General features: G+C 44.0%; 1 protein-coding gene across 3 annotated transcripts; it reads left to right on the forward strand.

Annotated features, from left to right (window-relative positions):
• Positions 1–12,023: 12,023 nt before the first annotated feature.
• Positions 12,024–23,898, forward strand: PDP1 (pyruvate dehydrogenase phosphatase catalytic subunit 1). 3 transcript variants are annotated; one of them, XM_053248827.1, is made up of 3 exons: positions 12,024–12,481; positions 14,599–14,633; positions 19,833–23,898. In XM_053248827.1, the coding sequence occupies exons 2-3, from the start codon at positions 14,603–14,605 to the stop codon at positions 21,485–21,487; spliced, it is 1,686 nt and encodes a 561-aa protein (XP_053104802.1). In that variant the 5' UTR covers positions 12,024–12,481; positions 14,599–14,602; the 3' UTR covers positions 21,488–23,898. The 3 variants fall into 3 exon arrangements, with proteins under 3 accessions (XP_053104802.1, XP_053104803.1, XP_053104801.1); XM_053248828.1 differs by lacking the exon at positions 14,599–14,633 and having other exon boundaries at positions 12,027–12,481; XM_053248826.1 differs by lacking the exon at positions 12,024–12,481 and having other exon boundaries at positions 14,588–14,633.
• Positions 23,899–72,089: the final 48,191 nt, after the last annotated feature.

The following is a 72,089-nucleotide window of genomic DNA, read 5'->3' on the forward strand; positions in this document are numbered from 1 at the left end:
TGATGTCATCCACCCGAATTCAAGATGGCAGACACATGTATATTTGATGCGCAAGTGGGCTAACTTGTGAACTGCCTAATCAATATGAACCAAATTTGGTACAGTTGTAGTGAGTGACACATAGGGACACCTCAGTGGCATAGTCTGTAATGACGACATCCACCCCAGTTCAAGATGGTGGACGTGTGAATGGTTGAAGCACAAGTGGGCTAACTTGTGAACTGCCTAAGCAATTTGAACCAAAGTTGCTACATGTGTAGGGACATATAGGAATGGCTCAAGGACATAGTTTGTGATGATGTCATCTACTCTGATTCAAGATGGTGAACGTGTGAATGGTTGAAGCACAAGTGGGCTAACTTGTGGACTGCCTAACTGATTTGAACCAAATTTGGTACAGTTGTAGTGAGTGACACAAGGACACCTCAACAGGATAGTTTGTGATGGTGTCATCCACCCCAGTTCAAGATGGTGGATGTGTGAATGATTAAGGCTGAAGTAGGTTAACTTGTGAGGATGGTAATCATCAATTAAGATTATAGTGAAAGGAAAGTAGGCAGAATAGTTTTTACCAGAACAACTTGGTCACAAATGGAACTTTGAGTTTATCCATTTGAGCACATTTTACTTGAAAGTTCCAGCAACCAACTTGGTTGCAGATTGAGGATTCATTCCTTGTTTGAGGATTAGTGTGATAGCTTTATACTTACCCATGCTGATTGAGAGGCACAATCAGAACAGCACAGCCAAAATCTGATTTAATTCTTATAGTGCTTTCCCCCCTATTGTTTTTGAGCTCCTGGCAGCAACAAGATCCTTGATTGGACCTTTCTTTCACTGTGACCACCACAATTCTGAAGATGGGGCACTTGCTTCAGAATTTGGCACAAAGTTCAGCAGTTTTTCTTCTGTTCATGGAACAGGGGAGGAAAGCTGGTCTTGCGGCAGTGAGCATGAATTGTCCCCTTTGCTAAGCAGAGTCTTCCCTGGTTTGCTTTTTGGATGGGTGACTATATGTGGGCTGCTGTAAGATATTCCCCTTAAGGGATGGGGGTGTAGCTCAGTGGTAGAGCATCTGCTTTGCATGCAGCAGATCCCAGGTTCACTCCCTGGCATCTCCAGGTAGGACTGGGAAAGACTGCTGCCTGAAATCTTGGAGAGCTGCTGCCAGTCAGTGTGGACAAGCTAAATGGATCATTAGTCTGGGTCAGTACGAGGCAGATTCCTATGTTCCTAACTTGGATTACTTTTTGTTGCACAGGTGAGGGATCTATATCTATATATTTCAGAGAGCTCAGCCTATTTGAAGGATTTCTTCACAACCAATATCGTAGCCATGTCTGTGCAGAATCTACAAGTAGAGGGTAATAAATAATTGTATCCTATGATCTTTGAACATTTCTTTCATGTAGTCATTATCTGATCTATGGTTATATTATGCTGAAAACCATTTTTGAAAAGATTCTTCTTGCAGTCTTCTTGGCACAATAGTAACAGAATGAATGGATATGGTATAGATTTTTAAATTCCTAGCATGCTTTTTAGGATTGTTTTATTATGCCACCACTCACAAAATTACTTGCTTCCAAGTACTCCTGTTATATTGATTAGTTATTCTAGAGTTCAGTGATTTGGTGGTCACAAATTGCAGGCATCTGAGATTTAGCTAACAATGGTGCAGGCTGAGTCATGGCGCCCTGAGTGAAAGTGTACTGGAGGGGTGGGGTAGAAATATTTAAAATAAATTAAATGATAAATGTACTGGTGGAAACTAATGTGCAATTATGCACCTGGCACAGGATGGAGGACAAGAGCTCTATCTTTCCCAAGAGCTTTCCCAGAAAGCAGACGTTACAGCAGGATTAAGAGTGGTGAAGTTCTGTGAGTTATGGATATTTTGAATTTACACCCCCCCCCCAAAAAAAGACACAAAAAATGGATTTGTTTATCCCGGACATAAATCAGGCTAAGCTCCAATGTACAATGAAAAAACAGAATCGTGTATGGAGTGCTCCCCGATAGGTCGCAGGGACTCCAACTTGAAACTGGACAATATGTGAATGCACACTTGCCCTTCTGTGGTTAACCAAAGTAAAATCGCTGACAGGGAGCGCTCCAGGACACGCTTCACTTTTCTCATTCACTATGGCTGGAGCCTCATTTGCACATGCCTTCCAAAATACATCTAGATACAATACAAGGCGACTGGAGAAGAACTCTGCTCTGCCTCAGTATAAAGTGATCTGTATAACATGGGTTTATTGCACTGTGGGCAGGAAATAGTTATGACCTCATGACAGTGGTAGATTGGAAAATAAAAGTATCTGATGCAACCTTAGTATATTTATTTATTTATTACATTTTATATCCCCTGCTAACTGGGCAAAGAGGCATCTTTTACCGTGGTGATTCTCTTTATTGAGCAGGGGGAGAGTAACTGGCCCTATCCAACACCAGCACAGTACCTCCAGTGACTGTTGCTGGTGTCTATCTTGTGTTTTTTAGAATGTAAGTCCCTTGGGGGCAGGAAACCATCTTTTTTATGTATTATTTCTCTGTGTAAACTGCCCTGAGCCATTTTTAGAAGGGCGGTATAGAAATTGAATTAATAATAATAATAATAATAATAATAATAATAATAATAATACCTTGGCGTGGCTGTGGGGCTTGCGTACTCTGAGGAAGGTGAGAGCTATGCCAGAGGTCCAACCATACTGGACAGGTCTCACCAGAGGAGCCAGACAAAGAGTGCCTCTCCCATCAAAAATATGGTGAGACGTAACTTTAATAAATCTATACCGGATCGGTCATTGCCCGGGTCAACAAGGACCGCACCAAGTGCTATAGTCCCTGGACATCTGGTGGCAAGTGGGCAACAGGACTCAGGATCTTCAGTTGAGCAACCAGGGCTGGAGACTGCAAGGTTACTGGAAGAAACGTCGCTTAAGCGGAAAAAATATACGAAAAATGCCAACAAGGAAATAATGATCTGCTATTACAAGTCTAGTCCAACTAGAAGAGGTTATTTAAAAAGAATGTACCAAATTTGGAAAGAGAAGCATCCAGATACAGAAATAACAGAACAAAGGCTAGCAGACCAGAGAAGATACATAATAAGAAATAAAGTATTCACAAGAGTTGAGCTGGAAGAACTGCAAAGAGCAACACAGGCTCAAGATATGGAAGAAGAATTCTTCACCAACTGAAGCAGTTGCTCAGGCGCAGGTGGAGGAGGTGTTGGAAATAGAGGATACCACTGTTGCTGAACTGTTTCAAAATCAAAACCAGGCAACCTCCCCTTTCCCTTTACCTCAAAAACCCAAATGCCATTTAACAGAAAAGCAACAAGAACTAAAGCAAAAAATAACTGAGCACATGAACCAAACAACCACCAGGGTTCGACTTCAAGCTCTAAACTTCGACTTCAAGCTCAGTTGCCAAAAAACAACTTGCTCAGGTATTAAAAGATGTCAATGCTGCACTTGCAGAAATAACAACCAATTATTTGCAAGAAACAAACCAACTGCTGTAATGTACAGTGCAGCAACAATAACAACACAAGAGCTCGGATATAAGATCAGTGGACCTGTTAAAAAAGAAAGTAGTACATCACCTAAATGGAAGATTAGATTAGAAAATAAAATCTCCAGGCTTAGATCAGATGCTAGTGAGTTGAAAGATATGAAAGACAAGAAGCTGAAGAATGAAAACACCAAACAGTATCTGATCCAAAAATACCACCTAGATTCAAGGAAAATTAGAGAAGTCCTGGAAATAATAAAGCAGCAAATAACAGCAGTGTCAAAAAAGATTAGCAGATATGAAGCCAGAACTACACAACACAGACAGAATTTCCAATTCCAGTCAAATCAGAGACGTTTCTACCAAAGCATAGAAGGAGAAACTGCAAGAAACCTAGAAACACCAAATAAAGAAGAAACAGTGCAGTTATGGGGAAAATTATGGGACAATCCAATAGATTATAATAAAAAAGCAGGCTGGGTGAAAGAGGTCAAAAAATGTAACCAACAAATGCAAGATCTAATAATAACACCAGAATTAATAAGTGAAAGAGCAAAGAAAATTAAAAAGTGGACTGCTCCAGGTGACGATGAACTGCATGGCTTTTGGCTTAAACACCTAACAAGCCTTCATAAACAACTATCAAAACAGTTCAATCACATTTTGCAAGGAGATGATATTGAACAATGGCTAACAACTGGGAAAACTCATCTCATCATGAAAGACCCAGCAAAAGGTGCAGTTCCAAGTAATTATAGACCGATAACCTGTCTGCCAACCATGTTCAAATTATTAACTGGAATAATAGCAGATGAAGTGATGCAACACTTATTAACTAACAAACAGCTTCCAATTGAACAGAAAGGAAATTGCCCAAACACCAGAGGCACAAAAGACCAGCTGCTGATTGACAAAATGATTTTTGAAAATTGCAAGAGAAGAAAAACCAATCTAAGTGTTGCATGGATTGACTACAAGAAAGCCTTCGATTCATTGCCTCACACATGGATACTAAAATGTTTAGAAACAGCTGGTGTCAGCAAAAACATTCAGATATTTATAAAAAAAGTAATGAGCATGTGGAGTACACAGTTAACAATCAATGGCGAGACACTTGGACAGGTTAACATTAGAAGAGGCATTTTCCAAGGGGACTCACTATCCCCTCTGTTGTTTGTAATCGCCATGACCCCACTTTCACAAATACTCAACAAAACAGGCCTCGGATACCAAACATCTAAAACATCAAGTAAAATAAACCATCTTCTGTACATGGACGATCTGAAGTTGTATGGAAAGTCCCAGTCAGAAATCGAATCACTGCTAAACACTCTCCGTATATTCAGTAGCGATATAGCAATGGAGTTTGGACTAGACAAGTGTGCTGCATTAATAATGAACAGAGGGAAAATAACAAAAACAGAAGGAATAGAACTGCCCAATGGTAGCAAGATCAAGAACCTGGAAGAGAAAGAACCTTACAAATACTTGGGCATTCTCCAGGCTGATAACATCGCACACACTGAAGTTAAAAGAAAAATTGGAAGTGAATACATCAGGAGAGTTAGAAAAATCTTAAAGTCCAAACTCAATGGCGGGAACACCATACAAGCCATAAACACCTGGGCTATACCTATTATCAGATACACTGCAGGAATAATAGACTGGACCCAGGCAGAGCTAGAGATGCCAGATCGTAAGACCAGGAAAATCATGACCATCAATCATGCTCTGCGCCCCTGCAGTGATGTCGATAGGCTCTACCTCCCTCGCAGCTCAGGTGGAAGAGGAATGCTGCAAGTCCATCAAACAGTAGAGGAGGAGAAAAGAGGCCTTGAAGAATATATCAAGGACAGTGAAGAAGATGCACTTCAAATTGTCAATAATGCGAAACTATTCAACACCAATGAAACAAAGCAGGCCTACAAGAAAGAACAAGTCAAGAACTGAGCAGAAAAATGGAGAAATAACCCACTGCATGGCCAATATTTGCACAATATAAGTGGAAAATCAGACATCACCAAGACCTGGCAATGGCTTAAGAATAGCAACTTGAAGAAAGAAACAGAGGGTTTAATACTGGCTGCACAAGAACAGGCACTAAGAACAAATGCAATAAGAGCAAAAGTCGAAAAATCAACCACAAACAGCAAGTGCCACCTTTGTAAAGAAGCAGATGAAACAGTGGACCACTTAATCAGCTGTTGTATAAAAAGATCGCACAGACTGACTACAAACAAAGGCATGACAAGGTAGCAGGGATGATACACTGGAACATCTGCAAAAAATAAAAGCTACCTGTAGCCAAAAATTGGTGGGGCCATAAAATTGAAAAAGTTGAAGAAAATGAAGATGTAAAAATATTATGGGACTTCCGACTACAAACAGATAAACATCTGCCACACAATACACCAGATATAACTGTAGTCAAGAAGAAAGAAAAACAAGTCAAAATAATTGACATAGCAATACCAGGGGATAGCAGAATAGAAGAAAAAGAAATAGAAAAAGATCACCAAATACAAAGATCTACAAAGGGAAATTGAAAGGCTGTGGCAGAAAAAGACCAAAATAACCGCAATGGTAATTGGCGCCCTGGGTGCAGTTCCAAAAGACCTTGAAGAGCACCTCAACACCATAGGGGCCACAGAAATCACCATCAGCCAATTACAAAAAGCAGCTTTACTGGGAACAGCCTATATTCTGCGATGATAGCTATAACAATTGACAATAAAATTCAGCCATCCCAGGTCCTTGTGAAGGACTCGATGTCTGGATAAAACAAACCAGTCAATAACACCTGTCTGACTGTGTAAATAAATAATAATAATAATAATAAATCTCACTCTTCCTCCAAGGAGCCCAGAGCAGTGTACTACATACTTAAGTTTATCCTCACAACAACCCTGTGGACTAGCTTAGGCTGAGAGAGAAGTGACTGGCCCAGAGTCACCCAGCAAATATCATGGCTGAATGGGGATTTGAACTTGGGTCTCCCCAGTCCTAGTCCAGCACTCTAACCACTACACCATGCTGGCTCTCTCAGCATAGCAACTGAGCTTTAGAAAAGTAGAGTATAACTTCAGGATGATCATGGTATCATTCTCCCCACTCCTAGTTTTGATTTGAAATGTGGTATGAAAAGACAGTTGTGTCCAGCTGTGTACTTTCTAAAGTCAAAAGTGCATTTTATGGATTTTTGCTGCATGCCCAATCAATATGTCCTGCAAGTTTTTAAATACAAAAATACTTAATGATAAGTGTTGGGAAGAAAGCTCAAGACCTAAGTCAGGCTTTGCTGTAGTATACATTCATCAGCAAAATTAATACTGCTTGGCATGGCACACTGAAAGTGGCAACTGTAAGAAGGCCCCAGTTACCAAATTATTTGATTTGATATCAGATTGTAAAGGCCCGTGGAGGTTCTGCCATTCTAAACATAGCATGAGTGGAGAGCTGGTCTTGTGGTAGCAAGCATGACTTGTCCCCTTAGCTAAGCAGGGTCCACCCTGACTAGAAGTGTGTGAGCACTGTAAGATATTCCCCCATTAAGGGAAGGAGCCGTTCTGGGAAGAGCATCTAAGTTCCCAGTTCCCTCCAAAATAGAGCTGAGAGAGACTCCTGCCTGCAACCTTGGAGAAGCCGCTACCAGTCTGTGTAGACAATACTGAGCTAGATGGACCTATGGTCTGACTCAGTATATGGCAGCTTCCTATGCTCCTATCAGTGGTTGAAAGCCAAACAGCCACCAATGCTGTAGAAAGTGGACAGGTCAAAGTAAACTTTGCTCAGATTAGACATGTTGTGTTGTTGAGAAGTTTGTCCCAGTGGAGATCCTGCAGAGTGTGCGGGTTGGAGTCAGAAGGGAAAAGGGAGGGAAAGGAGAAGGAGAAAATGGAGTTGTTTCTGAATAAAGAAACAACTTAGTTCAACAAACATAAGATAGCTTTGTGTTTAGAGGGAAGAAGCTATAAAGCAGTAGAATTTAGCAATCTGCTACAATTGCAGTAGGAACAGTTATTTACTCTGTGTGTGTGTGTGCGCGCGCGCGTGTGTGTGTGTGTATCTTCTTCAGCCCTACCTTTTTTTATAAATTTCTGTAGGGAACAGCACAATGCAGTAGTGGAGCAGTGCAATCAATCCATTTCTGAACTAATCTGCATTTGCAAGTAGGCTCAGCATAAAGTTCTGTTTTTCCTCACAGAACATGTACAACACTGACTATGTTTCTACAAAATTTCCATTTTTTGGCCAATCACATTGCATAGATTTGCCAGATTAATTAGGGACACCTTTTTAGTCAAAGGCTGTGATTGGTTTATCAGATTAATCAACCAGTTACAAACTTGGATGTGGGTGGTATGTATATACCATTTGGGGAGGATATGGAAATATGTTTTCTCTAATATATATATATATATTTATTTATTTATTTATTTATTTATTTATTTATTTATTTATTCTCTGTGTAAACTGCCCTAAGCCATTTTTGGAAGGGTGGTATAGAAATTGAACAAACAAACAAACAAACAGACCTTTAATTAGATTTACAGATTTTAACATTGTTTACATTATTTTAATGTTTTAATTTTGTTTGTATGTTTTATTGTAAACTGCCCAGAGACATAAGTTTTGGGTGGTATATAAATATGTTAAATAAATAAATATGGGCATTCATAATAGGGCAATTTATAAGAACCAATTGTTTTATGAGTTAGAGAGTAGGTAGCAGTGTTCCTTCTAAGAGAGATTTCCAGATGTTGTTGACTACAGCTCCTATAATCCCTAGCTGCAATGGCTTTTGTTTGAGGATTATGGGAATTGTAGTCAGCAACATCTGTGAATCTACCTGCCAGGGAACACTGGTAGGTAGATGTACAAACTGACTGTGTTCTCCTTTTAACTGACCATATACATCTGTAATTCCATGCACTTTTATTTATTTGATTTATACACTGCCCTTCCAAAAATGGCTCCAATATTATTCAGCGAAATCAATGCAGCTTATTTTTAAATTATTATTTAACATGCACCATTCAGGTTGGTGTTGAGATGCAAGAAAAGTGGGGAAGAACACTTTACAAAGGCTGTGGGACTTCAGCTTTACTAGAGGGAAGATACTGTAATGTTCCTTATGAGAGAATCTGTCCTTGTGACTCTGGTGCTGTTGAATCAGTGCCCCATGTGATTGTATATTGCTCTTATTATTATGATATGCATAATAATTTTATTTTTCCTATTATTAAGAGCATAAGAAGAGCCCTGCTGGATCAGGCCCAAGACTCATCTAGCGCAGCATGCTGTTTCACACAGTGGCCCACCAGATGCCACTGGAAGCCTACAGGCAGGAGTTGAGGGTGTGCCCTCTCTCCTACTGTTACTCCCCTGCAACTGTTATTCAGAGGCATCGTGCCACTGAGGCTGGAGGTGGCCTATAGCCCTCCGACTAGTAGCCGGTGATGGACCTCTCCTCCATAAACATGAATTGTCCCCTTTGCTAAGCAGGGGTCATAGGAAGCTGCCGTAAACTGAGGCTATTCTCATGATCACTGCAAAGCAGACTAAGGGAGCTTAGCCCACTTTCCAGGGATCGTGGGAACCACCAGGCTCGCAGGTGAGCCTGGTGCTCTCAAGGCGGCTAGCCCACCTAATTCCCCCTCCCATTAAATGAGGTTAACGAAGCGAGTGCTCCATTAACCTCATTTGGTTGCTCGTGTGTCACTGCACCATGTGCCAACACATGAGGAGGCCCCCAGCCGGGAGGGTGCTTGCAGGGGTCTCACTCGCGCAGGGCATCCTGGAACTTCTGGGGGCCATGCAGCCCTGATCCCCACAGCCCCCACTGGCTCTGTGACGAAGCTGGCAGTCGTGTGGGCTGCCTTTTGATCATCTGCAGGGAGAGTGGGCTAAGCCCACTCTCCCCGCAGACCCGGAAGAAGCTCTTCTCACCCATCGTGAGAAGGGCTTCACTGAGTCAAACCATAGGTCCATCTAGTTCAGTATTGTCTACACAGACTACGTTGTCTACACAGTGGCTTCTCCAAGGTTGCAGGCAGGAATCTCTCTCAGCCCTATCTTGGAGATGCTGCCAGGGAGTGAGCTTGGAACCTTCTGCTCTTCCCAGAGTGGCTCCATCCCCTGAGGGGAATATCTTACAGTGCTCACACATCAAGTCTCCCATTCATATGCAATCAAGGCAGACCCTAGCTAAGTGGACAAGTCACGTTTGCTACCACAAGACCAGCTCTCCTCTGATTACCTGGGAATGGTCAATTCCCAGGTAGATCTGATTAGTTCTAAAAGTTTGCTTCTATCAGCTCAAGAGCAATGAATTACTGATCTTAAAAATAGCAAAGTTTATTTCTGCTATTTGTATTCATTGGAATATACTTGAATTGTGTACAGTTTGAGTTATGTCTTTATGTATGGCTTTCTGTATCTATTTGTGACCAGTTAGTACAATTCTATGCATGTTTAAAATAAAGGTAAAGTGTGCCATCAAGTCAGTGTCGACTCATGGTGACCAAAGATCCCTGTGGTTGTCTTTGGTAGAATACAGGAGGAGTTTACCATTGCCATCTCCCACGCAGTATGAGATGATGCCCTTCAGCATCTTCCTATATCGCTGCTGCCCAATATAGGTGTTTCCCATAGTCTGGGAAACATACCAGCGGGGATTCGAACCAGCAAACTCTGGCTTGGTAGACAAGCCATTTCCCCGCTGCAGCTATGTTCAATGCAACTTACTGCCAAGTAAACATACAAAGGATTACATAGTACATTAACTGAAATCAATGTGATGTTATGATCCACGTGTTTGAATTATGACACTTTTATAATCAGGGGAATGGTCTGAAAGTACGTAAGGTTCATCTGCTCCTGGTCACTGTGTAGATGGGAGACAGCCTTGGGAAATGAGCAGGGCATAAAAACAACAGACTCTTCCTATTCTCCCCTGCCCTCTTTGGTCATACTATGATTCTGTGTGAAGACAGGCTTAACATGTTTGTTTAATGAAAAGGAACTGTTTCTAACATTTCTGAAAGGCAGAAATCAAATAATTTTTTCTGGTGCAGAGATGCAGTAATGAAGAAGCTTTAGTTATTGGTATGCATGTATTGATTTTATGATGCAGCTGTTCAAAGGCACATCCGCTAATCAATTTTTTTAAAAAAAGAAACACTAGGTTATATTACGTTGAATTCTGATACAGAATCTAAGACACCCGGAAAGCTACTCATTTAAAATGGTAATACATGGAACTGTATTTGCCCTTATTCATCCCTCCACATCCTTGCTTTCATGCTTCCTCTGTTGTTTTCTCCATTGGCCGCCTTCGGACACAAGGCAGAACCACTGGTCCAAGGGACTCGTGGTTATGCTCCCCGCCCCACTCCCGCCTGAATTCAGACGTCACGGAGAGCTCCTCTGCAGTCTCGCTGACTGCAGATAGAAGGGGGAACTGGCTGCCGGGGCTTCCTTCTTTAGGACAGCCCTGGCAGCCAATAGCAGTTCAAGGATGAGCTTCCTCCCTCAACTCCATTTGCAAAGCAACCAGACTGCGGTGCCAGCATTCGGAGTTAACGCTGGGAACGTGGAACCGGAGGTCCAGGCAGCGGACCTCACTACAAACCAAAGGTACAAAGCAGTCCGGGGAAGAAAACAGCAGGTCCATTTTTTGACAGAACTGCAGTTGCCCACATTTGGACATAATTTTGGAAACCAAAGGCCACTTGACCTCTCATGCTACATGTCAATGCTGTGGCCATTGTTTATTTTAGATTGTAACCTTTAACAGGGACCTGTCCACTTTTGGCAATGTAACACTGAATATTAACTTGAGTGATCTCTTACTGAAACCAAGTACTGAAACCTATTCCAAGTAAATGAATTTTAGGATACAGAAGAAGCAAGCATTCACTTTGTTGCACTTTAGAAGCAAGGAGTGGACACATTGTCGGGAGTGGAAACATTGTCCCCCTCAGCAGGAAGGCCCTCTGTATGTGCACAGAGGCACTGTGCCTTTATATTTCTTTGGGTAACTACTCAGCATAATGGCAATGGGAGGCTGTTTCTCAGCGTTTGCCTCTTGAAACTTAGGAGGGCAGCAGGCTCACAATCAGAGCTTGCCGGAAGTCAGAATCCTGTCTCAGGCACAGCAAACCACTGCCATATACGGGGTGAATTTGGGGTGATCATTCTGCCAATGTCGGATTTTCCAGTGAAATGAATTAGAAGCGTAGTAGTCTCTTTTGCCCCAGGCCCCCTAGTGCAGAAGCGTCAGTTTTGGTGTCCTTCCTTGTATGGATTTGAGTAAGACTTCCTGTACATCTGGCCGTTTCTTAGTTCTGTGGCTGGTCTGCTTCCTCCCGCCCTTCAGCGCTTGGAAGAAACACCCCCTGCGGCAACCACTGACTTAAAATTCCTCCACCATCACGGAGGAAGCAAAGAGGCATCGGTAGATCCTTCCGCCAGTGAGTTAGAAGACGTAAAGAAGAAGAGGGGGATGTCAAGGCGCTGGAGCGGGCGGGCGGTGCGTGAACCGAAGAAAGCGGGAGCGTCACGTGACCTTCCCTTCCTTTCCAGCCAATAGGCGCCCTCGCCCTGCCTTCCCCGAGGCTTTATAATCCGTGGCGCGTCACAAAAAATGCCCACGACGGAAGGAAGCCGTCACGCCGTTGGTTGGAGCGTTCCCGTCGTGCGACGCTCTTGTGAAGGATCGCGTCAGGCGCGCGCACACACGCTGCGAACGGCGACGGCTCCTCGGGGCGCGGTGGAGGGTGGGGCGGGACGAGGGGGCGGCGGCGGCGGTGGCGGTGGCGGTTGGTGCTGAGTTGTGTGGCTCTCCTGCGGTGAGGGGAGAGCGGGCGAGCGAGTTTAAGAAGAGCGCGCTGCATCCCCGCTCTCCGGTTTCCCGCTGACCGAGCGGGGTGCCGCCTCCCCGCCTGCAGCTGACCAGGTCAGTGTCTGAAGAGGGAAGCCGGGCGTGGGGTGGGGAGGGTGGCGGTGGGCGTGAGAGGAAAATGGGGAGCCGAGCGAGGTGACAGCTCTTTCCCTTCGGGCCTGAGGCTGCCGCTGGCGGCCGAGTGGGTGGTGGTGCTGCTGCTGCTCTTGTTCTTGTGGCAGCTGCTGCCTCCCTCCTTTCCTCGGATGATGAGTCTTCTCAGTCAGGGCTGGCCTCTAGCTCTCTCGTGGCATCTGACACAGGAAGAGTAGAAGGGTCCCTGCCCGCAAGCGGCTCCTAATCCGAAGTCGGCACGCGGGAGATGATAGGGGAGACGGGAAGGGGTGGGCTGGTCGTGTGGAAGAGGCTCCCACCTTCTCCGCTAAAATCCGTGTACTGGAGGGAAAGGAAGGGGCCCGGCGCGGGGGGGGGGGGCAACCCTTAGAGTCCACCCGGTCACCTCCCATCCCGCTGGTCAGCAGGTACAGTCCAGGCCGCATAAGCAGTAGATGATGTCCAGGGGCTTTTCTGTGTGTCTCGCGGGGCAAAGTAGGAGCTTCTTAGGAGCTTTGTGTCCTCTGACATGATGCCATGAGCTCCTGAAGGGACATCCTCCCTTGCTGTGCTGTCAAGCTAGCTCTTCAGGTCTGTGTGCCCGTAGGGGGAGGGAGAAGAGAACCCAGCCCAGGGAACTTCTATCATCAGCCCTTGAAGAGTCCACCAGTGGCCTGTCTTAACTTCTGGGGCTCCATGGGTTTGGGATTTAAAAAAATTGTAACCAGCCTTGAATGCCTTGGCAGAGAGGTGGTTTCATAAAGGCTGTAAATAAATCATTCGGGGTTCTCTCTTGCCTTGTAGTTTAAGGAATGTGAGGGAGTCTCCATTTCACAGCATTTGCTCAAAGGCTAGTCTCAGATCTGTGGTACCGAACTGGAAGCATTAGCGGTGTCCCTCAGAAAGAGAGATTCTTGGTTCCCCTTCCTCGTGCTGAACGCTTAAAAAAAAAAAAACTTTTAAAAAATCTTCTAGACTGAATAGTTGATGAAGTCTTATAGTTGTTGCCCCTGTATGCCCTTTGAATTGGCAATGTACCAGTGCAGGTCACTGAGATACAAATCTCATAAAGCCCTCGTATGTGTGGGTCAGGTGCACAGCTTGAGTAGTGCGAGTGTCTTAAATAAGCAATGTGCCCTAGGTATCCTGCATATGCATATAAAAACTGAAAAACTGGTCAATTTAAGAAACAAGGGTAGCATTCCTGGGCAGGTCAGCTCATAGAGAGAGGCCAGTGGTGAAATGCTTGGGACCTAGTAGGTCTTGCCTGCTTTCTCTTAGTTATGTGTACTTTTCAAGGATAGTAGGGCTCTTACTGTAGCTTGTGGGAGTCAGTAATGAATATGTTTAATATGGCATGTGTATGTGGTTTTGTGTTTTTATGTATTTAATGGGTTTTTTAATTTTTAAATAGATATTATTTTTATATTTATATTTGTACTTTTGTATTTTCATTATGCATTGTTTTAATTATATTGTAAACCGCTTTGAGATTATTTTTAATGAAAAGCGGTATATAAATTGAATGAATGAATGAATAAATAAAGAGCAACAAAGCAGGAGTCTGTAATGTATGGCTGTTGCTCACTAATATCTCTTAGGTTAGCAGAGCTGGAAAAATCTCAGTACCCAGACTTGTAGACAATATGAAAGTAAAAATGTTACATTGCCCTGTACAGGGCTGGTACCTATAACCTGTTGGTGGCTCCAAACCAAGCTGGTACTTAACACTGAAATATTTTTCCAGTCTTGCTTAAATGGATGAGTGTACATGTGGTTCTGTAGGTCTGGCTGACAGCAAATGAATCTTGCATGAACTGGGTGCTGTATTGTGCATCAAAGGGTAAGGAGAGCAGTGTGTCAGGCCTGCGGTACAATTAGTGCTGCTAAGGGATGGCTATGCTGCAGTTGCTGCTGCTTAATGCTTGTCACTACAAACAAACTGCTTGTCTTTCTGTCTTTTTCTTTTCTGTTCCCCTTCAATGTTGGAGATCTCTTCCTCCTTCTTTAATAAACTCTCTGCCTTGCTTTTCCTGGGCTACTGCTTTGTGGATGTTGGCGGCTTCTTGTTGTGACAGGAGAATGTGTGTGTGTCCTGGGCCCAGGCGGATTGGTATGTATCTCTTGTGCTCCTATTTTCTGAATAATAGGAATTGGCGGGTATAGGGAGTGGGATAATGCGGGTATGTATCAAACAAAATGTTACTGTAAGTAATGAGACGTGATGGTGGAGGTGCTGCTTTAAACACACTTATTGTGTTGCCTCCCAGTCTTACTGATACGTTCACGTTGCTTATGAATAGACTTGGGTGGGATTTGAAACTGACCCAGGGTTGGCTTCAAATCTGAAGCAGGGTAAAAAGATGAGCATAGGTTTTTTCATTCTCTAGATCTGTAATGCATCAGTTTTATTGAGGAGGATATTGACTTGGATGAACATGCTAATGACTTGCATATTTGGATTCTAAGCCAAATATGTTTAGCTATTGGTATTATACAATTTGCAGTAGCTAAATTTTTATCCCCAAATTATCACAATACTAATCTTAAGAATTGTGCATGTTAAATTCTCTTTAACTAGTTTTTAGAAACTTCTTCTAGGAGGTTGACAAGCTAAAACAAGGGAAACTTAACTATTGCTTAACCTATCCAGGCCATAAATGTGCCTTTTTTAAATGTTGAGGATGTTTACCTGTTTTCTTTCCTGAGACGTAAGTGTTTCATTGGAAACAATGTATGATAATGCAAATGTTTTCTGCTGTGAATGAATGTTCAGACTATTTAAGCTGCTGATGCTCATGCACGCCCTCTTAGAGTGCCTTCAACAGGGACTTCTGGATTTTGCATGGCCTTAGTAGCATCCTTGCCACTGACCCTGCTAACCTCTTAAGAGGGAGTGGTGAGATTTTGTCTCTCACATAATTCTGAGCTTTGGAGATACTGGAGTGGGGGGCTCATCTGCGGCACACTTAGCTTCACTGAGGGCAGGGAGGAACCATGATGTGAATTTGTGGACCTCATGGGGTGCATTGATCCATAGAGTGACCAAGAGTCGGACATGACTGAATGGATAAGAAGAAGAAGGTTTCAGACCTCAGGCTTCTGTGGGCAGTGGGAAGCTTTCCCACAGGGCAACCCCTGGGAGGCAAGACAAGGTAGTGTCGGAGTAGCTAGGGAAGTGAAGGGAATTGGTCCAGGCAGCTTTTAGCCAGGCTGACTTTCTCATTTCTTCCTGCCACTGTTCTCTGGCTATTAAGGTGGAAATGCATTCCTTACCCCTGATGGGCAGTGGCAGGGAGGGTATAATTTGAATTCTTATGTAAAGAGGCAAATTCTTTCCTCCTCCAGCTGTGTAATGGTCAGCAATAATATGCAGCACTGACTGTGCAAAGCCAGTGTTGGACATAAGCTACTGACTGCTGAGCGAAAGATTAAAATGGGAATAGCAGACTCCATTTGGCTAGATTTTTGTTTGGAGACTTGATATGCACTTGCTAGCTGGACTGTGTTAGCATCAGAGCAAAACTAACAGCTGGATTTGAGAAGCCTTGGAAAGCAGCAGATTGTTAGGAGTATGTTTGGCACTTACCTTGTATTGCATTGTCTTGTGTGTAGAGAGGGAAACAGCAGATATTTTACATCTGTGGTAATAGAGGTGATTAGATAATGTCTTTATTGTTATCTGTGAAACTTGATGAGAAGAGGCAGTTAAACCGAAATAGTGAGAGAGGGATGTATAGCCAAGGACTTTGGGAAATATTGCAGAATATGAAGCCAAATAAGCAAGAACTAAAGCTGATCAAGAAGGGAGACAGCCCAATAGATCTTGTTGCCTGCCAAAGAAAATCCAAATTGTATCCCATATCCTTGTAAAATATAATAAATTAGATAAATTTGCTGCCATTTAGTGGTACCCCAAATTGTATCTGATCTCTCAGAAAATACAACCAAATCGGGCTGAACAAAGAAAATATAGTAAGAGGAGGAGAGTGGAACTGGATAAAGGCCATGGGCAAAAGGCCACAGTCTTTGGCTGGCCTTGGTCATCTGCCCCTTCTGACTCCAGTTGGCTGTGGCAAATGGTCCGAGGCAGCCCCTATCTTCCTTTTTCCATGGGAAAGAGAGAAGCATAGCTTGCTCATTTTGCCAGTGCTCATCTGAAGCACTTTTGGCATCTTAACCAAACGGGCCAAGTAAGTGCCTTCTCCACCTCCCATGCAAGAGTGTCATGGAACTTGCTTGGCCAAGACACTTCAAGTACCACACTCAAGCAGTGAATGCTCCCCTTGCACCACCCGTTCTGGCTCCCCAGCTGACTTAGTCCTATGTTGGTTTGACAGCACAGTGGCCAAAGCCACTCCAGAGCAGGAAAGGGTGCTGGGAGTTTGCTGGTTCAGCCCTATAATGCCTCAACAATGCAGTATCCAAGCCATCTGCAGATTTCCTCTCAACTTTAGAGCTAGGAAGAGTTAGGATTGCTGTTAACTCTGAGATGATCCCCACCTACCTCTGCAGCTCCAAGTTGGGAGGAAGGTTGTGAACATGACAAAGGGGTAAGCAAAAAATGTGGAATTCTGGCTATTGCTGTGTAATAAAAATTGTGCTTTCCTGAGCTCAATCTTTGCTCCTTACTACTTATGTAATATTCACCTAACATGAGTATTATAAAATATTATTCATATGCTGTGAAATACTGCTAAGCGTGTGGCTGTGTAAGTAGGTGAAACTGAGTGTGCAAAATGGTAGCTGCCAATACTGCCATAAATATTCCTGTGTTCTGGCTGGAGATGTTGCCTAGGAGAAACAGCACTTCTTGCAACTCATAGCCATAATTATTGAGCTAGTCAGTTGGGAATAAATGTTTGAAGACTTGAATAAAGTTTTATGGCTCCTAAATGTCCCTTGTAGATCACATCCTGTCATTAACAGTTTGTAAAGGTAAAACTTTGAAGTCACAATTTGAGCTAGAGGGCTACTCAACTTCATCCTTCCTGCAGATGTTGGCCTATAGCTCCCAACATCCCTGACTATTGGCCACTGTGGCTGGGGGTGCTGGGAGCTATGGTCAAAAACCAGCTGGATAATCAAAACTGAGTAGCCCTGATGATACAGTATGAAAGGAATTGAAGGCTGTATATATGCACACTTTCTTGGAAGTAAATATGATAAAATTCAGTGAGACTTCATCCTGAATAGCAGAATTCAGCTGTGCATGTCTTGCCTTTAAAAAGTTTCCTAGAAGATTTGCAAATTTAAGGTATCTTAATATAAAATAATTGAATTGTGTTCAGCTGGGCAAATTAAATCCTTTTCACTGCCAATCTAAAAATGGAGTCAGTCTCCACACAGACAGCTGTCCTAATCTATGACTCTGTTATCTGTATCTTAACCTTTAGTTGACTTTCACACTCCTAGTTTAAAGTTCTGGTTAAGACAGCTGTAAATATAGATGACTTTGCTTGCATTTCTCTAGATGTGTGTATGAGGAATGAGCTATAGAGAAAGTTGGCTTTAGATTATTCTCCTAAATTTTTTTTTAAATGTGTTGCTGGTCGTTAATTGCTGTCAGCAAATGTGTTCTTGATCAGTGGTTCATCAGTATGAATATGACGGATATTTATATACTGCTTTTCAACCAAAGTTCCCAAAGTAGTTTACATAGATATAAAGTGGCTCCCTGTCCCCAAAGGGCTCACAATCTGAAAAGGAAACATAAGATAGACACCAGCAACGGCCACTGGAGGGATGCTGTGGTGAGATTGGATAGGGCCAGTTACTCTCCCCCTGTTCAGTAAAGAGAATCACCACTTTTAAAAGGTGCCTCTTTGCTCAGATAGCAGGGGGTTAGCAGAATTGGTGTAAAAGTCATTAGTAAAGTGTGCCGTCCAGTTGGTATTGACTATGAGTCTCATAGTGACCATAGAGCCCTGTGCTTGTCTTTGGTAGAATACAGGAGGGCTTTACCATTGCCTCCTCCCATGCAGTATGAGATGTTGCTTTTCAGTATCTTCCTATATCACTGCTGCCCGATATAGGTGTTTCCCATAGTCTGGAAAACATACCAGCAGGGATTAGAACCGGCAACTTCTGGCTTGCTAGTCAAGTCATTTCCTGCTGCGCCACCATTTTCTCACTAATTCTTACACTTCACTATTTCTCTTTTTCTAGTACTTTTAGTAGCTGTTTGTAAGAATGTGGGATAGTTTTTCAAAATACAATATTCTGCTTCTAGAAACAACCCATTACATGAACTAAATTCAGATTTTCATTTCCTGAGATTGGCCCCCAAATAACTTTGTTTTTGCTTAAATTTCAGAAGTAATCTTTTCACAATTACCTACGACTTTTGGCAGTTTAGTGCTGGGCTTTGTTTGAAATGCTCATGTACTTGGTGCATCAGAATGAAACCCACAAGCCAAGCATGTCAGTTGAGCTTTCACTGGTGTCTGCCTGTTTGGCAGATGGTACCATATGGTGAATCATTGTAGGTTTTGGGATCTGTACATGGCAGGTAGAAAGGATAACAAGCAGAAATAGTGAGAAGGCAGATATGCTAGTGAGTTCAAGTGCAGGCAGAGTAATTGAGCAGATTGATGGAGTGGGGCAGGCAGGCAAAGTGAGTGGACAGGCCAATCAAGCAGATAGGCAGAGGGAGCAAATGGTTAGGGAGGGAGACTGGGAAGTGCAGACAAGCAGAGAGATGGAATAGGCAGGCTGTGTGAGTAGAGACAGTGAGAGGGCAAGCAGGCAGAGTTGGCCTGTAGGTTTGCAAGAGGAGCACTTTGGTCTGCAGCGCAAATGTAAGTGGACAGGAGTGAGCAGCAATGTTCCCTCTAAGGCATGTGCATGTGCGCACGCTCACAAGTTTTTGGATGTCCACTTAGTTCATTTTAGAGCCCGCTCAGGTTGAATCAGGACGGCCCCATTCTGAATGCAGATGCGCACACACTGCCTTGATACTGCTGCCCAGAACAAAACTCATTCTGCACAAAGATGAAAGAAATTAGAGGAACCACTGGTGAGCCTGCAGAGACAGCACTCAGAGGGCAGGCAGCAAGTGTAGGCAAGCAGTGAGCTGAGAGTAAAGAAAGACTTATTGAAATTGACATGATGTACAACTCTTGTTTTTCTTGTCATTTGCAGTTGAAATATTGTGTAAATTAAAGTGTCGTCTGGATGAAGGTAGTTTGTTTATTAGTACATTTGTACACTGCCCTATACCAAAATGTCTCTGGGCTGTTAAAGTAGTTATAAATGTTTAGTTTTTAAATCTATGCTAACCCCAGTTATCACTTGTTCTTCCCCCCGCCAGCAATTCCAGTCAGGAGCCCCAGGTTGCCTTTGTTTTCGGATGCCATGCCAGCACCAACTCAACTATTGCTCCCATTGATTCGCAACTGTGAGATTGGCAGGATATACAATACTGCATGTTACTGTCACCACAAGCATCTGTGCTGTTTTTCACCTCACTTAACTCACAATCACTTGAGATATGTCCCGCAGAAGAAGCTTGCAACACTCTGTAGACCAAAGGAGAACTTGACTCAGTTAATTCATGCAAGGAACTATGTCTCCACACCACAGAGATTTTACCTCACACCTCCACAGGTCAACAGCATTCTGAAGGCAAATGAATACAGTTTCAAAGTTCCAGAGTTTGATGGCAAAAACTTAAGTTCTGTCCTTGGCTTTGATAGCAACCAACTTCCAGCCAATGCCCCCATAGAAGACCGGAGAAGTGCAGCCACATGCTTACAAACACGAGGGATGCTCCTTGGTGTGTTTGATGGCCATGCAGGCTGTGCATGTGCGCAAGCTGTCAGTGAAAGATTGTTTTATTACATAGCAGTTTCTCTGTTACCCCATGAGACTTTACTTGAAATAGAAAATGCTGTAGAGAGTGGCAGGGCCCTATTGCCCATCTTACAATGGCACAAGCACCCCAATGACTATTTCAGTAAAGAAGCCTCCAAACTGTACTTTAACAGCTTACGGACTTACTGGCAAGAACTCATAGATCTCAATACTGGAGAGACAACTGATGTAAAAGAGGCTCTAATCAGTGCCTTTAAGAGACTTGACAATGACATTTCTTTGGAAGCACAAGTAGGAGACCCAAATTCTTTTCTCAATTATCTGGTACTGCGTGTAGCCTTTTCTGGTGCAACTGCCTGTGTTGCTCATGTAGATGGAGTTGATTTGCATGTTGCCAACACGGGTGACAGCAGGGCCATGCTTGGGGTCCAGGAAGAAGATGGATCTTGGTCTGCTGTTGCATTGTCATATGATCATAATGCACAGAATGAAAGTGAGGTTGAACGAGTCAAAATGGAGCATCCAAAGTCTGAAGAAAAAAGCGCCGTGAAACAAGATCGACTGCTAGGCTTACTGATGCCTTTCAGAGCATTTGGAGATGTCAAATTTAAATGGAGCATTGATCTTCAGAAGAGAGTGATAGAGACAGGGCCAGATCAGCTCAATGACAATGAGTATACAAAATTCATCCCACCAAACTATCATACTCCTCCATACCTCACAGCTGAGCCAGAGGTAATACATCACAAATTAAGGCCTCAGGACAAATTTCTGATCCTGGCTACAGATGGCTTGTGGGAAACCATGCACAGGCAAGATGTGGTTAGAATTGTAGGTGAGTACCTAACAGGTGTTCATCATCAACAGCCAATAGCTGTTGGAGGTTATAAGGTAACTCTGGGACAGATGCATGGTCTCTTAACAGAAAGAAGAGCCCGGGTCTCCTCAGCCTTTGAAGATCAAAATGCAGCAACTCACTTAATACGTCATGCTGTGGGAAATAATGAATTTGGCACTGTTGATCACGAACGGCTGTCCAAGATGCTCAGTCTTCCAGAAGAGTTGGCTCGGATGTACAGGGATGATATCACAATTATTGTGGTGCAGTTCAATTCCCATGTTATAGGTGCATGTCAAAATGAGGAGTTCTAAATTATAAACTGAAGTGGAGAACCAAAGTTTTCACAGAACAAAATGGCCAATACTGTGAGCAGTATAGTAATACTTATTCAGTTAATGTCTGGTCATTGAAAATATAGTTGGAGCAGGTATGCTGTTCATCTATCTCTAGATAGATATAAAGAATAGTGGTCAAAGTGTTACTGAACTAATTTAAACTATCAAGAGAACAAAAAAAAAACTCGGGGCAACTTTGCACTAATCAATCTTGTTTGAACATGGCTTATACTTTAGGGTTACTTGATAGAAGTAAAGGCTTCATATGCATCAGTGCAATGTCCTATAGGACAAAATCTTATGTGTATGTTGCATGTAAATAACTGTACAGATAGGTATCTCAATAGCTATAAAGAAATTAGATGTTAATAACTTGGTTGTAAATCTGAATTTGAATAGGGCTGATGACTTTTATATCTACACAGTAGTTGTGGTGTATTCCCCTCAGGAAAGGAAGGGAGCTTTTTAACAAGTTGGTAAATGTCTTGATAGAATATCTAGTTATCCTCCCTTGGTTGGGCAATGATATCTGAATTTGAAACATTTGCCTTGAAATACATGCCTAGAATACCAATGTTAAAAGTGTAAGTCTTTAAGCCATAAAAATCTGAAGCCTGCCCAAAAGTATTAGAAATGGAATAACATTTTGCATCAAATAAGACTCCTTATAATAAGAAAATGTTATCTTGCACATTTCAGAGGGCAGTAAATGATTGTAAGATCAGTTAACTGGAGGGAAGTCTAAGGTTTTTTGACATATATTATGAAGCTGAATTGTATCTCTTCTGAAACTTGACCTAGTCTTCAACTATCTCACAAAACATTACACTCTCAGCAAGCAACAGTTGTGACTTGTACCAAACCTATTTCCAGTTGTAAGTCTCTGGTCTTGTGTTGAACCTAAGCAGTCAGTAGTGATTTTGTAAAGTAATGTGGTCATGTATTTTGTAACTTGAATTAAATTTGGTCTTGTGTTATGGATGTTTTGAGCATCACATAGTGAAAACATATTCATATAATGTTGTTCCCATGGAGACCATGGGGGGAAAATAGTGTAATATCTGTAAATATGTAAAGTAATTGAGAAAAGGCTGTATGTTTGTTCATCCTACTTGCACTGCAGCAGCAACTGTATTTCCTTGTTTCAAAATTCTACTATTACTGTGTACATTTGCTTACATTCAAAATTTCCTAAAACTGCATGTCTCATCTTGGGGTCTCTGATCCTTACCATATACAATGCACTTCTGGAATTGTTGAGCAAATGACAACAGCTTTCTCAGCAACTACAATTTTAAATTGTCTTGTATATAGGTAAGATTTTTCTAAATGTAAAGCAAAATCAGTTGCCTTTTCTTAAATCAGCTGGCATTTATTTATGAACAATATTAGTGTTGCCATGATTTGAGATTCTGCATTTTTCTCCATTCTTTGGCTAGTGATGAAGCACTTGTGGATTAACATTAAAAAGCTTTCTGTGCTTCTCTCATTCTTACAAGTGTTCCAGTGGACCCCTGCGTCACATAAGTAACAATTTTCAACTGCTACATACTTGAAGAGTACCCATTTTCTTGGTAATATCAATGTCTTTTTAAAAAACAAAATTTAAGAGCTGGGGAATACTTACAAAATACCCTTGGTACAGAACACTATGTGGTTATAGCACTTATATCTTAGCCCTAATGTTCCCTTCATTTTTTTGTACTTTGAGAGTTGTACTTATCTGTAAAGTAACAATGATTTGAAATGCAAGTAACCGAGTAGATAATAGCACCAGCTTTCTGACATAAGTATATAAAGTAAAAATACCCTGTCTATAGACAAAATCTGACTTAGAGTCTAATATTCTTGAAGACCTAGCTGCAGCCTTAACAAAAGTAGTGGTCTGTCCTTTGTGTCCAAGAAACTTAATAAATAAGTTACCCTTTGTTTATATCTTTCCAGGCCCTACTTGAATGTTCATCATAGTGTTAATGTCAGAATTGAGCAGTTTATTCATCATTGCTTTATACATGAAATAGGATTAAATATCATTGTTTAGGTCAAGTTTTTTTAATGTATTCTGTCTACAAAATGGATCTAAACTGTTACATTGTTTAGGCTTCCTTGTGTGTTTTGCTTGTGAAATGTACAGTACATGTAAATGTGTCATTTTGGTTTGGTACCAAGTTTTAACAAAACAAATTGGACAGTGGTCCTGTATGTTCGGCACTTGGGGACTAACTTGATAAGATGAACAGGATTTAAATGAAGACTCCCTAACATGTATGCAATGAACTGAAATGGCATTATGGCTTTCTGATCATCACGTGATTTGATCCAAGAACAAATATCTTTTAGTAGACTTCAATAAAATAATGTCTTGTACAAACATATGTACACTAGAACTCTGTCCTGTAACTTATTGAAATGTTGTCTTGTTCTTCATGTGCAGAAACAAGTCAAGTGTCAGTTTCCCAGTTTATTTGGTAAAATCTTTGTTGGCACTTTCAGTTTTTAGATCAGCTAGATAAAAATGTGCTTCTAAATTATAACCCTGTTCAGACCGTGATGTATATGTAGACAAATTTGTAAGTATATACATGTTTTTGTCTGAATGATTGTACATGTATTAATTCAGTCTAGTTACAGGCCTCCTCAAATACAGGAAAATGTACCATATGTCTGTTGGGAACATACAGATACACCACACCCTGATTGTATATTCTATCTAAATAGTACAGGAGCTGAGCACACTATATCAACGGGGCTTATATTAGTGACAATTGCAAGCAATTGTGCCACTATCTACCTCCTTAACACATGCTCTGATATAACCTAATGACTTAGTTGCCATTGCACCATAATCTTAAAATTAAATGGCTAGCTCTAGCCTCACTTCCATTACAAATGGACTGCAATCTTGTATACTTTCATTATTAGCAACTTTTAAAATACTTAAGTACAGCCCACTGGCTGCATTTTTCTTGGAAAAGTCAGTAGTCCCATTATCTCTTATAGGAAGCTGCATGGGTTGCACTTGAGAATGCAACTGGGACGATTGTAACACTTGCCACCATTCTGTTCCAGATCCTGCGGCTCTAGAGAAACATTCTTAGAGTCCAATGGCTGATGAGGAAATTGCACTAGTGTGAATGCTTTTTAACATTTAGATGAAACTGCTGGGAGAAATCACCAGGAGATTTGGTGCATGGTGTAATCAATATGCTTATGACACCCAAATCTGTTTCTCCATGTCAACATCAGCAGGAGAAGGCATAACCTCCCTAAATGCCTGCCTGGAGGCAGTTATGGGCTGGATGAGGGATAACAGACTGAATCCAAATAAGACCCTTTGTATTCTACCAAAGACAACCACAGGACTCTGTGGTCACCAGGAGTCGACACCAACTCAGCGGCACACTTATTGTGCAGGTTCAGAACTCAGCAGACAATTTTGATCTGCCTGTTCTGGATGGGTTCACACTTCCCCAAAAGAAACAGGTATGCAGTTGGAGTGATTCTGGATCCAAACCCTCCCTGGTGTCTCAGGCTGAGGAAGTGGCCAGTGGTACTTTCTATCAGCTTTGGCTGATATGCAGCTGTGACTGTTTCTTGAACTAAATGACCTTAGAACAGTGCTACATATGCTGATAACCTCCAGACTTGACTACTGCAAATGCACTCTATGTTGGGCTGCCTTTGTATGTAGTCTGGAAACGGCAGTTGGTACAGAATGGCCAAGATGGTCTCTGGAGACAATATTTCAATCTCAAGGAGACAATATTTCTCCTATGTTAAAAGAACTACACTGGCTGCCAATAAGTTTCTGGGCAAAATATAAGGTGCTGGTTGTAACCTATAAAGCTCTAAACATCTAGGCCTAGGTTACTTAAGAGAACATCTTCACTATGAGCCCCATCTCCCATTGAGATTGTCTGGAAAGGTTCATCTGCGATTGTCACCAGCTCATCTGGTGGCTACATGGGGATGGGCATTCTCTGTAGCCACCTGAAACTGGAATGTGTTCCCTGCTGAAATAAGTGTGTCCTTGTCTCTGACAACTTCTAGAAAATCTCCTAAGAGACATTGATTCACCCAAATTTTAAAACTAAATTTGTAGTTTTAAATATTAAGGTTTTAATTCATTGTTGTAAACTTCTCAGAGATGGAAGTTTGGGCAGTTTACAGTAAACAAACTATTGTTGCCCTAAAACTCACCCTGCTAGAGTAGCTCTACAAATTAAGGAATGTGTTGAGGTGATATGGTGGTGTGGGAAGGTAATCTAGCTGTGCTTTTCGAAGAACTGTGACTGCCCCTCCCTTGTAATTGCTTCCTGGATGTGTCCTTCAGTAGGAAAATATATAGTGTCTTGTTTCAGTTCTCATAGCAACTAGTATATGTTAATGTCTGTGTTTTCCCTCCAAGTACAAACTGTATCGATATGTGACCTTCATGAATATTCATTGACTCTCATGCAAGACCTTAAATAACCCTGGTGGTTGTGTAGTTTTTAAAAAGGATGTAACTTCCTTGTTGACTTTCCCTTGGGGTGGGTGGGGGAGAGAGTGTGTGAGATCAGTTATTCATTGGCTAATCTACTGGAATCTAAATGCCAGAAGGCATAAAAATCTGTCCCAGTTCACAAAACCGATTTCTAAATCGTTCCTGCTGTATTTACTACAGATGAGCAGGTAACCATGCTGTAAGACGAACTGATCGTAAGTATGGTGACTCAAAGCAAGCTCCATTGTGTCCTGGTGGATTTTACTCCATAGCAAGTAGTCATTGGATTGCAACTTTGATAAACATTTAAGGTCTATTCTTGAGTTAATTCTTGGCATGGGTGCTAGGAACATAAGACCATACATTGTTTCTTCCTGAAGCAAATAGTGCATACTAAGGAGGCATTGCCTGCTCCCTGACTTCACATTCTTCATTAAAGGACACTTTAAAGATTGTCTTCTACCTGAACTGCTGCCTCATATGTTAGAGCTGCTGTATTCAGCTCTGGGCAAATAGAATCCTATCTATCCCCCATTGAAATTATGCAAAAGTGCCTTCATTTGCTTTGTCGATCTTCCTTGGACAATATATTCAAACTAAAAGAAATTTGGGCGGAAGTAGTTTTTCTTCATACCCTCCACTGTGTACGTCAGATGACATGAAAGCTAAAGTTGTAGCTAGTAAACAATGCTATCTGTTATGACAGCCAGTAATCTAATTAGTGTTTTATGTAAGCCTAACTTTACTAGGGGCTAGTTCTAAGCAATACTAAAAACAGCTTATAGAAGAAATGGCATTCTCCCCCCCCTCCACAGGCTGTGTGTGTCTTATGTAGGAAAGCACCAAATTGGGGGTGGGGGCACTATATGTTTAGAATAAAATAACTATCCCCCAGAAACCAAGTTTCTATCCATAGCTCTATTTTTGTCTTGTACTAAGGGAAGCTAGCTTCCATCCAGTGCCTTAAATATGAAAAACAGGGGGAAACAGTTGCTTATTTTCCCTTTGCTGCTCCCTAAGGGTTCTTGAAATCCCTAGTTCCATGCTCTTCCTGATGTAGTATCTCATTCTTAACTACTATCAACCTACTAGTTTTAAAATAATACTGGCAATCTACAGCAAGACTTGGATTACTCTTAATCACTTTGGTAAAGTCAGTTCTCCTCCCCCTCTCTGCGTTCTTTCCCACTAGATCGGGGTTCCAAGCCTTGGGCCCCTTTAACATTGTTGGACAGCAACTCCCACCAGTCCCAGTGACTTTTTACTGAAATCTAACAACCTCTCATCCAACATGTAGTCTGACAATATCTGTGGACCCATGGTTGGGAATCTTGCACTAAACATGTAGGCCCTTCTCTTTCATCAGGAGACTTCCACTGGACAAACTGACCATTGGCTCCTCACTATGGTCTTAATTTCAACATTCCATCTTCCCTTCACAGTAGTTTTTAATCTATTTAACACATGTATATACTGCCTGTAACTTGGACTCAAGATGGCTTACAATTGATTAAAAATATCTGTAAATATTAAAATAAACTGAACATTTGAAAATGCTGTGACATCACAGCAGTTTAATCTGAAGGTTTCCTCCACAGAAAGCCAATACTTTTTCTCAGTCATGGTTTATATTCTTTGGCACTAGTGAAGCGCAGAAAGGAAGTTACACAACACACCATGTAATCCTGCATTTTTCCTCTTTGAAGTAATGCAGCATTGGTTCTAGGCAAAAGCAGCTTTGACCAGCTCACTGGTCAGTTCCCTATTTTGTATTCTTTCCTGGCAAAAGCATATATTAGAATCTCAAAGCCACTCTTGCCCCTTGCATAGAAATAGGTATGTTAAACACTGCTTTTCAAAGGCTATTCAACCAAGCTACCCCAAACCCAAGTTTGTACAGTCTGTCTTTGCTTTAATTTGGTCCCTTCTGCTGCATTTTAGATTTAGAGTTGTTGAAAGGACAGAGCTACAGTTCTGTAATACTGACGTTGGATTTTGTGCTTTGCCATTTAAGTAACAGAAATCTAATTAGGTTTTGCTCTATTTACACTCATGTGACCTGCTGAATGTCAGGAATGAGAGTGTGGTGGGCACAGTGTAAAGATGGCCAAAGAAATTGATGTCGGTGCCAAAACGTTCAGTAGTTCTATTTATGACTTGGACGAAGGCCTGATATTGGCACCCCTGCATTGCTGCTTTATATGTTGAGAGAACTGCTCACGCTACGGATTCATGGCTGCCAATGCTTTGGTCAGTATTGTGGTTTCAGCCCATGTGCATTTTCAAGCATTTTAATGAGCACTTGGGAATCTTCTCACACAATAAATGTTTCTACATTCCCTTCAGCTAATACAGAAGAAGATGCTCCATTCTAGGTGGATGGTAGGCCATACTGTCTTTTAACTAGACTTGAATTCCATCCCTGTAATAAGTTGGGTTGTGACATTTTGTAACCCTGCTTTATCCATTGCCTGCCTGCCTGCTCCACTGCCATTTCATTCATAATCTCTCTCCACATCTGCAGTGGAACTGGCACGCTCAGGAAAAGGCTTGTCAGTTTCATCCACTGTCTGACCTTGGACACCTGTGCACTGACTTGTTTTGTTTCACCAGCTATGTGAAGTTTTTGTTCCCTCACCCCACCTTCAAAAGGGCATCAATATGCACACCAGTGCCAGAGCACCTAGTAATACTTAAGTTTTGGGTGGTGGTGTTTGTTTGTTTTAATGAGGCATCTGTGAAAATGACAGTTTCACTGGAGACCAAGGTGGAAGAGAGACCAAGAAAATATATCTGCTTATCTTTCTGCATGTTTACTGTATGCGCGGTTTCATTTAAGCCCTGGCGTTAATCTGTGTGCCATTCATATGTTACTTAGGTCAAACTGTGCGTGATGTTAAATGCATGGAGGAGATGATCCACCCTTTCCCCAGCAAAAAATAAAAATACAAAAATCCCCCCCCCCATTGCTGCTATTTGCCATGGGGAAAAAGTTGCTGTTGGCACCAGTTATGTCCACACACTCCTTAAAACCAGGCTAAGGGACTGTGCATCATGCACGCTGTAAATCAGAGGGAGGAGGGATAGCAAAGGTGTGACAAAGGAGGGCTTTAATATTGGTGAATACTTTATGGACAGTCCCTAACAGGTAAGAACTCTGAATTAAGGATTGCTTCACAATAATTTAACTGATGCTCAAGAAATAGAATACATTCAGCAATGCTTGCTTACTAAATAACACAAGAAATCCTCGTGCCTGCTGTACTTTTCCTCTGCCCACATGTGTGGGCCTGCACGTACGCACGTGTGCACACTGCCTGCACTAAAGCACAGATTTCAAGATGCTGTGTGTTCTGTTTCCCATCATGGCAGCTGTCAAAGCCTCTGATGCCTAGTGCAGAGAGCAAGATTAAAAGCTCAGTTCTGGAGTCATAGAAGCCTTTGATAAGAGATCAAGTGTTCTAGGCTACAGACGCAAAGGAGTTTGGAGAGCACTTGCTTTAAAGAATCAATCAACCTTGAAAGACTGCAGTAAGAAATCTGTCAAGCTTAATAAATAGCTGGTATCAGGACATCTATAAAACCTCAGACTAAAATGACAATGAGGTTGTATTAGCATATACCCTTTCATGTCAGAGTAACTACATTGCCATCCAATAAAGTTTGATTATATATTCTGACAAATTTCTTCTTGCAGCTTGTTTTAAAATTTTCACTACCTTGCTGCTGGATGTGATGTAACATGATCCCTTTAGCCAAATGGTTTACAATCTGTCTAATGTACTTTTCCTGCCTTTTCCCTTTGAATAACACTCAACTTTACTGGGTTTACAGCCTGGGCACAAGGTGCTTTTTTAAAAACTTGAATACCTATGCTCGAAGAAGTATTATCTGCAACTTAAAATCTTTCTTCCAGCATTTTTTTTAAAGCAATCATTGCTTGGTAAAAGTGTCACTTCACTTGCTGAGTGTGTGATTGCTTGGTTCTGTAGCCACAGGATGGGTAAGAGCTAAGATACAGTGACAGGAAGTCCACAAGGTTTTTTCCTACAAAAAGCAGCCAAGGGCGTGGCACAGGGGAAGGAGGATTTAATTTAAAGCTATACGCTTCCCTTACTTGAATTGTTCTGCCAGCTGCTATTTGTCCCTTTAGAGACAATTTGTGGTTGTCCTTAGCACAAAATGTAGGAAACAGCTAGGGGTGTGCACGGAACCTAAAAATGTGGTTCAGTTCTGTAGTGGGGGTGATGTTCAGACCCTGCCCCCCAAAAAAACCATCTGGGTGGGCCTTGGCTGGTATACTTCTGTGCCACCACCTGTTCACAATCGGGAAGGTTTTTTCTGACCCCTCCCCGCAAAGGGTATACCAGGCTGGGTCAGATACCCAGGCTCCCTCACAGTTTCACCAAAGACAGGAAACAGTAAAGTGATCACTTGCGTGGGGGGTGCGGGGATATTAGACAATTGTGGCTCATTCGGCCTAGGGCTTGGGAGGCATGTGTCTTGACTTGGGGCCCACCTTTCCCCACAGAGCACTCACGAAACAGTATTTGTTGGAAGTGAAGGACTTTGCGCTGTCTCTTGTCTCAAAGACAGTGGAGGACACACTAGTGAGTCAGAGGGCTAGAGGGTCAAGAGATTGGTCATCCCTTCTCTGCTGCTCTGACACTATCCCTTTGGAATGTAGATTGCTACTCTCAGGGGACTTCTTTCCTTCCAGCCACTTCCTTCCTCTCTTCTTTTCCTGTTCCTTCTAGCTTGCAACGTGCAAGCAAGCTCCTCTCCCTGCACCATGTGTGCAGAGATGCAGAATCCATCTGCATCCAGCTAGTTAGCTAGATTAGAGATCCTAACTCCTCACTTTCCTATCTAGAATGGAGTTCTTTAATAAATGTCATACAGGTGAAACTCGGAAAATTAGAATATCGTGCAAAAGTCCATTAATTTCAGTAATGCAAATTAAAAGGTGAAACTGATATATGAGACAGATGCATTACATGCAAAGCGAGATGTCAAGCCTTAATTTGTTATAATTGTGATGATCATGGCGTACAGCTCATGAAAACCCCAAATCCACAATCTCAGAAAATTAGAATATTACATGGAACCAAGAAGACAAGGATTGTAGAATAGAACAATATCGGACCTCTGAAAAGTATAAGCATGCATATGTATTCAGTACTTGGTTTGGGCCCCTTTTGCAGCAATTACTGCCTCAATGCGGCATGGCATGGATGCTATCAGCCTGTGGCACTGATGAGGTATTATGGAAGACTAGGATGCTTCATTAGCGGCCTTCAGCAATTCTGCATTGTTTGGTCTCATGTCTCTCATCCTTCTCTTGGCAATGCCCCATAGATTCTCTATGGGGTCAGTTCAGGCGAGTTTGCTGGCCAGTCAAGCATAGTATACTGTATACTTTTCAGAGGTCCGATATTGTTCTTTTCTTCAATCCTTGTCTTCTTGGTTCCATGTAATATTCTAATTTTCTGAGATTGTGGATTTGGGGGTTTGGGGTTTTCATGAGCTGTACGCCATGATCATCACAATTATAACAAATTAAGGCTTGACTTATCTCGCTTTGCATGTAATGCGTCTGTCTCATATATCAGTTTCACCTTTTAATTTGCATTACTGAAATTAATGGACTTTTGCACGATATTCTAATTTTCCGAGTTTCACCTGTATATATTGATTTGAAACTATGAACTGGCTCCAAGTTACTTTTACTCTCAGCATACACGCATGCCTAACTAAATCCGCTGTGTTGTGCCTCTGTGCATTCTGCTATAATGAAAAAGGGATTCTCTTACCAGAGAGAATTCCCAACAGTATTAACTCAAATAAATTATGTCCTAAAATAGGACATAAATTGGAGCAAATAGGAAAAAAAAATAGACCAATAGGCCTCAGCCTTATTTAGACACTCAGGCAATACAGAGAGAGAGAAAAGAACAAGCTAAAGCAAACTGACTACAATTGCTATCCCTACTATGCATTTTATCCTGGTCCTTGGGGTTATTATACTTCACAGGCCTCCTTCTCAGCTCAAGCTGAGTAAAGCCTCAGGGAGAGAGACAGAGACTCACTTCACCACCTTCTCTCCTCTCCTACCCCAACAACTCTCTCTCTATAAACACCCAGAAGAGACTCACAAAAGAAAAGAAACCCCTCCTCCCAAAAAGAGAGGTAAAAGCTAACTTTTCATTTAATTGTTTCCCATGTGGGAGATTGCAACCAATTACAGGGTTTGGTTTGGAGTCTGACTTTGATGTCATCTATCCCAGCAACCTGGCCATAACTTTCACGCTCCAAGTTTGAATTCAAATCAGTTCGAACCAAACTGCATCACTCTGAACCAGTTCAGTCAAACTGACCAGCTGGTCCAATCAATTTGACCAAACTTGTTCAGCTGTTCAGGTGGCCAACATACTTGTAAAGGGGAATCCAGTGATGCTTCCCCTTTTCACATTTTTTTTTGGGGGGGGGGTCTCTTACAATTGTAAGGGGCAGCCGGGCGTGGGTGGTGAGAAAGGTAATAGGCTCCTTACCAAACCAGTGCGGCTGCTGGCGCTGCCGCTCTCGCTCCTGGTGTGGCCCCAAGTGCACTCCTCCCTCCTTTACCAAGCTGCCACCAATCCAGTGGTTTGGTAAAGGAGGGAGGGACGCGCTTAGGCCGCATCCGGTGGGTGAGCAGCAGCACTGGCAGCCTCACTGGCCAGGTAAGGAGCTTATTACCTCTCTTGCCACCCCTGCTCGGCTGCCCCTTACCATTGCTGAACCGGTTTTCCCGAACCACCACCAGTTTGGTCCGCAATTGAACCTCCGAACCAGGCCCCGTTCGAGGTGAATCAGGCCCAGTTCGAGTTGAACCAGTTTGCAACATACTATTCATGTACACCCCTAGAAACAGTCCTTAACTCACAGGATTCAGGTTGCATGCAGCTACTCTCCATAAGAACAGTAAATAAAGGCTGCTTGGAAGGTTGAGGCCTATCATGTATGTCCTCAACCCTTGCCCTTCATGGTTGGTGAAGGCTTCTAGGGAGGGACTGGGTCCATGGGTGGCATGGGTGGTGAATGACTCTCTAGAGCAGGGGGTGGTCCCCACTAGCCTGAAGGAGGCAGGCCCCTCCTTTAAAAGCCCTCATTGTACCCAGATGACTTAAATAACTTTTGACCAGTTTCAAACTTCCCCTTCTTGGGCAAGGTGTTGGAGAGCATTGTGGTGTCTCAGCTCCAGGCAGTCCTGGATGAATCTGATTACTTAGATCCTTTCCAGTCTCGTTTCCGACCTGGATATGGGATGGAAACTGCCTTGGTCGCCCTGGTGGATGACCTGTGCCAGGAGATAGACAGAGGGAGTGTGATGCTGTTGAACCTTTCAATACCATCGACCATAGTATCAGCGGCTTTCAATACCATCGACCATAGTATCCTTCTAGGATGTCTCTCCAGGTTGGGACTTGGGGGCACAGTTATATGGTGGCTCCGCTCCTTCCTGGAGGGTTGTACTCAGAAGGTGGTGCTGGGGGATGCCTCATCCACTCCTTGGTATTTGGCCTGTGGGATGCCACAGGGATCTATTCTGTCCCCCATGCTGTTTATTTTATTTATTTATTTACTGTTTCTCTGTGTAAACTACCCTGAGCCATTTTTGGAAGAGCGGTATAGAAATCAAATAAACAATTAATTAATTAATTAATTAAATTTATACGGAGCCCTGAGGAACACCATACTGAACTTCAGATTTTGAAGAACAGCAGCCCCCGATGGGCACCATCTCGAATCTGCCTAAGAGGTAAGAGTGGAACCACTGCAAAGCAGTGCCTCCCACCCCTAATCCCATCAGACACTCCAGGATACTATGGTCAATAGTACTGAAAGCTACCAAGAGGTCCAAAAGGACCAACAGGGTCACACTTCCTCTGTCAATTCCCAATTGGTCAATTCCCAATCCATCAGGCCAACCAAGGCAGTCTCAACCCCATAGCCCACCTGAATGGCAGTCTGAAATGGGTCTAGATAATCAGTTTCATCCAAGACGGCCAGAAGTTGGGAGGCCCCCACACTCTCAATTACCTTGCCCAACCACAGAAGGTTGGAGACAGGCCTATGTAGTTGCTTAACTCTGAGGGATCCAACACAGGCTTTTTCAAAAGAGGTCTAATAATTGCCTCCTGAAGGCAAGGAGGCATCCTGCCCTCCCTCAGAGAAGCATTTATGATCTCTTCTAGGCCTTCTACAACAACTTCCCTGCCGGATAGTATAAATTATGTTGGGCAAATGTCAAGAGAACAGTTCGTAGGCTGCACTGCTCCAAGCAGCTTGTCTACATCCTCACAAGTCACAAACTGGAACTGATCCAGCCTGACCACGTAAGAGGAGTTGCTGAACACCTCCAATTCAGATACTGCAGTAATTGAGGGGTCTAAATCCGTCGGCAAGAATAAGAGAGATTTTTATCCACAAAAAACTCATGAAACATGTCACAGTGGGTAATAGATGGTTTCAAGTTCTGATTCAAGGGAGGAGGGGCACTTACTAGCCCTCTCACAACCCTGAATAACTCTGCTGGACATGAACTTGTGGATGCAATATGGGCTGAAAAGAATAGCTTCTTTGCTGCCCTATTGCCAGAGAATAGATTTTCAAATGTGTTCTATTTTGTAATCTTCCAGATTTGAGTCGAGTCTTCCTCCTTTTGTGCTGCAGTCGTCTACCTCATTTAATATTTACATGAAACCTCTAGGAGAGGTCATCCATGGGTGAGGGCTGTGGTGCCATTAATATGCTGATGACACCCAACTCTACCTATCTTTTAAGTCAGCAGACACCCAGGAGGCAGTGGATGCTCTGAACTGGGGCTTGAAGGCTGTTCTGGACTGGCTGGAGGCAAACAAGCTGAAACTTAATAAGACAGAAGTGCTCTGGGTTGGTAGAACTGGTTGTCCGAGTAATGAGGTAAATCTGGTCTTGGATGGGGTCACACTCCCGCTGAAAGACAAAGTCTGCAGCCTGGGGGTGCTTCTAGATCCAACATTGTCCTTGGAGAAGCAGGTGGCGGTGGTGTACAGAAAAGCCTTTTACCAACTACGGCTGGTACGCCAGCTGCGACCCCACTTGGAGAAGTCGGACATGAACCTCAGTCACACATGCTTTGGTAACATCCAGATTGGACTACTGCAATGCACTCTACGTGGGGCTGCCCTTGAAGATGGTTTGGAAGCTTCAGCTGGTCCAGAATGCTGCTGCAAGGATGCTTGTGGGCACAAGTCGCTTCATGAGTGTCACACCCATCCTGCAGCAGCTTTATTCTAGATACAAGGCTAGATTCAAGGCGTTGGTCTTGACCTTTAAAGCCCTACACAGCTTGGGGCTGGGGTACCTGACGGACCGCATTCGCCCATATGAACCTGCCAGGGCCCTCCACTCATCATCTCAGGCTCTACTCATGGCCCCGCCACTAACAGAAATCTGGTTGGTGGGGACTAGAGACAGGGCCTTCTCAGTCGTGGCCCCTTGGCTTTGGAATGCCCTCCTTGAAGAGCTTTGCCATGCTCCCTCCCTCAGTGTTTTTAAAAACAACAACTAAACACGCATCTTTTAAAAGAGACTTTTTAATGCCCCATCTTTGGTTATATCTGGTAGGTTCTTTAGTTTTTATAATTCTCAATTTTTAGCTTTTGAAATAGCTTTTAATTTGAAACTTAATACTGATCGTGGGTTTTTAACCTGACTTTTAACTTGTGTTTACTTAATTTGGTTAATTTTATTATTTTTATTGTATATTGTATCTATTTTATTGTTGTGAGCAGCCCCGAGCTGTGGTGTACTGGAGTGGCGGGGCATACATGTTTTAAACAAGCAAGCAAACAAACAAACATGCCTTCATCTCCTGCTTATGGGCTTCCCAGAGTCATCTGGTGGGCCACTATGGGAAACAGGGTGCTGGACTAGATAGGCCTTGGGCCTGATCCAGCAGGGCTGTTCTTATGCATTTCTTGTGGGATTGGGCCAGACAAAGCACTCTAACGTGGTCCCTGTGGCAGTGATGGTGCTTCACTCTGATGAAAAATAATCTATATGCTCAAGTATCACCTCCCATACTGTGGAGTGCCACCACTGATACTCAATACTCCTTACTGAAAAGCACTGGCTTAAATCTGAAATGCCCAAGACTTGTGTGTAGGAGTTTAAGAGCAGGATAAAGAGGGCTAGAGGGCATATGTAGACAACAGCCATTTGGAGCAATTAAGGTTTTTCCTTTAAATCAATCTTGAATAACTGTTGTCAGATTCAAAAGGTGACTTCTCTTCCCTGGCACAGACGCATAGACAAATATCTAATCCTGGCACTTATCTGACACGGGCAAATTTTCATTATGAGAGAGTCTCCTTTCAGAGCGGTTTGGCATATTAATACACAGTTCTTCACCAGAGACAGAGAGAAGAGTATATCTGCCCACGCTGATAATATCATTAGGGGACCAAGGTTTGCGGCTTAAAGAACCATCGGAAGCTGCATTATACTAAGTCAGACCATTGGTCCATCTAGCTCAGTGTTGTCTACACTCACTGGCTGTAGCTTTCCAAAGTTTTAGGCAGGAGTCTTTTGCAGCCCTACCTAGAGATGCCAGGGAATGAACCTGGGACCTTCTGCACGCTAGCAGATGCTCTACCTCTGAGCGATGGCCCCATCGCCTAAGGGGAATATCTTACTCACATGTAGTCACCCATCCAAATGCAAACCTTGATCTGTAAAGGGGACTATTCATGCCCACTACTGTAAGATCAGCCCTCCTCCTCTTAGGCCTCCATCCCCACCCAGCCCTCTCTGCAGCACATTTTCCAAGTCGCTGCTGGTGGAAGAGGAGAAGGAGCATCCATGCACCTGGGAGCTAACATCTGTCTCCCTTCTGAACAGACCTACAGAGGCACTAACACCACCAACTCTTTTAAAAGTATTTCATGTTGACAATAACCCTCTTTAGGCATTAGGTTGTACATTATGATGTACTGACATCTGTACAAGGGTACCAATGTCAGCAATGTTCTCTTTAAGAGGAATTCCCAGATGCTGTGGCTTACGATTCCCATAATCCCTAGCCAAAGGCCATTGCAGCTAGGGATTATGGGAGCTGTAGTCAACAACATCTGGGAATCCCTCTTACAGAGAACACTGAATGTCAGTATATGTTTTTGTGAATGACTTCATTTTGAAAGTGAACCTGGGTACAGACCCCTCAAATATATGGTTCAGATAAGAAGTGTACCGCAATATCAGGGTTCAGCATAATGTGTGAATAACTATACCTCGGCACAGATCTCTACCTGTGTATACTTGCATGAATGTTTAACACTATAAGGCGATTCTCACGATCGGGCAAAATCGGGCTAAGGGAGCCTAGTCCAATTTCGCCCACGCGTGAGAACCACCAGGCTTACAGCCGAGCCCGGTCTCACCAAAGCAGGTAACCCACTAAAGTTACTCTCCCCTAAGCCCAGGTTAGCGGAGCGAGTGTTCCACTAACCTGGGCTCTTGGATCGTGTGTTACCATGGCACGGCTCCACGGCTTGGCAACTCTCTAGTAGACCCCAGACCGGGAGATTAAAAGGCAGCCTCCCGGCTCGGACTTCTCTCCAGTATGCCCTGCGCGCTCATGCAGGGCATGCTGGAACTTCTGGGGGCCGCATGGCCCCCGATCCCCGTAGCCCCCACTGGCTCCGTGACGGAGCTGGCAGTCGTGTGGGTGGCCGATCCGGCCACCCAGGGCTCTGTGGGTGCTCGTCTGAGCCCAGCTGGCGGTTCCCACTGATCGTAGGAACCACCTCAATGTGTGAATAGGGCTAATGCCATTTTTATTTCCTTTGGCTTGTTTTATTCCCCCAGCCTCTTCTAATGCTAACCTGTCCAAGTGTCTCGCCATTGATTGTTAACTGTGTACTCCACATGCTCATTGCTTTTTAAAATAAATATCTGAATGTTTTTTGCTGACATCAGTTGTTTCTAAACATTTTAGTATCCATGTATGAGGCAATGAATCAAAGGCATTCTTGTAGTCAATCCATGCAACACTTAGATTGGTTTTTCTTCTCTTGCAATTTTCTAAAATAATTTTGTCAATCAGCAGCTGGTGTTCGGGCAGTTTCCTTTCTGTTCAGCTGGAAGCTGCTTATTAGTTAATAAGTGTTGCATTACTTCATCTGCTATTATTCCAGTTAATAATTTGAACATGGTTGGCAGGCAGGTTATCGGTCCATAATTACTTGGAACTGCACTTTTTGATGAGTTTTCATTATGAGATTAGTTTTCCCAGTTGTTAGCCATTGTTCAATATCACCTCCTTGCAAAATGTGATTGAACTGTTTTGATAGTCATTTATGAAGGCTTGTTAGGTGTTTAAGCCAAAAGCCATGCAGTTCATCGTCGCCTGGTGCAGTCCAATTTTTAATTTTCTTTGCTCTTTCACTTATTAATTCTGGTGTTATTATTAGATCTTGCATTTGTTGGTTACATTTTTCAACCTCTTTTACCCAGCCTGCTTTTTAAATATAATCTATTGGATTGTCCCATAATTTTCCCCATAACTGCACTGTTTGTTCTTTATTTGGTGTTTCTAGGTTTCTTGCAGTTTCTCCTTCTATGCTTTGGTAGAAACGTCTCTGATTTGACTGGAATTGGAGATTCTGCCTGTGTTGTGTAATTCTGGCTTCATATCTGCTAATCTTCTTTGACACCGCTGTTATTTGCTGCTTTATTATTTCCAGGACTTCTCTAATTTTCCTTGAATCTAGACGATAATTTTGGATCAGATACTGTTTGGTGTTTTCATTCTTCAGCTTCTTATCTTTCATATCTTTCAATTTACTTGCATCTGATCTAAGCCTGGAGATTTTATTTTCTAATCTAATCTTCCATTTAGTTGATGTACTACTTTCTTTTTTAACAGGTCCACTGATCTAATATCCGAGCTCTTGTGTTGTTATTGTTGCTGCACTGTACATTAGTTGGTTTGTTTCTTGCAAATTATTGGTTGTTATTTCTGCAAGTGCAGCATTGACATATTTTAATGCCTGAGCATGTTGTTTTTTGGCAACTGTTTTTAGACCTGGAAGTCAAACCCTGGTGGTTGTTTGGTTCATGTGCTCAGTTATTTTTTGCTTTAGTTCTTGTTCCTTTTCTGGAAAAGGCATTCAGGTTGTTGAGGTGAAGGCAAAGGGGAGGTTGCCTGGTTTTGATTTTGAAACAGTTCAGCAACAGTGGTATCCTCTATTTCCAACACCTCCTCCACCTGCGCCTGAGCAGCTGCTTCAGTTGGTGGTAATATTTCTTCCATATCCCGTGCCTCTGTTGCTCTTTGCAGTTCTTCCAGCTCAACTTCTGTGAATACTTTATTTCTTATTATGAATCTTCTCTGGTCTGCTAGCCTTTGTTCTGTTATTTCTGTATCTGGATGCTTCTCTTTCCAAATTTGGTACATTCTTTTTAAATAACCTCTTCTAGTTGGACTAGACTTGTAATAGCAGATCATTATTTCCTTGTTGGCATTTTTCGTATATTTTTTCTGGTTAAGCGACGTGTCTTCCAGTAACCCTGCAGTCTCCAGCCCTGGTTGCTCAACTGAAGATCCTGAGTCCTGTTGCCCACTTGCCACCAGATGTCCAGGGACTCCAGCACCTGGTGCGGTCCTTGTTGACCCGGACGACGACCGATCTGGTATAGATTTATTAAAGTTACATCTCACCATATTGTTGATGGGAGAGGCACTCTTTGTCTGGCTCCTCTGGTGAGACCTGTCCAGTATGCTTAGACCTCTGGCATAGCTCTCACCTTCCTCAGAGCACAGAACACACAAGCCCCACAACCACACCAAGGTAGTGCCTCACTGGGGGTCAAGAAGGTAGTGCCTCACTTATTATTATTATTTTTATTTATTTACACAGTCAGACAGGTGTTATTGACTGGTTTGTTTTATCCAGACATTGAGTCCTTCCCAAGGACCTGGGATGGCTGAACTTTATTATCAATGTTGTTGCTGTTATTATAGATATTGTCGCAGAATATAGGCTGTTCCCAGTAAAGTTGCTTTTTGTAATTGGCTGATGGTGATTTCTGTGGCCCCTATGGTGTTGAGGTGCTCTTCAAGTTGTTGTGGAATTGCACCTTAGGTGCCAATTACCACTGGGATTATTTTGGTCTTCTTCTGCCACAGCCTTTCAATTTGTAGATCTTTGTATTTTGTGATTTATTCTATTTCTTTTTCATTCATATATATATATATATATATATATATATATATATATATATATATATATATATATATTCTCCTGGGTGTGCCTTGGAATGTGCGTCCCAGTGCTCAGCTGATTGGCTGGGCGGTGGACACACCTGATTGGCTGAGGCGCATCCAGGAGGATTGGTCTCCGCGGTGGCAGCAGGCCCAGCCGTGGAGGCCAGAAGCGGCGCAGGCCCACCCCGGCCATGGAGGCAAGGCCCAGGAGGGGGAGAAGAAAGTGTAGCGGCAGAAGTGGCAGTGGGAAGGAGAGGTGGCTGGGCCTAGTAGCGGAGACTGGGGCAGAAGGTGGGAGGGGGAGGTAACCACCAGCCCCAAAGGGTGCACAGATGCTTTGTGCGGGGTTAGCTAGTTATTATTATTATTAATAATAAAAATCTGTGTACAAGTGTATATGAGAAGATAGGTCTCTGCTTCAGTGGATTTACAATCTGAATTTGACACAAGAGGGACCAAGGAAAGAAGATGAATGGAAGCTGGGATAAACTGGAGCGGAGGGAAACATGTGATTATTAATGTGTACTGTATATACTTAGACTTCATTACAATATAGTGCAGGAGTGGCCAACCTGAGGCTCTTCAGCTGTTGTGGGACTACATCTTCCATCATTCCCAGCTGCAGATGATTGTGAATGGGGATGATGGGAGTTATAGTCCAACAACAGCAGGAGATCTTCAGGTTGCCCACCCTGGTATAGTATGAGCACAAAGGGTTTGGGTAAAAGACATCCCAGGGAGAGCCAGCTTAACGACTATCAGAATCCTAATGTGAGGGGCCTTGATGGGGTTGTCCGCTTCCCTTGCCAAGGTTAGTGCCACCTGCTACTAAGAGCCATATTGTTCCTGCAGCTTTAATACTTAAATGTACTAAGCCCTGAAAGTACTAGAAATAGCAGAAATTGGGGGAAGATGTTTCCTTTTCCCCGACTAGCTGGACTGCTACTTATCAGTTACTCTTGGAAAATAACTATATGTTAGGGTACATACCAGAGAGGGTAGCTGGCTTCTCAGCAGAAAACAAATCAAACAGAAATGAAGCAAAACCAGTTTTGTGATAAGTGAAATAAATCTCACCTGTCAAGGTGACAGCATTGTAAGAGCCCCAAGAAAGAGACGACAACAAGGGCAACATCCGGGCAGTATTTGTATTTGAAATGTGGATGTTTCATTATTAAATGCTTATAGGGTCAGTATTTTCTCATTGTGTCAGTGGGCATAACTGTGGTTTCTGTTACCAGTGACAAAACATCTCATCTAATCAAAACATGTTGCTCATTTTTATGGTTCTGCATGTACCCCTAGTGGAACTAAATCAAAACATGGAAATTTTTAGTCATCTTGCTGAAGCCATGTCCATCCAGTATACCCTGAAGCAAGTCAGGTAGAGGAGCTGAACTGCAATGGCTGTTGTTGATCTGCAATGTTTTTGCTCTGCCATATACTCCTCCTAAAGCCACATGTGTTGGAGCACATACACAAAGGTATGAGGTACAAAACCTATCAAAAAATCTGATCCTGGAGACTTTGGGCTGGTTGGTTCTCATGACTGGCGGCTGGGTAGTAGGAGTGTCCAACCAGGGCTGCAAACTCTATGCTCCTGAGAAATGGTTGTGTGTTGGCAAAAATGAGGTAGAAGGAGAAGAAAGCAATGATGTTTTAGTCCGAATATGGGTATCCCCTGTTGGGAACCCCTGGCATATGTTATCGATCAAGAATGGGCAGAAGGTAGATTCGGAGAGTAGCGGAGCCAGCCAAACGGCAGCCTGCGTTCTGCCCTGCCCGCCGGCCCCGCCAATGACACCCCATGTGTGTGACATCATGTGCACAGGGGCATGGCTTGGGCTTGGGATAGCCTGAGCAAACTCTCCCGCTCTCATTTCAGGCGATGTTTGCTGCCTGACATTTATTTCTTTTCTTCTCCCTTGCTGGAAGGACAAGAAGGGAAATGAATGTTGACAGGCAGCAAGAGCTGCCTGAAAATGAAAGAGGAAGGACTGGAGCGGTCCTTCTGGCAACTGGGCCACGTCCCCTTTGCATGTGACATCACGAGCAACAGGAGCTCCTGCCCTATTCATTGGCGGCCCGAGTTCTTTGAACCAGTTCGCTCAATGGTGGCTCCGCCCCTGGATTGGGATCTTCTGGTAGATCACTGGTGGTTTGCACAGCAGATCAGCAAGGATTTTTTACTTCTACCTGTTTAGCAATAGCAACAACAAAACGGTTTTTGTTCTTTCTTTTGCTAAATGCTCTTTGTCTGACAAGAATGTGCCCCCAAGGGCTGCACAGCCCTCAGGGGCATATTTCTGGAAGGCATAGAGCAGTTATGAAGAAAGGGGAGATCAGTGGAAAAGGCACTCACCCCTTCTTCTACATGCACACTCTGCTGCTTGGAAAGACTTTGCCTGTGGGGAAGCATCCTCAAAAAGCCACTGTGCACATCAGCCACTGTGTTTAACTGGATTTACTCTCTGGTAAATGTATCTAGGATTGCAATCGTACAATTTGGGGGAAAGGGAGTTCTCTATGTTTATATATTTTTGTACTGCTCTGAAACCCCATTTCTCCAAGCAGTGAGAAGTTTCTGGTGTGTAGTGCTTCTTGACTTCTGGCTTCCTTTGAAGGAGAGATTACTGGAGACTTATGGTGTCTTAGTAGTATTTAAACAAATGCTTGTGTATATTTGTTTATTTACACAAATATACAGATTGAGCATTAGACGGAGTTGGAAGAGCAGAGCATTCCTCAAAGCATAGCAACAGTTTACTCTAGTTCCCTAGAGAGGAAACTCTGCACCTGAAAAAGGGCTGCTGGCCTTCTGCCTATATTAACCTCCAAACAGCAGTGGCTGCCATACTGCAAAACATTCAATGTGCATTGTAACACAACAGGCACACAGTTGTGCAAGTATGTTCTTGTGCAAATGAAAAAAAATTACACAGATACAGTTGCACAATAGTACAGTCAATATTTCCAGTGCCCATACTATCATATAACTGAGTTTACACAATTTTTGCATTTGCACATGAGCTCACTTGTGCAGCTGGGCACACATTGTGTTACAATATTCACAGAATGCGGCCATATGACAGTACCTCTGTCTGTGTCTCTTTCCTGTAGTACTGGCTTGTTCTTTCTTTTCACTGAACTCATCCCTTTTAGGTACATAGGGAGCTGCCGCCTTATAGTGAGTTAGATTAGGGGTGTACCAAAGTTGGAGTGGGCCTGGAGACAAGATTTAAAAATGGGCCCCTTGCTATCTTCCTTTCCTTCACCTTCTACTAGGTGCAGAACAGATCTCAGTACACAGGGCGGGCGGGGGGGGGCACACTGGGACAAAGGGAAAAGTGGCTGCCCCCCTGCCCCAATTTTAATTTTAATTCTAATTTTTTTAAATCTTCCCCACCCCCAGGCCCCCACCTCTCTTCTTCTCTTCTTCTGCAGCTTATTAATCAACACTGAAACTAGTTATTAATGACTAGGCACCATAAATAGGGAAGGAAAAAGAAGTGTATTTTACAATTCTACTCTTTCTCTATTTTATTACAAAGTATAATAATAATATTATACTAATATTATAATATTATACATTGTCTGGGGACAATGTTTAATTTTTGTTTTAAAATGTTTTTAAATTGTTAGTTGTTTTATTGTTTTTAATTTGTTTTAGCTTTTCATTGTTTTATAAGTTATTTTAATTGTAAACCACCCTGAGCCATTTTGGAAGGGCGGTATATTAAATAAATAAATAAATAAATAAATAATAAAAACAAGGCAATATTTCATCGGACAGTTACTTTTTGTTCTAGTTACTTAAAGTGATAATGCTTCAATATTCAAATTAGTATGGTGGAAATAGTATTATCACACTGCTGCCTAGAACAAAAATCATACCGCACACAAATGGAAAAAAATTAGAGAGAATGCTGATCTGGCCTCAGCTCTGCATCCACCAAATGTGTGTGACAGGGCGCCTGTTTTGCAAGGCTCTTTGTGCTGTTTTATTAGCATACTGAGAGCCCGCTCATCACCCAAGAAATGTTATCCGCCTGCTTCACAAATGCAGTCAACACATAATGACCAGAACATCAAGTGACCATGTGCATAACAGTGAGTGGGCCACTGCACAGAACTGCATGCATAACTGTATACACAGCGGGCTCTCTTTGAGCAATCAGGAAACCTGAAAAAGCAGCATTCCCAATCATGTAGAGTGAGCCCAGTGCATGTACACACGAGGACTCTTAGAGAGACTCAAATGCATGCATGGAGAACGGGGGCATGTGATCCAACTCCTCTCACAGGATTGTCCAGTCCGTAAGGGCAAAGAAGCTGACTATCACTAATTTATACTCCACTGACAGACCTCTTCAGATGCTTTTTAAAAAAACAAAGCAGGGACACTGTACTCATGCACAGTGTCCTGAGAGCACACCTTGGGGATTAGTGCCCATGCTGATGCACGCAGAAGCGCCACCTGCTTGCTGTCCATGCTTCCAGCATTTGTCTGAAGACAAACCATGGACAAATACTTCCAATGGTCCAGCAAGGCTGGGTTGGGCCACATTTATGCAGATGGGGGACTAAGTTTGACAGATTTGTGACTTGCCTTCAGTGAATGGTAGTTGAGCACACACATTTCCCAAGTCTGAGTCCAACTCTCTGGACTTTAGTGAGCTTAAACAGCACTTAGAGGGATGGGAAAGTGTCTGCAAAATGAGAAGGGGATGCACGGACGCAGTGTGCCTCCCAACTTCCTGCATGTATGTTTGGAAAGGTTTTGCTGGATAATGGCACTTATTCATTACATTTCTACACCACTGCAGATAGTTAATGAGAGCAAAGCTAATGGAGAGCGCAAAAGCAGTACCAGCCTCTGCCAGCATTTCACTCAGCCCCTTCCACTCTTCCTGGTGCCATGGAAAGGGACTGCTTTTCACTGGGTGGCAGGCAGAGATGCTGGCTATATTGGACATCTGGGAGATAAATCTGGTTGCACATTTATTCATAAACTGCCATTAGCTTTTTAAAACTTATTTTTAAATTGTTCTGATTGTTTAATTGTTGTTTTATGATGTTTTTAATTGTTAATCATTGTTTTTATGCTTTATAATTTTTGTTTTAATTATTAACTGATTTTAATGGTGTTTTAATGTAAACCGCCCTGAGCCTTTTGGAAGGGCGGTATAAAAGTTTTAATAATAAATAAATAAATAAATAAATAAATAATTTATCTACCACTGACTAAAGTTAATATGTCTATCAATGCAACAATGTTAGAATTGTGATTATTAACACTTCAGATGCATCACAAAGAAATTACTTCGCTGAAAGAGGTCTTGTGAAAATTGAGAAAACAGAGTTAGGGCTACAGTACCGCACTCTCTCATCTCAGTGGCACTCTCTGTTGTGCGATCTGCTGCCTACAATCTCAGCGGCAGCTCCGTCCGATGATGGCTTTTGCTCCTGTGACAGCTGCACTGCTGCCCTCCCCTAGCAGATATGGAATTCTCATGAGAGGGGACTTTGGACTCTCCCATGAGATTTCGGATGAGGTTTGTGGTCGGAGCTGGAGAGGAGGAGGAAGAGACCCGGCTGGGGGGAGGGATGGTGGAGGAGAGGGGAGAAAGTGGTGGCGGCAGGTGGGGGCAAATGGGTGCGGGTGGGGGCACAAGCTGGGGCACCCTGGAAATTGTCCCAGTGCCAGACAAAGCAGGCAGATGGCTGATGACCCGCCCCCGCCTGGACCGGAAGAGAGAGGGCACACAGGCACAGCTGCTCAGGTCTTGCTTGAAGGCAAGAGAAAGCCCACCCACCCCCGCGCACCCTCACCGCACCGAGGCTTGCAGCCATTGCGCAGCCTGCCCAGGCAGCTAGCTGCAATCAGGCAGCCACTGCAGCCATGGGGGACAGGTGTGTGTGACTGGCCTCTGGGGGGCCCTTTGAGGCAGCGGGCCAGGAGACAACTGTCTCGCCTTGTTTAATGGACGGTAAGCTCCTGAGTTAGATCATTGGTCTATGGCTCAGTATTGTCTATACTGACGGGCAGTGGCTCTCCAGGATTGCATGCAGGAGCCTTTCCTAGCCCTACCTGAAGATGTCTGGGAGGGAACATGGACCTGCATGCAAAACAGGTGCTCTACCTCTGAGCTAAGGCCCCATCCTCTCTTGTGGGGAGAGGGCAGGAAGACATGCAATCAAGACATGCAATCCGAGGAGAGTTGGCCTTGTGGTAGCAAGCATGACTTGTCCCCTTAGCTAAGCAGGGTCTGCCCTGGTTGCATATGAAAGGGAGACTTGATGTGTGAGCACTGCAAGATATTCCCCTCAGGGGATGAAGCCGCTCTGGGAAGAGCAGAAGGTTTCAAGTTCCCTCCCTGGCTTCTCCAAGATAGGGCTGAGAGAGATTCCTGCCTGCAACCTTGGAGAAGCTGCTGCCAGTCTGGGAAGACAATACTGAGCTAGATAGACCAAGGGTCTGACTCAGTATATGGCAGCTTCCTATGTTCCTAAAGTTGACAATAGATGTCGCCTTTGATTGCATGTCCTCATTCTAGGGAAATCTCCCATTAAGGAAGCATCCTGGATGGCTTAAGGCTGCCTTCCTCAGAGCCAGGCATTGCCTTTGGGGCAAAAGTCATCATGAGAGCCTGTTCACAATGAGCAGAATGAAATTTCGCAATAATATTTTGTGGGTTTTAGTGCACTGGGAAAGAGGATAGATGAAATGTCACTGTTTTATAACAGATCACTGATGTTTTCCTTCATTGTTTATGCTGTTAGAACAACAAGAGCCCATCACAGATAATTGCATCTTGATTTCTGGGCAATTTCAGCAAATGTGCTTGGCAAAACATCTAATTGAGTCGATGAGGAAGGCCAGGCAGGGCATATCACAGTGACAGCAATGCTTAATTTGCTAGTTTCTTCATTGCATTTTATGGGTTTGTATCAAAGCTGGTTTGCCTTTGATGTCCCCTTCTTCAGTGCACTCATATAACATCTGTTCCCTGTATAATTAGGAAATTGAGATAATGCAAGGAAGCAACCCTGACTTAGAAAATCCTCATAGGGATTTAGCTTATAAAAACTGTCCCCTCCCTGGTGGAGTGGTTTACTGGGTGGGGGGATTTGTGGGGGTGGGGGACAGTATGGGGGAAAGAGTTAACATTCTCCCTTTGTACCACAACCCCAGCTAGTATCTCCTCAGCCCAGCACAGCTTTTTTTAAAAAAATAAAATAAAATATAGACACTTTGGTTGGTTGGTTGGTCGGTTGGTCGGATGTATGTATGCCTCTATAGCACGTGTCCCTGTGAATGTGTGTTCCAACCCTTAAAGCCACCCAGAGAACAATTTGTTATGGGGCAGCTAATAAAGATGATGATGATGATTAATAAAACACCAAATTTCAGGCAGTACAGTGGCCATTTGGGGGGTACAGCAGGGCAAATATGATGTGGTCAGAAATACACCATATTTCTTTATCAGTTTTGCAACTATGGCTCCCTCTGGTGGAAAAAGTTGTGGTAATAAGAGTAGCAAGGAAACCCGAGAAACACAATGATTGTGTTTGGTATTGTTTTAAAGACATTTCTTTTATTTATACTTTTTATACTTAAAATTTATACTTAGAAAAAATTAAAATTCTATACATATATATATATATATATATATATATATATATATATATATATATATAAATTTATTTCTTTTATTTATTTATACCCCACCTGTCTTGTCTCATGGAATTCAAAAAAGTATACATGGAGTTCCCAGGTAGTCACCCATCCAGACACCGACTAGACCCAGACCAGCTTAACTTCAGCAAGGTGATGATCTCATCCTCTCTCAGTCAGACAATTCACTACTCCTTACATCTGGAACTGTTTGGTGAAACCTGTGTGTGAACCGCAGCAGAGATTGTCTACAGCTACATCTTGCTGGCACAAATGGCTGCATTCCGAATCTGCACACAGTGTAGTTCACGCAGTAGCTTCTCCATATCATGCAAACCCATATACAGGAGGGGTTGCATGGAGAAAATACATGAGTGCTTAGGGGTGGCCAACCTGAGCCTCTCCAGCTGTTTTTGGACTAAAACTCCCATCATCCTCAGCTGTAATCATATCAATGTTGTGAGCTGCCCCAAGCAGTAATGTATTGGTGAGAAGGGGTATGAATGTACGTATGTATCAATCAATCAATAATCAATCAATCAATCAATCCTCAGCCCACTTATTAACAGCTGTTATGACAACATACTCAGTCAGTGTGGTGAAGTGGTTAGAAAGTTGGACTAGGAGCAAGAAGAGCCAGGTTCAAATCCCCACTTGGCCATGAAGCTCAGTGGATGCCATCGGACCAGTCTACATTTCTCAGCCTAATCTACCTCACAGGGTTGTTATGAGGCTAAAATGGGAGGGTGATCCTTGTATGTCCCCCTGAGCTCTTTGGAAGAAGGGCAGAGTCAAAATCTAGCTTAATAACAATTCTAAGCAACAAATGCCTAGCTGAATAAACAGTCTTGGCCAGGCACCTACAGTTCAACCGGTTATGTCCTAGTAAACAGACATAAGTAATGGTGCCACCACAAAAGAAAGCCCAGCAGTCATGCATTAAGGCCTGTCAAGCAGCTAACATTGACAAATCCTTATGTATGCAGTCCCAGGCATGCAGCAAATAGAGGAAGTTTTTTGAGCTCCTGAACAGACACAGTAAGGTCTCTCATGTGACCAAGAACCAGAAGGTATGGCAGTCAAGCTAGCTTCTTCTGTCTGTGAGAACCCACAGGATGCCCACCTACCTAGCCCATTGAAATCCCAACTTCGTTCCCTTGATTTTTACTGAGGTAGGATACAAATAGCAGCTACCCTACCTTGAAACATGTGTAGAAATCCCTGTTTTAAGCAGTCCCTGGCAGCTAGCTGCAATGTTTGTCAGAGAGTTCTGTGGCTAGAGGAGCCAGTCAGAGGAGAGATGCTGGTGTACTGAGGACCGCCTCTCTACTGGGAGCACAATGCATTGTGGGATACCTCCCTTGATCCTTGGAGGACCCAGCTCCCTGAAGCAGTAATAGAGCTCGTGGCTGCCATGTTCATGTGTGGGGTGAGTTAGCAGAGCCGCTCTCCTCATCTGCCGGGAATCGGATAGGAATTCTTCTATCCCAAACCACCCCCAGATAATCATGTGAAAGACTTTTATATTTATGATTATTTATGTATTATTTATTTATTCAATTTCTATACCGCCCTTCCAAAAATGGCTCAGGGCAGTTTACATTATATGTCATTGAAATATCACCATCATCATCATCATCATCATCATCATCATCATCAATACTACTACTACTACTACTACTACTACTAATAATAATAATAAATAATGTCTTTCACATGATCATTTGGGAAATCCCAGAAATGGGACTTAGATAAAGAGTGAACAAAGAACTATTCGATTGATTGATTAAGTGCCGTCAAGTTGGTGTCGACTCTTAGTGACCACATAGATAGATTCTATGGGTGGGTGTTGAGGGGAGGTTCTCATGTGGGTAGTGGTTTTGGGTAAAAGGGGTTTTAATTGTACTGAGTTGAGCCAGGTCCATTTGCAGATATGGGCTCTCCTGAGTGGGATACTGCAGGGGGTGCATCCGGTAGTTCTGGGGTGGCTATTGCTCTAGTGGTGGGGAATAGAAGAATTGGCGTTGGGAGAGCAGCTGGCCGTTACAGGGGAAGGGAAACTAGTAATTTAGTAACTGTTTCCACTTCCAGCTGCTCTGTCAACTCTCAGGCCTTGGGGAGCAGCTCCAATTTCCCACAGAGCCTGGCCTTGCTCCTTTGTAATGCCAGGTCAGTTCAGAATAAGATCGAAATTGTCCATGATTTGATCATGGATGAGGGAGCTGACCTGGCATGTATAACTGAGACCTGGTTGTGGGAGGCGACTGTGGGCTCAGCTTCTCCCTCCACGTTATTCTGTTGTGGAGCAGGTTAGGGAAGTGGGTGGCGGGGTGGAGTGGCTGTGGTCCATAAGAATACCATTTCCCTTACCAGGGCCCCTGTGAGGCACCTGACCTATATCGAGTGTGTATTTTTGAAGCTGGCAACTAGGGATAGATTGGGATTCTGTTGGTGTACAGATCACCCTGCTGCCCAACTGACTCCCTAACTGATCTGACCAGGCTGATCGCGGAGTTGGTGTTGGAGTATCCCAGGCTTCTGGTCCTGGGGGACTTCAATATCCACTTTGAGGCTGGCTTGTCTGGTGCAGCTCAGGAGTTCATAGCGGCCATGACAACTATGGGCCTATCCCAACTAGTATCTGAACCAACTCATGTTGCCGGCAACACGCTAGATTTGGTCTTCTGTTCGGATAAGGGGGGGGTGTTCTATGGGTGGGGGATCCGGTGGTTTCCCCATTGTCATGGACAGACCACTACCTGGTTAAGGTTGGTATCATGGCCACAATCCACTCCTGCAGGGGTGATGGACCAATTAGGATGGTCCACCCCAAAAGGCTGCTGGACCCAGTAGAGTTCCAAAAGGCCATGGAGGGTTTCAAAGTTGGTGCTGCAGGTGATTCTGTCGATGCCCTGGTGGGAACCTGGAATAAGGAACTTGCAAGAGCAGTAGACATTATTGCTCCTAAGCGTCCCTCCAGACCCGCTTCAAAGTCGGCTCCCTGGTATACCGAGGAGTTGCGAGGGTTGAAGTGGCTGGGTAGGCGACTGGAGCGCAAGTGGAGGAGAACTCAGCTCAAATTTGACAGGATGGAGCATGTGACCCACTTGAGGGCTTACGTGGAGGTGGTGCCTACGGCAAAAAAGAAGTTCTGGTCAGTTCGCATTGCTTCTGCGGATTCAGACTGGGTAAATTCACATTCAAGTCAGGACAAAGAGGTCAAATTTCTAGATACACTAAATGACTGTGCCCTAGAACAGTTGGTCATGGAACCAACCAGAGAGAAGGCGACCTTGGATCTAATTCTGAGTGACACCCAGGACATGGTGCATGATGTCAGTGTCATTGACCCTTTAGGGAACAGTGACCACAGTGCCATCAAATTCAGCATACATGCAGGGAGAGAATCACCAAGGATGTCTAACACAGATATTTTGAATTTCAGAAGAGGAAACTTCTCCAAAATGAGGAGTATGGTGAAAAGAAAGCTGAGGGGGGAAATCAGGAGAGTCACTTCGCTCCAGAGTGCATGGAGTTTAGTCAAAACCACAATACTAGAAGCCCAGTTAGATTGTATACCCAAAAGGAGGAAAGGTACCACTAAGTCCTGGAGGATGCCAGCATGGCTAATGGGTACCGTCAAGGAAGCCATAAAAGGGAAGAAGACTTCCTTCCGAAATTGGAAGGCTTGTCCAAACAAAGAGAACCAAAAGGAACACAAACTCTGGCAAAAGAAATGCAAGGTGACAATAAGGGAGGCAAAAAGAGAGTTTGAGGAACATTTAGCCAAAAGTATCAAGGGGAATAACAAAAACTTCTTTAAGTACAGCAGAAGCAGGAAACCTGCCAGGGAGTCAGTTGGACCATTAGACAATGAGGGAGTGAAAGGGATTATTAAGGAGGATATGGAGGTTGCAGAGAAGCTGAATGAGTTCTTTGCATCTGTCTTCACGGCAGAGGATACTGAGCATATACCTGTTCCTGAACCAGGCTTTTTAGGGATGGAGGCTAGAAAGCTGAGTCAGATAGAAGTGACAAGGGATGATGTTCTAAACTGTCTGGAAAAACTGAAAGCTAACAAATCACCAGGGCCGGATGGCATCCATCCAAGAGTCCTCAAAGAACTCAAATGTGAAATTGCCGACCTCCTTGATAAAATATTTAACTTATCCCTGAAATCGGGCTCTGTACCAGAGGACTGGAGAGTAGCAAATGTAACACCGATTTTCAAAAAGGGATCCAGGAGCGATCCGGGAAATTGCAGGCCTGTTAGCCTAACGTCCGTTCCAGGCAAATTGATGGAAAGCATCCTCAAGGATAAAATTGTAAAGCACCTAGAAGAACAGGCCCTGCTGGGAGTGAGCCAGCATGGCTTCCGCAAAGGTAAATATTGCCTCACCAACCTTTTGGACTTCTTTGAGAGTATCAACGAGTGTGTGGATCAAGGTGATCCAGTTGACATAGTCTACCTGGACTTCCAAAAAGCTTTTGACAAAGTTCCTCATCAAAGACTCCTGAGGAAACTTAGCAGTCATGGGATAAGGGGACAAGTACATGTGTGGATTGCTAACTGGTTGAAAGACAGGAAACAGAGAGTAGGTATAAATGGAGAGTTTTCACAATGGAGGGAAGTAAGAAGTGGGGTCCCCCAGGAATCTGTACTGGGACCGGTGCTTTTTAATTTATTCATAAATGATCTAGAAGCAGGGGTAAGCAGCGATGTGGCCAAATTTGCAGTTGATACCAAACTCTTCTGGGTAGTGAAATCCAAAACCGATTGTGAGCAGCTCCAAAAGGATCTCTCCAAACTGGGGGAGTGGGCGACAAAATGGCAAATGTGGTTCAATGTTAGCAAGTTTAAAGTGATGCACATTGGGACGAAAAACCCCAACTTCAAGTATATGCTGATGGGATCCGAGCTGTCGGTGATGGACCAGGAGAGGGATCTTGGGGTCGTGGTGGACAGCTCGTTGAAAGTGTTGACTCAATGTGCGGCAGCTGTGAAAAAGCCCAATTCCATGCTAGGGATCATTAGGAAGGGGATTGAAAATAAAACGGCTAACATTATAATGCCCTTATACAAAACTATGGTGCGACCACACTTGGAGTACTGCGTACAATTCTGGTCACCACATCCTAAAAAGGACATTGTTGAACTGGAGAAGGTACAGAGGAGGGCAACCAAGATGATCAGGGGCCTAGAGCACCTTTCTTATGAGGCAAGACTAAAACACCTGGGGCTTTTAAGTTTAGTAAAAAAAACGGCTGCGGGGAGACATGATAGAGGTCTATAAAATCATGCATGGTGTGGAGAAAGTGGAGAGAGAGAAATTCTTCTCCCTCTCACACAACACTAGAACCAGGGGTCACTCCATGAAATTGATTGCCAGGAGGTCTAGGACCAACAAACAGAAGTACTTTTTCACACAATGCGTGATCCACTTGTGGAGCTCTCTGCCACAGGATGTGGTGACAGCCAACAACCTGGATGGCTTTAAGAGGGGTTTGGATGACTTCATGGAGGAGAGGTCTATCAATGGCTACTAGTTGGAGGGCTGTGGGCCACCTCCAGCCTCAAAGGCAGGATGCCTCTGAGTACCAGTTGCAGGGGAGTAATGGCAGGAGAGAGGGCACGCCCTCAATGCCTGTCTGTGGCTTCCAGCGGCATCTGGTGGGCCACTGTGCGAAACAGGATGCTGGATAGATGGGTCTTGGGCCTGATCCAGCAGGGCTGTTCTTATGTTCTTATGTTCACATTCGGCAGAGTTATCCCTGGTAGTGAGGAGTCTAATTTCTACTCCTTCTGTTTCTAATCGGCTCCTGGAGGTGCTCTGCTGTGATGCCCTCAGTGGGTTCTTTGCGGACAAAATCTCCTGTATTCAGGCCGACTTGGATTCCACTTTTTCTGCAGGGTCTATGAATGAGGTGTCCAGCAATCCTTCTTGCAGTATTAGGTTGGATCAGTTTCAATCTGTGATTCCTGAGGATGTGGACAAGCTGCTTGGAGCGGTGCGGTCCACCACTTGTTCTCTGGACCCTTGCCTGACTTGGCTGCTTCGATCTAGCAGGGAGATTATTCAAGGAGGCCTGGTGAATATCATAAATGCATCGCTGAGGGAGGGTAAGGTGCCTTCATGCTTGAAGGAGGCAATATGTAGACCGTTCCTTAAGAAGCCTTCCCTAGATCCCACGGCGATGGATAATTATAGGTCAATCTCTAATCTCTCTTGGTTGGGCAAGGTGATTGAGAGGGTGGTGGCCGACCAGCTCCAGGCTGTTTTGGAGGAAACTGATTATCTAGACCCATTTCAAACTGGCTTTAGAGCGGGCTATGGGGTTGAGACAGCCTTGGTCAGCCTGATGGATGATCTATACCAGGGAATCGACAGAGGGAGTGTGACTCTGTTGGTTCTCTTGGATCTCTCGGCGGCATTCGATACCATCGACCATGGTATCCTTCTGGGTCGCCTGGCGGAGTTGGGGATAGGAGGCACTGCTCTGCAGTGGTCCCGCTCCTATCTCTCGGGCAGATCCCAGATGGTGGAGCTTGCTGACAGTTGCTCTTCTCAACGAGAGCTGTTATATGGAGTCCCTCAGGGCTGCATTCTGTCACCAATGCTTTTCAAAATTTACATGAAACCATTGGGTGAGGTCATCAGGAAATTTGGTGCTGGGTGTTATCAGTATGCTGACACCCAAATCTACTTCTCTCTTTCATCTGCTTCATCAGGAAATGGCGTTCATTCCCTAAATACCTGCCTACAGGCAGTAATGGACTAGATGAGGGATAACAAATTGAAGCTGAATCCAAGCAAGACGGAGGTGCTCATTGTAGGGGCTCAGAATCTGAGGGATGAGTTAGATCTCCCTGTGCTGGATGGGGTTACACTCCCCCAGAAGGAGCAGGTACGCAGCTTGGGGGTACTCCTGGATCCAGGCCTCACTCTGGTATCTCAGGTGGAGGCTGTGGCCAGGAGTGCTTTTTATCATCTTAGGCTGATTCGACAGCTGTGCCCATTCCTAGAGGAGGTTGACCTCAGAACAGTGGTGCACCAGCTGGTAACCTCCAGGCTTGACTACTGTAATGCGCTCTACGTGGGGCTGCCTTTGTACGTAGTTCGGAAACTTCAGTTAGTTCAAAATGCGGCAGCAAGGCTGGTCTCCGGGGCAACCCGGAGAGACCATATTATACCTGTTTTGAAACAGCTGCACTGGCTGCCGATATGTTTCTGAGAAAAATACAAAGTGCTGGTTATTACCTTTAAAGCCGTGAACAGCTTAGGTCCAGGTTACCTTAGAGAGTGCCTTCTTCGGTCTGATCCCCACCGCACACTAAGATCATCTGAGGAGGTCCAGTTCCAGTTGCTACCAGCTCATCTGGTGGTGACCCAGAGGCGGGCCTACTCTGTAGCCGCTCCTAGACTGCGCTCCCTGCAGATATCCATAATTTGGATTCTTTATTGGAATTTAGGAGAGCCCTAAAGACCTACCTGTTCAGCCTGGCCTTCCAGTGCTCTTAAATTGTTTTAAAGGGTCTTTGATGTTTGTGAACCGCCCTGAACTATTTTGTAAGGGCGGTCTAAAAATCAGATAGACAGACAGATAGATAGATAGATTCGCTCCAGGATGATCTGTCTTCAACTTGGCCTTTAAGGTCTCTCAGTGTTGCATTCATTGCTGTCGTAATCAAGTCCATCCACCTTGCTGCTGGACAGCCTCTTCTCTTTTCTTTAACTTTCCCCAGCATTATAGATTTCTCAAGGGAGCTGGGTCTTCGCATAATGTGTCCAAAGTATGCTATTTTGAGCCTGATCATTTGTGCCTTGAGTGAAAATTCTGGATTGATTTGTTCTATGATCCATTTGTTTCTTTTCCTGGCTGTCCATGGTATCCTCAAAAGTCTTCTCCAGCACCAAAGTTCAAAAGTGTCAATGCTTTTTCTATCTTGCTTCTTCAAAGTCTAGCTTTTGCATCCATAGAGTGTCATGGGAAAAACCATTGTCAAAACCATTCTAATCTTTGTAGGTGTAGATACGTCACGGCATCTAAATATCCTTTCCAAGGCCTTCATTGCAGTCCTACCAAGTGCTAGTTGCGGTGTATTTCTTGACTGCTGGATCCTTTACTGTTGATGGCCAATCCTAAAAGGCAGAAGCTATCTACCACTTCAATGTTTTCATTGTCAATTCTGAGGCTGGTTGCTGTACCCGTTGTCATTAGTTTATTCTTCTTGACATTTAATTGAAGTCCCATTTTTTCCACTGTGCTCCTTGACTTTCATTACTAGAGCTTGCAGATCATCCGCATTCTCAGCTATCAGAGTGGTGTCATCAGCATAGGGCAGGTTATTTGATGTTTCTTCCTCCAACTTTAAAACCACGCTCATCTTCTTCCAATCCAGCTTCTCTCAGTATATGTTCAGCATATACAGTGAATAAAGAAGGAGAAACTAGACAGCCTTGTCTTGCTCCTTTGCCGATCTGGAACCAGTCCGTTTTAACATATTCTGTCTGGACTGTGGCTTCCTGTCTTGTGTATAGGTTTCTCATGAGAACAATGAGATGTTCTGGGACACCAATTTTCCTAAGGATATTCCACAACTTGACATGGTTGACACAATCAAAGGCCTTTTTATAGTCAATAAAGCACATATGGACTTCTTTCTGGTATTCTCTGGCTTTCTCAATTATCCAGCGTGCATCAGCAATGATGTCTCTTGTTTCTCGGCCTTTTCTGAAACCAGCTCGGACATCTGGCATTTACCTTTCCATGTAGAGTTCTAATCTGCGTTGGATGATCCTGAGCATTATTTTGCTAGCATGTGAAATTAAGGAAATTGTGCGATGATTTCCGTTAAGTCTCCTTTCTTTGGTATGGACTGACCTCTTCCAATCTGTTGGCCACTGTGTCATTCTCCAAATTTGCTGGCATAGTTTGATTAGAGCCTTGACAGATTCTTCTTCTGTTGGCTGCCATAGAACTATTGTTGCCTGCCAAAGAACTATTTATCATAACTTTATTTCCTTGTATTTATCCTCTCCTTCCAAGCAGGTTAGGGCAGTTCACTTCTCCTCCTTCTATCCTCACAATGTGAAGTAAGCCAAGCTGAGAGATGGTGCCAACCCAAGCTCAGCCAGTGAGCTTTGTGGCTGAGTGGCGATTATTGAAACCAGGCCTTTCCAGTCTCATTCCAACCATTATATCACACTGGCTCCCTTAAGGAATATTATTTCCATTTCCAAAATGTTTATAATTCAGAATGTTCCCTTCCTCCCGCTTCCTTTCCAGACTCTCTCTGCCACTCAACTGCCCAGATTTTCATTATCAGAGTTCTGGATATTCAAGATTTATGAGACTACAGGCTGATGTTCTAAGCTTGACGTTTCCTGCTTAAACAATAGTTGCTTGTTAGTCCTTGAATAAGCCGGCAGGTGGAGCTGCACTGCCAAGTACCTACACTCAGCCAGGAAAGCCATCTACTCTGAAATAAGCAAGCTGAACTGAGCAGTCTCTTGCACAGACTTGAGAAATGCATGCCACAAAGAAAGACACTGACGTCATCAGGAAAGAATGGTGAAAGCTGATGTCGGGGTTTCTATCTTGGCACAAAGGGCACTTAAACTGTTTACGAAAACCAGTAATTTAGGACACTGTGACACCTTAATGTCCCAGGGTTGTACATGTCTTGGGAATTTACTGTAGCACAATACTTTAATTAGGTTTAACATCCAGCCTGGCAAAGAATTTTGGGGGACACAAAAGCTTATTAACGACATTATGATGGTTTGGTTGGTCCTAATAAGGATATTGTGCTACTTGTTGCTTTTTGCAGTGATTTTGCAATAAAGGTAAATAAATGATTTTTAGCTTCCAGTGTTTGCAATTTCCCCCCTGAATGGACCAAAACTGCAAGCTTAAGTTTTCTCTGCTTTAAGCAATTGTTTTCACAGTGCAATAAAAGTATTTTTTCCAAAGAAATTAATGCTCTTCATTATAAATGCTGCATTGTTAAATCATCAGACTTTTAAGGTTGTTTATTCATTTCTAGAATCTTGGCTTTGAAAGAAATTCTTAACTGTATTGATTGATTAAGTGCCGTCAAGTCAGTGTCAGCTCTTGGCAACCACATAGATAGATTCTCTCCAGGATAATCTGTCTTTAAGTTGGCCTTTAAGGTCTCTCAGTGGTGTATTCATTGCTATCATAATCGAGTCATAAGAACATAAGAACAGCCCTGCTGGATCAGGCACAAGGCCCATCTAGTCCAGCAACCTGTTTCACACAGTGGCCCACCAAATGCCTCTGGGGGAGCCCACAGGCAAGAGGTATGTGCATGCCCTCTCTCCTACCGTTGCTCCCCTGCAACTGGTATTGAGAGGCATCATGCCTCTTAGGCTGGAGATGACCCACAGCCACCAGCTAAGTCAAGGGACAGCCACCAGACTATAGTAACCTTGCTGCTGGTAGTCCTCTTCTTCTCTTTCCTTCAACTTTCCCCAGCATTATAGACTTCTCAAGGGAGCTGGGTTTTGGCATAATGTCTCCGAAGTATGATAGTTTGAGCCTGGTCCTTTGTGCCTCAAGTGAAAATTTTGGATTGATTTGTTCTAGGATCCATTAGTTAGTTTTCCTGGCTAAAGTCTTCTCCAGCACCAAAGCTCAAAAGTGTCAATACTTGTTCTGCCTTGCATCTTCAAAGACCAGCTTTCACATCCATAGAGTGTCATGGGAAAAACCATTGTCTCAATGATTCTAATCTTTGTCATGTCACGGCATCTAAATATCCTTTCCAAGACCTTCATTGCAAGCCTACCAAGTGCTAGTCTGCAGTGTATTTCTTGACTGCTGGATCCTTTACTGTTGATGGTCAGTCCTAAAGGGCAGAAGCTATCCATCACTTCAACGTCTTCCTTATCAATTCTAAGGCTGGTTGCTGTACAACTAATGCTGGTTGCATTAGTTGTCAACCCATTTGTCAACCTTATAGAAGAGACAAAATCTCCCAACATTAAAAATATTAAAACTATAAATCTAATTAAAAGCCTGGGTGAATAAATGTGCCTTCAGTGCCTTTGTAAAAGTTGCCAGAGATGGGGAGGCTCTTATTTCAACAGGGAGCACTTTCCAAAGTCCAGGGGCAGCAACGGAGAAGGCCCATTTCTGAGTAGCTGCCAGACAAGTTGGCAACTGCAGACGGGCCTCTCCCGATGATCTGAGATGAACAGGCGATGGGGCTCATGGTGAAGCAGACTTAGGGCTTTTTAGGTAATAACCAGTGCCTTGTATTTTGCCCGGAAACATATCAGCAGCCAGTGTGGTTCTTTCAACACAAGAGTGATATGGTCTCTTCGAGATGACCCAGAGACCAACCTGGCTGCCTCATTCTGGACAAACTGCAGTTTCCGGACTACATACAAAGGCAGTCCCACATTGAGCATGTTACAGTAGTCCAGCGTGGAAGTTACCAGCATATGTACCACTGTTCTCAGGTTGTTTATCTCAAGAAACAGACACAGCTGGTGTATCAGCCAAAGCTGACAGAAGGCTGATAAACTGCAGCTGATAGAAGGCACTTCTGGCCACCGCCTCAACCTGGGACACCAGGGAGAGGCTTGGATCCAGAAGCACCCCCAAGACTGCGTACCTTTTCCTTCCGGGAGAGTATGACCCCATCCAGAACTGGCAGATCAAAATTGTCTCCTGAGTTCTGAGCCCTCACAATAAGTACCTCCATCTTATCTGGATTCAGCCTCAGTTTGTTATCTCTCATCCAACCCATTACTGCCTCCAGGAAGGCATTTAGGTAAGTTATGTCTTCTCCTGATGATGTTGACATAGATAAATAGATTTGAGTGTCATCAGCATATTGATAACACCCTGCACCAAATCTCCTGATGATCTCTCCCAGTGGTTTCATGTAGATGTTAAACAACATTGAAGACAATACGGAGCCCTGAGGGACACCATACAAAAGTTCAGATTTTGAAGAAGAACAGTTTCCAAGAGACACCATCTGGAATCTCCCTGAGAGGTAGGAGCAAAACCACTGCAAAGCAGTGCCTCCCACCCCCAATCCTCTCAGACGTTCCAGAAGAATACTATAGTCAATAATACTGGAAGCCGCCGAGAGATCCAGAAGGACCAACAGAGTCACACTCCCTCTGTCAATTCTCAGTCGGAGATCATCCATTAGGCCGAGCAAGGCAGTCCACCTCATCGCAAAAATTTGAAACAGCCAGAGAGCTTTTGCCATGCTGACCTTTCAAATGGTGCTGTGTGTGAGCTTTGGCCAGCTGAAGTGGGGGCAGCAGGGCAGGGCAGCTGTGCAGGATGCCGGGCAATGGTGGGAAAGAAGGCAAACCTGGTGGTATGGTGTGGCGGGAAGCAAAAGAAGAAAAACCATGAGCAAAGCGGGGGGTGGAGCAGTGAGTAAGTGTAGGGAGTGCTCTGGAATTTGCACCTGGGTCACTTGCATCCTGGCCACAGCACTGTTTGTACAAAACATTAAACTGCGATTTACTTAAAACCAAAAGTAAAAGCTCTCTCTGACTCTTGTGTGCAAGAGGGGAGCTGGGGGTCTGTGGCTCCCTTAGGCTCATTCTCATATTGGGAAACCAGGAGTCCCATTCACATATTATGAGTGTACTATGAGTGTACAGATCTGTACACAGGTACAGTATTCACATGTGATGTTGAACACAGGTACAGCAGTATCACTTCCTATCTGTTCCATGCACCTGTGTGGCATGTACCCAGGTTCACTTTTAAAATGAACAGTTACAGTCATTCATACAAACACATGTACGAATATACAGACATCTGTACAGTGATACTGCATAGTGCCTGAGCGGGGCTATAGTGTATGCTGAGTGTACACAGGCTGGGGAGCCTTGAGTATATGTACATATTTAAAATATATACATTGTGGCTTATAATGTGTGAAGATGTTGTAAAGTGGTTCCTGTCCCCACCCCTCCAAAGATCACCATGTGTGATCACTCTGAGAAGTTGGCAGCAGCTTTGCTACTGCAGATTATCCACTCAAGGCATAATTTAGTCAGTAAATGATTTCACTGGAAGAGCAGAGCACTCACCCCGAGTTTTGCCTGCGATAGGAACCCTATGTTTGTTTGCCAGAGAATAGATTCCATTGAACTCTGTAAACATGTTTAGTTGCTTTCAGCTGGCCCTGCTGAATGGCATGGAGCAGATTTACACATCTCCCAAGCTCAAGACAACCATCACCAGCCATGTATGGCAGCCCACTGGAGGTTCAATAAATCTCCTGGCTCTGCTGCCGGCCTGGGATGATAAAAACAGGGAGGTTGTGAAGAACCTGGCAGGCAGGGTGGCTGACTGCTGGACTGTGCTTGTCTTGGTGAGTCACATGTTGTGCGAACTGGTTAAAGGGAAAAGGAAATTGAACATCAGCCATCAGGGTGCACAAAGCCAACAAGGGGCAAGCAGCCTGGCCAACACAATTGTAAGCAGAATGACAAGTTCCGCAGAGTTCATTGCAACTTTGGATTCTTCCTAATAAATCAAGTTAGAAGCAGTAGGAGTAGAGGTCCGGAGACAGATGCTTGTTGCTTCAGAGAGCCAACCTAGATATAAAACAGGCTTCGTGGCTCACCGTGCATACACTCATCTGATACGATCTCTGGCCATTCAAGGATGAAAACAAACTACCTCTCTTCTCGCACCAGGGACCACTGCCTGGGTGGTCCCTGGTGCCCCCTCCCACTATTACACTTGAAGTAACTTGGCTTCTCTCTACTGGCTGTATATGGTGTTCATTTATTCTGCAGTGTTCCATAAACCGTCCGGTCAGATCTGCTCAGATGGCCCTTTTGTCAGTCCCCAATTTCCGAGATGTTCGGGGTGCTAGGACCCGTGAAAGGGCCTTCTTGGTTGCTGCCCCACTTCTCTGGAATTCCCTTCCCCTGCAGATTCGTTTAGCTCCTTCCTTATCGATTTTTAAATCTTTATTGAAGACTTTTCTAAGGATACTATATATCCTTAGTAGATATAAGTTTGGGGCAGTACCCACATATAATAATATGTGAATGGTTCAAAATGAACCTCATCAAATGCCACCTGTTAAATGTCAGGCTAACCACTACATACAGGGCACATTAGTGTTTGTGCACATACCTTTTGCATGTATGTGTTCTAGAGGTCAGATGAATCCGCCGCTCCACTTGACTTAAGGTCCATAAGAACATGAGTACAGCCTTGCTGGATCATCATATGTAATTAAATTTAATAGATGGATTTTGTTGTTGTTGTTGCAGTACTTCCAAACCCAGTTGTATCAGAGGTGACAGCAGAAAACAAGGAATGAGCATGTGTAAAGGCTGTGCCAAATGTTTGCTCATTGACACAAAAACTGTTGGAGATGGAGTTCTAGTGCATCGACCTTTTGCACCAACTATCCTAATGAGCACTAGGGGCACTGGGAGCAGAGGTAGCTAGTGAGGGTCTCCTTCCCTGTCCCTGCTTGCCTCTGCTCTATGACCCCTGCTTTGACTCCTCAGGTACTTCCTGTAGTGAGTCAGTCCTCTCCCTTGCCTCCTAGAGAGAAGATGGAAACATCTCTCTCTCTCCTTACCTATTCATTATGTAGCTGATAGATAGGAGAAGTCTTTCCTATCTCAAATGTACTTCACCAATAAATCAATTTAGTTTAGACTCTACAGTGATCTCCATGTGTGTTCCTTAAATAGCTGCAACAACTAAACTCCACACTCTGTAACTGGAGTGGTAGCGTCCTTGGACTTTGCTAAATAATCACAAAACCCCAACAAAAACTGCACTTTCAGGGATGCCAGGTGCTTCCCCCATACTCCAAAAGTATAGTTTTACAGGGCTGGCTATTTGCAGCCATTGTGTACCCCTCTCTGCTGGTCTTGTAGTAGCAGGCATCAATTGTCCCCTTTGCTAAGCAGGGTCTGCCTTGGTTGCATTTGAATGGGAGACTACATGTGAGCACTGTAAGATATTCCCCTTAGGGGATGGGGTCCTAACCCCTTAAGGGATGGGAAGAGCATTTGCATGCTTACATGCAGAAGGTTCCAAGTTTCCTCCCTGGCAGCATCTCCAAGATAGGGCTGAGAGAGACTCCAGCCTGCAGCCTTGGAAAAGCCGCTGCCAGTCTGTGTAGACAATACTGAGCTAGGTGGATCAAGGGTCTGACTCGGTATATGGCAGCTTCCTATGGTCCTACATCCTCTGTCTTCTTCTCTCTTGCTATGTCACCCCAGTCAAGAAGAGATCACATAGTGCAGGGCTGTACAACTTTGGCCCTCCAGCTGTTGTTGGACTACAATTCCTATTATCCCCAGGAGGCTTTACACACATGGCTTTTAATTCAAATCCACTCTGGTTTGGAGTCCACATATTAGTTGTATTTACCTCGACGTATCATGGACCAGTACAGACATGACTCTGTTTCCCCCCAAGGTGAGGCTGGGCATTCTGGCTTAGCCTGAGGTATGTCCAGCTTTTAAAAAATCCTGCATTTCCAGCGGCTTTTGAAGAAAACTCGACATTTTCCTTTGAAGTATGGAGGGGCCATTGCCAACAATTTTGTGTGTTATTTTAAAAAAAATGTCTGCTGGGTGGATTTCTGTAAATGCACCCAGGTGTCAGCAAAGGAGAGTTTGACAGCTCAGTCTGGTGTGTTCTTTGAGTGATTTGCAATTGCAAGCGCTGCGGGGAGGGGTTGTGGCAGACAGATGCAATCCTACGGAGTCCAGAAGGGGAGGGCGCGAGGGAGGGATTCCTGAGTTAAACACAAGCACAAGCAAAATGTGTGTCTTCAGAGTTTGGTCACTATAGCAATACAGCTTACATATGCAGATGTTTGGAAGCTTCACAATGGAGACTGCAGGTTGGGGTTAGGTTCTGTTGCTTTGACTTTTGCAGACATCTGTTAGGTTCTGTTGCTTTGACTTTTGTTGCTTTGGGCACTTTTGCAGACATCTGGCTGGCTGTCAAACTGAAAAAAGGTAACATTGAAGAGAGGCATCTTGCGCCTCCTCTTGGGATGTGATTGGCTGGCGGGGGGGAAATTGACACAAACAGTGGGAATGCACATAGGAGAAAAATCTCAGGGCGTTCAGGAGGAGCCCACAGATATGTAAACTGTCAATTTAATCCCCATAATAAACATCTTGCGAATCTGCTGCGAAGCAGATTCGCTCTTCAGATACCCCGAGGCTTAAAGCCATGTGTGAAAAGCCTCCTGCCACAGTGGCCAATCGTCAGGGAAGATGGAAGTTATAGTCCAACAGAAGCTGCAGGGCTGAAGCCGTGCAACCCTCTTGTAGTGAGAGTGTTATATACCAGATTTGGCCACATGCTGTGATGTCCCTGGGGACAAACAAGCCTCACATTGCTCTTCCTCTGAATGGGGGAGGAAGGAAATGGAACACATCTGCACTTTGTCCAGGCAACCGGGTGTCGTTCCATGCCTTCCCAAGCTGCACTGCATTCATTGCCATCTTTGCAGTGCAGCCCAGAGAGTCAGGGAGGGCTTCCTAGTGAGTGGCATCCTGTTTTGCCACAGTACGAGCACTCTGGAACATCACGGGCACTGGTACATCTGCCAAACCACCTTCCACTCGCTTAAGAACAATTGTCTTCCTCCAGCCAGAGGTCTTATGCCAAAGCCTGGAACAGGCACACTAGGCTAGTTTGTAGATAAGAGCTACCAAATGAACTGAGCACAACTTGAAAACTTCTGTTTCCAGACACCCCCTGCTTCTTCCTATCTGCTTTCTGACAATCATAATAACTGTATAGCTACTACTGGCAGATCAAATGCTGATACCCACCACTTCTAGAAATATACGGTCATCAGCCTGGATCCTTCCTACGTATTAATTCTGCAAAGGGGAGGCCTTTCTGCTTGTGTGAGATGGTTTTTTGGCCTCCCTGCTACACCCCCACATGCAGTCCTATTCTGGAGGGTCCCCAGTCCTCAGGAGAAGATTGAGGTGCAGATTGTTACAGAGGGAGGGGAATCAGCAACAATCAGCCCCTTCTTATGTGAATGGAAATGCCCAAAGTTTCTGGAAGAAATCCTGAAGATCTAGTCCAGGGATTCTCAATGTTGGGTCCCCAGATGTTATTGGACTTCAACTCCCATAATCCCCAGCCAAAGGCCACTGGGGCTAGGGATTATGGGATTTGAAGTCCAATAACATCTGGGGACCCAACATTGAGAATCCCTGATCTAGTCTATCCTTTTCTATAGAAGCTTCCCCTGCATTTAAACAGAACTTTGCTACTGATCCTTGGGGCTGACCTTCCCATGAAGAAGGGAAATGGACAGCTTCAGTCAGGAGATTGTGGGCCAGTTTTCAGGGGTGGCATTGCAACCAGGGGTGTAGCTAGGAGAGAAGGGCCCATGTTCACCCCTCTCCCTGGTGGCACCTCAGAGTGAAAGACATAATGTAGGGAGGGGTGGAGCTGGGGGACCCTCAGGAGCTGGAGGGCCTGGGTTCTTTGAACCCATCCACTCAATTATAGCTACACCCCTGATTACAACTCATTCTGCACTCCGCCCCCAATCATGGCTGGCCTGAGGAGGAAGTGAAAGAGGAGATATCTGAAAGAAGGAAGGAATGGAGAGCATGTGGTTTCCAAAGAAACCACAAGAAAGAAGTGGGGAGGGATGAGGCAGCAACTTTTGATGCTCTGCTTCAAGTAGCAAAACGTCATGAATCGGCAAGCTGTGTGGATTCAGATCACAGCAAGATCCTGATTTCACATGTCATCTCACCCCCCTGATGTCCTGTGGGAACCTTCGTTTTACAGCAAGGCTTTTTGGGAGGCCCATTGTTCAAACTGTTACTTGGTTGCGGTCCTAGAATGTAGCTGGTCCAAATATTTTGCCGTGGTGTAAAGAAAACCAAGTGGCCGGCATTTCCCCAGGGATGAATCTGTTCCCTTTTGTCCAGGCCTGCCATCTGTCTGGAGTTGTTAGCTTGCGTATTTTCCGCCAAGTATTCTTCTTGAATGCTGCCAAATTGGAAAATAATAACATGGGCTGGGGGTGGTGGTGGGGGGTTGTCTTCTCTCTTTTTCAGTGACTGAGTCCAGCATGAAAAGTTGCAATTCTGGTTTGTGTTTGCATGATTTTTCTTGCAATCAGCTGATAAGCGAAGAAAGGATAAAACTCCAGATGCTTGGTGAGAGCCAGTGTGGTGTCACAGTAAATAGCATACAATCAATTTGGACTGGGGAGAGCCAGGTTCAAATCCCCATTGAACCATGATGCTCATTATGTGGCATTGGGAAGTAACTGGTTTACATACGAAGCAGCCATTCGCTGACTGAAGGGAGTGGCAATAGCATGTGTCACCTGTCTGTCTTGAAACTGGACCACAGCTGGGGGTGATGGCAACGTACATATTACTGACCAACCTTTGCTTGAAGGCTACACCTTTTGTGTCCTGTTCTGCACACATGCTGCACTCTCATATCTCAGATCTTGAGATTATTGACTTATACCCACAGTCAATAACTCTACAGTGCTCAGAATTATGGAGGAGAGGGTAGGAGCCCTTCATCCTGAAATCCCCAAGCTTCATGTGACTGTCCCCACTTTTAATTTAATTGGGACCACCATAGATTTCTAAAAACAGTAGCTAAGAGTGCCAGCACAAAAGGTAAGGGGATCTGCCTTGCCTCTTGCCTACTAGCAAATCAAGCACTGTTATACTTGGGACTGATTTGGGAAGGCAAGAAGCACATGGTTGGAACAGATGACTGAGAAGAACCCCCTCACTATGCTGGAGATGCATAATCCTCATCTGTAGGATCTGGCTTAAGATCTTTTTAAAAATGTGCATGTGCTGTTTCCAGAGTTGGCCTGTCCACTTGGCAGACCTAGGCAGTTGATAAGGGCACCAGTTCTTGGGGGGCCAGAATACAGCGCTGCCACATTAGTCTTTCTCTCCTTCTTGTATTACACTCCTGAAGCACTGCAGAGTGGTGTAAGGATGTAATATATAAATATTGTACCCTAGTCCCCAAAGGGCCTGCACATACCATCCCCCCCAATGCACAAGGCCTGCTGTCCCCAAAATGCCATGCCTGCACTTGTTGGAAGTTAAAGGACGTTGCGCTGTCTCTTTGCCTCAGACAGTGGAGGACAGATTAGTAAGTCTAGAGAGTCAAGACATTGGTCATCCCTTCTCCACTGCTCTGATGCTATCCCTTTGAAATGTAGATTGCTACTCTTAGGGGATTCAACTTCCTTCCTTCTCTCTCTTCCTTACTTGCCCCTTTACCTTGCAACATGGCAAGCCTCTCTCCCTGCACCATATGTGCAGAGAGGATGCAGAATCCATCTGCATCCAGCTAGATAGATAGATTAGAGATCCTAACTCCTCACTTTCCTATCTAGAATGGAGTTCCTTAATAAATGCCTTATATATTGATTTGAAACTATGAATTGGCTCCAAGTTACTTTACTCTCAGCACACACGCATGCCTAACTAAACTACCGCTGTGTTGTGCCTCTGTGCACTCTGCTATAATGAGAAAAGGGATTCTCTCACCACAGAGAATTTCCAACACTGTCCCACAAAATGCAAAGGGCTTGCACATTCTGTCCCCCCCACCCCACAAATGCACATCAAAGGCTCATTCCACCTCACCCCCAATAAACAGCTGGTCTCATAAGCTGCACTCCCTCTCCTGAATTGAATTGCCTGCCTCAGCATCCATTTCCAAAATGAAATGACGTCAGACTGGATTTCCAAATAATAACAGCCTTTTTCCATCTCTGAAATGTCAGAGTTTTGCCCTCATCTTAGACTGAGAACTCTCTCCCACTGTATCCTCCAACCAGCGTGGGCTAGTCATTCGCTGATCGTCCATGTGGACTGCTAATTCAACCTCACAAATGAGCAGCCCGTGCAGCTCAAATTACAGCCCAGGCTCTACACTTCTTGGCTCAGGGTGCCAAAATTAAACTTGGCCTGGGGTGCCAAAAAGCCTAGGGCTGGCTCTGGCTGTTTCCAGGCTGGAACTGGGAAGACATTCCCTTCTGGAGACAAGGATCCATGGATCCAGGGTCCTGTACAAGAGGAGCAACCTTACATCTCAAATGGGAATGTCACGGGATGGGCTCACTACCAGTTGTTTTTATTTGGAATTGTAGACATTCTGGCATTTTTAAACTATGAAAGCTTCCTGCACTTTGTCATTTGTGAGAGATGTCGGCTTCATCATTTCTCACCCAGTGCAAGCAACAGATAAGTTGCAGAGGTGAGTAAAGCTGGTCTCATAGCAAACATGGATTCCCACTTTGCTCATTTTCTGCACATGTGACACCAGCCCACAGTGCCCTCCCTGCCCATTCATAAGCTTTGTACAGTACTTTATTACTTCCACCTCCCAAGCACAATATGCTACAACTCGCTTTATGCCACCTATATCCTTGAGAAACATTTTAGTTCTATATATGGTAGCCTGGGAAAGCATCACTTTCTTCTTTTAGACACCAGGTAAAGACCTTTTTGTTCACCCAGGCCTTTTAAATTCTGATTTTCAGATTTGATCTGACTTTTAACTAATTTTAAAATGAGTTTTGAAGCTGCTTTGTATTGTATTTTGTATTTTCTTTTCACCTTTTTTGTCTGTTATGATTTAACTAGTTGACCAGGCACATAGCATCTGCGCCCCAGCCCACTTCTCCCCACTGCTCCCCACTCGTGGTTTCTGGATGGCTTGCCGGCCGGTTTGCTCCTGCCGCCTCCTCCTTCTCTTCCTGGTGGCCTAGCTGCCTCCTGACCCAGCGGCCACGCAGGGCCCACCACTGCCACTGCCTCCTCCTCCTCGCTGTGGCCAGTCCTGCCACCCGCTGGTCCGCCGGCCCGCCGGCCCGCCGGCCCGCAGCTCGCTACCATTTTCCCCGGCAGCAGCTCAACGGCCTCCTGAATCCTGCTGCGCATGAGTCTCCACCGCCCAGCCAATCTGGCGCCTCCGCCACCCAGCCAATCCACTGAGTGCTGGGACACATCCCCACACATCCAGGACAGGCACGTCTGCAAGAATTAATAATAATGATGAGTTGTAGTCTCCCCTCCCTCTGGAGGATTAACAGGAAGTGAATCCCTGACCTGACCGACAGGCAGGTGACCTCCAGGGCTCGACATATCAGTTCACCAGGTGGGTGGGACATCAGACCTGCAGGGGGGAATTCTAGGAACAAGAAAGGAAGTCTAGGCAGAGAGTGCGGATGAGCATGAGGATGGCTGCCTCATGGCAGATGCCGCAGGATAATTTCTCAGGGTGAGAGATCTGCAAGAGGCTTGATTCTCATCAGGAGTTTGGTGAGTTCAAGAGAAGAAGCCGGGGCTTATGGCTTCAGGAATTTAGTACAGGAAAAGAGTGTTTAGTCAGACTTCGTGTCAGGAATTTATATTTCTCTCTGTGTGTGCTTTGCATATTCCTAAATATCTGTTCTTTGCAACTGAGTAACTAAGATTTTAATGTGTGCTGCCCAGAACAACCTGGCCACTTCTGAAGTATTCTTGTAACCAGCTAAGTATTTCTAAGTGTTTCTAAGAAGCTAAAAGCCTCAGACAGAACCAGTCTGTAGTAATTGAATAAAAAAAATTTCTCTGTTCTTTTTACAAGCCTCAGAGGGTTGGTTATTAACCCAGCATGAGGAAGGGGGGATTTTTCTGGTGCAGAACACATCTCAAATAGAGCCTGGCCAATTAATAATTGATTCCACGTGCAGGCAAAATGCATGGGAGGGAAAGGTTGTTCTTTATTCTTGCCTGTTAGCAAGGGGGAGTATATTTCTGGCATTTGCCAAATACCCAGTTACAGAGAGACTCTGGACTAAAGCATTCTAGTCCAACAGTCAGACCTCAAAAAGCCTTGGAGTGCTTGGTGGCAGCGAGATTAACCTACTAGAACTTCTGGGTTTATCAGAACCATTTCTTTCCTTTTTCTGGGTTATAGGAAAGTTAAAGATTTTTAACAGCCAAGCAGCTTCTCAAAGCTCTCAGACAAATGTCTCAGCTGAAAAGAGTCCCTTGTGAGCTAGGTAACTGAGGAAGTTGCTGTAAACTGGTTTAGGCTGGTCAGGGAGATTAATCATTGTCTTGGCCAGAGTCAGGAAAGGAAAAATTTCCACAGCCCACAATCCGCTACATGTGTTACGTGGTTTTATTGTATGTTTTAATACTCTGTTGTGAGCTGCCCAGAGAACCATATGTTATGAGGCAGCTAACAAATAAAGTTGTTTCTTATTAATTATCTATATATTTAATACTCCTAAACGTACCCGCCACTAATCCCATGTGTGGCAGCTCTCACGAGAGCAGCTGCCTGGGGACAGTGATGGGGACAGGAGACAATGGCGGCAGTGGGCTGGCCTGGCCCAGCCGTCAGTCAACCAGAGGAGGCAGTGGCAGGCCGGCCTGGTCTGGCCGCCCACCGGGAGGAAAAGGTAGGAGGCGGCGGCAGTGGGCCAGCCCAGCTGCTGATCAACTAGAAGAGGCAGCAGTGGGCTGGCCTGGGCTGGCTGCTCGCCAGGAAGAGGAGGCGGGAGGAGATGGCAGGCTGGCCTGCCCCAGCTGCTCGGAGAAGGAGGTGGGAGGTATTTTTTAAAATTTAAAAAATGGGTTTGCCTCAATCAGAAGTGGGCCTTCTATGCTTACTTTTAAATGTTATTAATATGGAAAACAAACAATGTTGGCAATTGGCTGAGGAAAGACAATAGCCTCCAGTCAAGATGTGTAAACAAGATTTGAAGTTAGTTTGCCAAATCAAGTGCTGCTCCCTCCCACTGATGTGAACATTGTATCTGAACCCACACGTTTCATGAACCTCTAGTTCATTCCTGGTGAGTCCGCCCCCTTTGCTATTGAAACCAATGGCTATGACCTACGAGGCGGTGCAAGGCAGTCTGGGATAGTATGGCGGGCCTTGTTGGGAGGCCTGGCCAGGGGCTGTACCTCTGGGTCAATTTGGTAATTTTCAACAAACTGAGATCATCTGTAGTGCCAACTTCAGGTTTCCTGCACATATCAGGCTAAGGGAACTGAAGGTTCCATGTTATGTGTGAACTCACCTGCTGACTGAAGCCAAAGGGTTCCCTGAGGTAGAGGGTTGGTTTTCAACATGACCAGTTCACACAACCACCCTGCACATGACCAAGCATATGTGATGAATGGACGACCAGAGTTATGAGCACAGACCATGATTCTGCAAGCTCTTACTTAACCCACATTAAGGATGTTTACAAAGGCAACTGAATCCAGAGTTTGTGCCAGGAAGGAAATATTCAGATGATACCTCATGTGAATTGTGTGATCCAAGTTAAGTACCAGGCACATGTTGAGTGGTGATGTGAATCAGTTCTAAGACAGAGGAAAGTAAATCCTTTGAAAGTAAATCCTCTTTATCAACTGCCCAGACACGTATGTTTTGAGCGGTATAAAATTATGTTAAATAAAATAAATAAATAAAATAAATAAAACCATTGTTTGGCTTCAACAAGCATTCAAAGAGTGTTTGCAAAGACTTGTCACAATATGTATTAGGAGTTGTTCCCACTCCTATCTTCTTGGAGTAGAGCTTTGATTTGTGAATGCTTCATGTTTACAGCAGGGAACATACCCTGAGTTAAAAAAAGTGTGTGTGTGTGTGTGTGTGTGTGTGTGTGTGTGTGTGTGTAAAAATGTGATTGGCTAACGATCCCTAAAAAGAGAGACAAGGTTCATATCATATTGTTTAGTAATGCAGCTTGGCTGAATGCCCATGTGAAGGCTGTTGACTTCACTGGTCTGTATATATATATGATGGGGTTTTTGGTTTGTTTTTATTGCAATGAGATCATTGTCTTTTAATACTTGGAATATAAACTCTATACAAAATAATAACTGGCATTTAAAGTGTTGAAGAAACACATCGCATTGTAGAATAAGCATTTTGGAGTAGCAGTTTATGCATTTTCTATCTCACCTCACTGCTACCATGGAACGCAAGGAAACATGTATAGGGTCCCTATGTCCATGTCCCTATGATCATCCAGGCACTGGCCAGACCCAGACCTGCTTCACTTTAGCAAGATGGCTGCTAAAGATGT

This window comes from Hemicordylus capensis, chromosome 4 (genome assembly GCF_027244095.1).
Source record: "Hemicordylus capensis ecotype Gifberg chromosome 4, rHemCap1.1.pri, whole genome shotgun sequence".
Taxonomy (NCBI): Eukaryota; Metazoa; Chordata; class Lepidosauria; order Squamata; family Cordylidae; genus Hemicordylus; species Hemicordylus capensis.

What these genes read in the sequence shown, in the direction of transcription:
- PDP1 (XM_053248827.1), top strand. Translation starts at nt 14,603, where the DNA reads ATGTGTGTGTGTCCTGGGCCCAGGCGGATTG. An exon ending in TCCTGGGCCCAGGCGGATTG is followed by an intron (nt 14,634 to 19,832) that starts GTATGTATCTCT and finishes TCCCCCCGCCAG; the next exon opens with CAATTCCAGTCAGGAGCCCC.